Genomic DNA, 70,475 nt, shown 5'->3' with positions numbered 1-70,475 from the left:
ACAATTGGAGACTCTAATAAGGGACTTTAGAACTCACAGTTTGTTTGTTTTTTTAAATGGCAGCTTGGCTGCAGTCAGGCTTGCCCCCACTACCACCACAAGTGGCTATTGGGGCTTGTAGGCACAGTGAATTTTAGCCTGGCTCACAGCTCACATAGTCAAAAAACTCCCAGCTTGTTTCCCCCTCTCTAATGGCCTCTATGTCCAACCCAGGGTGCTGCTGCTGCTTCTACTAGTCTGGTCTTTGTTTTATTGCTTTCCTGTCATGTGTCTATCTTACTACCAGCTGGTGAGTGATAGATTCCCTCCCCCTTCCCCAGCTAAGCACAGAGGTGAAATCCCTTTCCCTGTCAGAGAGAGCTAGTTGCCTCATATCCTCAGCCAGGCTCATTGGTTTGACTGGGGGTGAGGGGGTCCTGGCACTCTTTCACCCACCCCAGCCTACCTTGCCACTCTTTTGCCTTTGGGAAAAAACTCTACCTCAGACCCCACCTGATTTTGTAATTACACCCTCCATATGTCCATAGGGACACCACCAGTCCCTAATCACACCCTTTACCTCAAAACCCACCACTAACCACACCCCCAATCCCTCCCTGTTGTAGTGCTGCCATTTTGGACACTAGAGGTTGAGCAATAATTTTTATTTTATTTTATTTTTTATTTTCTATATTTAATTTTTTTCTCTTTTTTTTCCTTTCCTTTTCTTTCCCTTTTCCTGCTTAGCTACAGTGGCTGCTTGCTATTACTATAGGGCAGTAACAAATAAATATTTAAATAATGTTTTCATTCTTTTTAAGAATATCCAACAAAATCATGAAAATAAAATAACCTAAGCTAAATACTCCTCACCTTTCCCTAACCCCACCACTTATAATACTAATAATTAAAAATAAATAAATAAAAATATACATTTTTTCATCAAAATGCTAAATAGCCTAAATGTTACTATGCATGAAAGTCTTCTGCTTTTTGCCCAATTAGAGACCTTTAAGATTCTGAATTACCTCCTTCCCCTTATACTCCAAGGACATTTTATTTTTCTGATCTTCAATATTAAGACAAAAAATGCCACTATATGAGAGATTAAATTAGAAACGCAGGCAGGCAGTCAAATACAATCAGATAATTTCAAATACTACTTACCATTTACCTTATATGCACAGGAACAGAAAGGCGTAGCTTCAGGTGTTCTATTTCAACTTTTGGGACCAGCTCAATGCCCAGTGGTCTATTATTTATCCCAGCTTGACCCAGTAGCTGCCCGGAGTACCACCATGCCTTAGAGGAGTAGCTACCACAATTTTATTGGTAACCAAATCTGCCAATCTGGTATAAGGATGCCCTCTGAGTATAATGTGCCCACATGAGGTCCAGGCATTGTTATTAAGACATAGGACACAGGAATTTACTCACCAAAGGATTACTAGGTATGATATTACCTCATTGAATAATGAACATATCACACTGAAATGCTGTGGAATTCTTAATACTGCAACCTTATTCTCTGATTTGCCAACAAGATTCGGAGAATATTTACACGATTGTTCATCTTTAGTATCTATTGTTGATAAACCTCATAATGATTTACTAAACACCCCTTTGGATACTTCAAATTTAATATGGTTCTCCATTTATGAGGGATAGTGTGAGCTATATGGAAGCTGCAAGTTACCGAATTTGATACTATGTGGTCAGCTTACTTGCCCTCAAATGCAAGCATACAGGGAGCAGAATTCACAGCTTTGAAACACAACTATATCATTGCAAAGGATAAAAGAGTCACAATTTACACAGACTCTCACTATACCCTTGGCATATGCCATGCTATTGGTATGAAATGGCTTCACAGGGGATTCCTAACATCAGCTGCAAATGTATTGCCAATGCAAACCTTATTACTGAACTTCCTTCTGTCATCCAGCTCCCTAAAGTTATAGCGGTCATTCACTGCTCTTCATATACAGGTGACCCTGACTCTTTCTCCAGAGGAAATGGCCAAGCAGATATGGCAGCAAAACTATCAGCCTTAGAAGCCCCTGAATTAATTATTCCACTAACAATTACTGATAATTTGGATCTATCCCTTTCTTATAATGACAAGGAAGTGGAAAAATGGAAGCAAAAATTTAAAGCAAAACATATTAATATAGTATGGGTATCATCAGATGCCAAAACTTTTATCCCAGAGCTTTCTATAACCAGATTTGTCACTCCATTCATAAACATGGTCATTTTGGCACCCAAGGAATTGTGGACTCTATTAAAAGAATATAGATAGCACCCGGAATAACTATAATTGCCTCCAAAGTATGTACAGCTTGTCATAACTGCCAGGCCTCTAAACAACACACCTTTCAAGGAAAAGCTTTTCATGGATGTCCTCTTGCTTACACACCATTTGAGCACCTACACATTGACTTTATTTCTATGCCAAAAGCTGGACAGTATAAATTTTGTCTGGTCATAGTTGATCAACTGACCAGGTGGCCTGAAACTTTTTGTACTGTTTGTGCCACAGTGGCTTTTGTTACCAAAGTCCTTTTGAAAAAAATTATTCCTCATTTTGGCATGGCAGCACTTATTGATTTGGATAAAGGAACTCATTTTACTGATTCAGCATTATCTCAAATTTATTTGGTTTGGGGATAACTTCTAAATTTCATACACCATATCATCCCCCAGAGCTCTGGCAAAGTTGAACAAATGATTAAAGTACTTAAGACCATGATTGGCAAATTGGGCACAGAGACAAATTTAAAATGTCGAAAATTCTACCTCTGGACCAATTTTATCTCAGAAGCAGACCCAGAGGTGATTTACACATCTCACCATTTGAGATGCTATTTGGATATCCACCTATTCAGGCACAACATTTTGTCCCTACATATACCTCATTGTTAGGAGGGGATACAACCATTGGTTACGTATATCAGACAATGACAAAATTGAAAGAACTTAATGACTCTGGAGCTGCTGTTCTATCAGACCCCATTGATTTCTTGCTTTATGATTTAAACCCAAGACATAATTGTGTACATAATGAATTTCAAAAGCACTGGGGTGACTGAACAAACCTGCTCATGATGGGCCATTCCAGATCCTACTAACTATACCAAGAGCCATAAAAATTGGAGAGAGAGACTCATGGATTCATTGTAGACATGTAAAATGAGTACCTTCTCTTGATGGTGAAAAATTGCTTTCGACTATTCATTGTGATTGGACTTCTTTATTGCTGGATTTGTACTATTTTGTTCCACTTTATTTGATTGATCCTTGTTTTTGCACAAATTGCCTTGTAGGGCAACACATATACTACATCAAAGAAGAGAATCTGTATTAGTGATCTATATTGATTTGATGTGCCTTCTGTAACATTTTGCGACTTTTCTAATTTTTTATATTTTCTTGAATGTATTATTACTTTATCTACCTCATTTGCAATTACATTGTTTTATCTATCTCATTTGTACTCACACTGAAGAACATGGTAAATCAAAGAGGAAATGAATCTTATTTTTTTAAATAGCCTCTATACTTTATCTCTGTAATTGTGAAATATACACAATTTTAATATTTTGTTTTCTTCCTACATGTATCTTACAGTTTTTGGTTTTTCTATTATTTCCTGACCTTTTTGCCTTTGAAACATACATCATTAATACTGAAAAGGTTTGTTTTTTTTAAGACTAATTTTACTTTTTGCAATACAATAAGCTAGGATATTCATTTACCTAACATAAAAAAGCATACCCCAAAAGGTTTTGGACTAGCCAAGCTGCCACTACTTATTTAAATATTATGAGACTTTTGCTTGATGACTATGTCTAATCCAAGGACAAACAGACCACAAAGGAGGACAGAACTTGACCTGAAAAGAGCCAAATGAGCACAAAATAGGTAAAAGAAATCAAGCCAATCCCATGGGGATTGATGACATTATGCACAAAAAAACACAATGACATCATCATGTGTGAGAGTTCAGGTTGTGGCTGTTTAGCATGTTAAATGCAAGACTTCCTTGTACCACACTCTATATAAAGAACATAAAATTGATTGCTCTGGGTTCATATCCCAAAAAATCAAAGAAAAGAGTTGAACTGGGGAATTCTGTTTCCCTTTTGTCTTGAAATCTAGTCTCTTTTTCTATTTTTTCTCATAATGTGGCAATTCTTGTGAGTACAGACTGTTAAATTGGGTTAGTGACTGATTGTTGTTGTATGCTTATGGGACGTGGATCACTACAAGAACCTGTTGTGAGTTGTGATATTTTTCTTTTTTTTTTTCTTTTTTCCTTCTTCCCTGAATTTTATTCAAGTTTTCTTTTTATATTTTATATCTGACCCAGATTTTATTTTTTAATTTAATTTCTTTGACTTCTTTGATATTTTGGATAATTGATTCACATGCTTTATGACTCAACCATGTATCCCTGTGTAAATCCTATGTGTATCCCTGTATCCCCCTGGGGGGGGGAGTATTATTATATTCCTCATGGGGGACTATGTTATTGTTGTGAACATTGACTTGAATTTGAGCCTAATTTAGAACAAGAGACTACCTCCTATAATATAGAAAGCACTATGAAGATGCCTGCAGAGACCATGTGCTGCACCAGAAGATCCAGATTGAACTTTGAGATATGGCAAATTTGATCTTTGGCAGGGTTAAAATGCTTTTGTTCTGAATGTACTCTCTTATGCCAAAGGGGACTGTCCCGCTAATTGACTTTTTCTTAATGCACCTATTTTTGGTTTTGTTCCTTTGCTCTTTTATTTTCTTCTTATCTCCAAATTATTATAATTTCCCTTTAAAAACTGTAATATTTGTATATACCTCTAGTTCAAGTTATGTTATTTTTGCTTTCATGATCGATTGGGGAGACTGGTCTCCCAAAGGATAACTGGGGAAAATATATATTTATTTAGAATTTTGAACCCTAGAGACTACATTTCCAACAATCCCCTTTTCCTTTTTCTGTCATGAATCATTGGTTAATTTGGTATTCACTTTCGTTTTTGGACAACTCTCTGTGCTCACTCCAGGAAGTTCTCTTTGGCTTGTAGCATTGTGGAGTAAGGTGCACCTCTGCTTTTCCTCTGCTTTTACTTTCCCTTTGTACTAAGTTGATTTTAATAAATAGTATTAAAACAATACTTGGAATATTGAATATTAATTTTAATCTTTACAGTATGCAGAACTAAAAGGGATTTTGGATAATTTACTTGTATCCCATAATTTTTCAAATGCAAAGAAGTTGAGGTTAAAAAAAGGGAAGTGAGTTGTCTAAAATTCTAAATAGGATTGTGAAAGTGAGGTTGATACTGTGTGTTTCCCAACCATAAGTAAAAATAACATTCATTTAAAAAACTGAGTTCTAAATTTTCTCTCTCCTGCCCTACCCTTCCCCATCCTGAGATAATAAGGAATTTGATATTCTATAAATGTGATATTTCAAAACATATTTCTCTATTATTCATGTTGTAAAAGAAGATACATATGAAGAAATGAAAACATAAAATAATAAAGAAAATGAAAAATAGCATGCTTCAATCACATTAATATTCTCTTAGTTTGTGGTCCACTATGTGGCTCAGTGAATTGAAAGAAAGTCCTAGAAGTGGAAGATTCTGGATTTAAATTTGGCCTTCAGACATTTCCTAGCTGTGTGACCCTGACTGGGCAAGTCACTTAACATTCCTTATCCCTTGCCACTCTTCTGCCTTGGGGGAGGGAATTAGATTTCTAACCCTAAATTTGCACCAATTTCTAACCCTAAACCTAACCCTAAATTCGCCAATTTCTAACTCTAATCTTAAAATCTAACCCTAAATTCGTTTCTCACCCTAACTTTAACCCTAGCCCTAATATATGTTATTAATTCTAATATGTTTTAGGGTTTATTATTTATTCGTTTGTTTGTTTTGCTGTGACCACATTTAATGGCAAAGGAGAATAACTGACTTCTCATTTTTCATCAGTCACTGAGCATGCATGAAGCTATGTCCAAAGGTATAAACACCATAATCCTTAATTAAAATCCTTAATTAAAACTCTGTTAGGAATCATGAATTATCAAGATTGGGACAGCATATCTTTGTGTTTACTTGGCTGACAACAAACAGGGTGTGTTGAAGGATGGTCATACATGACAATAATAATAGCTAACATTTATATAGTGCTCTCAGTCAAGGTTAAACACTGTATAGTTATCTCATTGGATCCTCAGCAGGCCACAAGGAAACTGATGCAGAATTTAACTTGACCATGGTCACACAGCTAGTCTCTGAGATGGAATTTAAACTCAAGTATTTCAGATTCCAGATCCTATGCTCTATATAATGTATCATTTACCTGCATGAATATTACCAGTATTTTTTTCAATTTTTTTATTTAATTAACTAATTTAGAATGTTTTTCCCATGGTTCCACAATGTATATCCTTTTCTCCACCTCCTTTCATGCCCACTCATAGCATTGAAGAGGAATTCCAATAGATTTTACATTCTATTTCCCTTTTGTTTCAAGATCTAGTCTCTTTTTTTCCTATTTTCTTTCTTGGTGTGACAACTTCTGTAGTTCAGACTGCTAAATTGGGTTAGTACTTAGTGATTGTCATTGCATGCTTATAGGACATGGATCGCTACAAGAACCTATTGTGATTTGTGAATATTTTCTTTTTTCTTTCTTTCCCAAAATTTTCAAGTATTTTTTTTATATTTTATATTTGACTCAAAGTTTATTTTTTAATTTCTTTGGATTCTTTGATGGTTTTGGTAATTGATTTGTATGCCTTATGACTCAACAATGTATCCTTGTGTAATTCCTATGTGTATCCCTGTATGCTCCTTGGGAGGGGGGATGTATTATTATTCACCTCAAGGGGAACTATGTTATTGTTATGAAATTTGATTTTAATTTGATTGAATTAATTTAGAACAAGAAACTACTTCCCAGAATCCAGAAGGTGAACTTTTTGGAGAAGGTGCTATGAAGATGACTTCAGAGACCACATGCCACACTAGAAGATTCAGAGTGAACTTTGGAATGTGAATTTGAACTATGGATGGTTGAAATGCTATTGTTTTGAATGAACACTCTTACACCAAAGGAGACTGTCCCCCTAATTGTTTTTTGGCAATGAACCTAATATCGGTTTTATTTATTTTTCTCTTTTATTTTCCTCTTATCCCCAAATTATGTTAATTTCCCTTTAAAAACTCTAATATTTGTATATATCTCTATTTTTAGTTATAAGTTAGTTCTGTTTTCATGATTCAATAGGGAGATTGGTGTGAATCTTCAAACTACTCAGACTGTACCTTAGAAGATTTGGTCTAGCTATTCCTTTATTGTAATAATGGAGATACTAACAAGAATCAAGAATGTATTGGGAACTTTTAAAATTACTCCACCCTACTCAGACAGTGACTTAGGGGAAGATAAAGTTGTAAACTCCTGATTGAACAATGAAAGTCCCCAACTCATACCTTATAGTAAAGCTAGAACCTTATACTACATCTGTTTTTAGATCTAATACAAAAAGGTGTTAAGTACGTGAAAAGGTTAAATTAGTACCTAAAAAGGTCAAGTAACTTACAAAAGGCAAGCTTAACAAAGAGGGGGGAAATACTCAGAAGATTTAATCTAACCAGAGAAGGTGAAAACAAAAGAAGGTGAAAACTAATAGTGGGCAGTCCTGGGAAAAAGCATGTACTGTCATTGGTAGACGTGAAAATTTAGGGGAGGTGACATAAGAGAAAAATCTCTTCAAAAAGAGGCAAAGGAACAGTTCAGGGACAATTGAATTCAGTCTGAGGTCAATTGAATTGAGTTCACAATTGAATTCAGTTTGGAGAGTAATTTCAGTTCAGAGTAGGAGAATCCAGCTTGAAGATGGTCTTGTGGTGAGTGATGAAGATTGACTTCCTCTGCCTTAAGGCTCAGGACTAGGCCAATGACCTAGGCCTTTTTCTACTGCTTGGCTCAGACTGAGCCAAAGCAAATTGAAATTAATTCTGTCTGTCTGTCTGTCTCTCTCTCTCTCTTTCTCTTTCTTTCTCCTTCCCTTAATTCCTTCATTCTTTATTAATTAAAATCTCCATGAATCCCAGCTGACTTGGGTATTTTGCATATTTGGGAATTTCCCATGGCAACCACTTATTTTAGATTTTACGTCAAACAACTAAACATTATCCTTACAGTTTTGCCTTCACAGTTTTTAACATTTACATTGGTCTCCCAAAGGATCACAGGGGTTAATGTATTGATTAGAATGTTCTGCCAAAGATTATATTTCCCACAATTTCCTTTTTCCTTTCATGTACGTGTGTCATTATGTTGTTGATTTTTTAGTTTCAGGTCTCTCAGCCCCTCTTTTCATTTCTTCCACATGAAAGCTGGGGACCTCTCTTGGTTGCTCTAGCCTTATTACTTTCCTTTTGTTTCAAAATAAATATTTAATAAATGCTACTAATTATATGAACTCGGAGATATGAACTTGCAGTATTGAATATTACTTTTTAGAATTTACAGTGAGATCAAAGCAATAGCATCCAAAACTTAAAGAAAAATGGAAACTGGTCTTAGGAGATGGAAGAACTTAAAAAATAATTCAAAAATCAAGTAAGAGAAGTGGAAGAAAAAAGAACAAAAGAAAATAATAAAAAATAACTTAAAAAGCAAAATTGGTTAGTTGGAAAAATAGGCACAAAAATCCAAAAAATTATATAGTCAGTTTGAAAAACAAACAACAATATTAACCTTCTGAAAAAAGAGGCAAAAAAATTCAAATTAAGAAAACAGTTTCATAAAAAGTAGAATGGGCCAAAAGTAAAAGAAAGATCAAACAGTGATAAAAATAAACTTATAATTTAAACATTAGAACTGAAAAAACAGAAACTAATGACTTTGTGAGACATCAAAAAATATAAAACAAAATCAAAAGAATGAAAAAGTAGAAGAAAATATGAAATAACTCAATGAAAAAAAAGTGACTTAGAAAGTAGATCTAGGAAAGACAATTTAAGAATTATTGTACTATCTGAAAGTTGTAATTAAAAAAATCTAGAGAAATGAGAATACCAAAGAGAAAAAGAGTAGTAGTTTAATAAAAATGCTGCAGAAGAATCAAGAAAAAAGAGGGGTTGGGATTTGAGAAGAGATCATTATTAACTTTTAAGATAGTAATTGTATGATGACACTAGAAAACAAGCTGAAAAAAAATAAGAAGAGATTGAGAGGGAAAGAATGAAGTTTTTAAATTTCACAAAACATGTAAAATATTATCTCATTTTATTTTCACAGAAACCCTGAAATTCAAGTGCTATATATATATTTTTTCTCAGAAAAGAAAACTGAAGGAGAATAAGATTATGTAATTTATTCAGTTATACAACTATTAAGTGACATATGTGGGGAAAATTCTATTAACAGAAACATCAATTAGAGAAATAAAATTTTCAAGCCAAAAATAGGATTATTGGGAAAGAGCCAGTTTCACAATAAAGCCAAACACTAGTCAAGACCAAAGACCTCAAGCTCAGTGAGATGGCCTCCTTTATACCCAAAAGATTTGTCACAGTTTATATATAAAAGTAAAAATAATACAGGGTAAAAATAACTCATGACAGGTGTCATTAGAAGCTGATTCATTATAATTGCTTAAGCACTCACCCTTCTCCAACACTAAATTGATTCTGAATTTCAACATTTTAATCTTAGATCCCTTAATAAACATGATTAAGTGATTAATTTTTGGTGTATGTTTAGAGGAAGGGGACTGGCTGAAGTAAATAAATTCATGTAAAGGTACAAGGTAATAGACCAGAATCAGAATAACCAAGCTTTATGAAACTATAGAAACTAGAATATCAGGCAACTTAATGAGGAAGGTCATGGATTGCTCAAATCTGAATCATGAGGAATTGGAATACACACAAATTGAGATCAATACAGAGAACATAGAATTCCTTGCCTACTCTATCTCCATGTATATAGCAACCTTGGCTAGTTTTTATATCTTTTCATATATATATAATATGTGTGTGTGTATTTGTGGTTCCACATCCATCCAGTGGCAGGCGCATCTTCCACTAGATGTGGAACCACCCAAACCATAGTAATGTTCTACCTGCAGTTTTCTGTGAATGCCCCAAGGACTTCAAATTATATTTTAAGTGATGTCTTTTTGTTTGTGGTTTTAAGTTTTTATTGACCTACAGGGAATGTGTCCCCAAGTACAAGAAAAATATAAACAGGTCTCTTGTGTGACATATGTAAGAGGAAGATTTTGGCTCACTATCTATTAGTTCAGTCAGATTGCAACTGTGTTGTTTTTTTTATTTTTGTTTCTGAATTTTCACAACTTTCAGAAATAAAATCTACTTTTTTGGTTCTACTACCTAGAATTCACTTCAGTTCAGTGTATATCTAAAATACATAACAATGAAAAAATTAAGTGATGCATTATTATTTTTGTTCTATAGGAATAATTAACAATGAAGATAAACTAGCCAGTTTGAAGGCTCTAAAATCTTCAATTAATTTTTGGTAAGTAAAAGGCATTCTTAAAATTCCCTTTTGTTGATTTGAACTTAAATGAATGCTTTCATATTTAAATTTGCTCAAAATATTTTAAGATGATGAATTAATGTCAACATTAATCTTTAAAAGACTGTGGAGCATGGTTTGATGCTTATTAGATTTTTGAAATGAGAAAAATGAAAAATGATCTCTATGGAACTGAATTCCTTCATATACAAATTAAGAGGAATAATGCTTCTAATGAGTGAAATTCAGGGGTTTTGTGGGTGAAAATCATAGATGATAAGAATTTCAAAGTTTTTATATATTTTAAGAGGCTACATAAATTTACTATTGTAGATGATGATACTAACTATGGAACTGGTGGTAGTGATGAGGATAAACCAGTTCACATTTTACAGTTGGGCTTTGATGGAGAAATAGTCATTCAAAAGGAGATAGGAACAATATTAAAAGCAAAGGGAAAAGTGCAAGGAAAGACTCAAAGGGGGGAAATGAGGTGTTTTTTTTTAATACTCAAGAAGTCACTTTAGCTAAAACATAGAGGTCTAAACAGGCTCATTACTTAGGGTTGCCATAAATGAAGAGGAATATGGTCATCAAGATGATTGCATTTCACTTACAGATGTGCAAAATGGAACAAATTATAAACTCTTTGACTCTATAGCCTCATTTGTAAAATAAAGATAATAACTTTCCTACTTCACTGGCATTGCTTTGAAATTATTTTTAACAATTTTAATTCAACATATTTTGTTGTTCTCTGTTCTTTTTTAGTGTTATACAACTCATCATGCCCCACTTGGAATATTTGAGACAAAAATGGATTATAATGGATTGGCTGGGTCATGTCTTTCTCCAACTCATTTCATAGATGATGAGAAAACTGAGGGAAAAATGTTTCTCACTTGATTTTTGTCATACAACTAGTATGTGTTCTAAGTCTAGATTTACACTCCAGAAAATGAGTTTTCCATACTCCAGGCCCCAAACTATCCACTTGACTATCTAGCTAGTGTGATTCAATCCACAAATAGCTTAATTATTCAGTTTCAGATAATATAAACTTATTTTAGATATGGAATTCAATGATAAAATCAAAATTCAGTCAGGATCAAAAAGATCTTGATAAGCTAATATACTTATTCTATTTTAATTCAATTAAATCCATTGGAAGAAAATCTAAAATATAATGTATTTATATATAAATATCACAAAGAAAAGATGAAGCAAATATCACTAAAATGTTTCTCTGGGAAAAAATAGAGATCACAGTAGCGGAGTAGTTAATGGACAGCAAAGTCAATAGAATTCAGCAGTGAGTCATATATAAGGCATATGCTCTCAAAGTTTATCTTACTATATTGTTCTATGAATAGAGTCACATGAAAAAGATAATACTTGTGTATTATATTCCTGGTTCAGAGCGCATCTGGAGCTTTGTGAATCTCTTTGGTCACCATGACTTAGAAATGACATCAGTAACCTTACGTCCATCCAGTGAAGCTTGACTAAGGTGGTAAAGGGACTCTATATCACTTCTTCTAAAAATTAAATTAAAAAATAGATTTCTGAAAAAGAAATGTGTCATTTATTAAGTAGATGATTCAAATACTTAAAGAATTTTCACATCAAAGAAATATTAGATAGCTTACTGAAATTTGAGGTGGGGCCTAGGAAGAATGGGTGGGAATTAGGAAAAGATAAGTTTGGGGTCAAAATAAAGAAATACATTTCCTAATTATAGTTCTACACCTTCTTAGAATCAATTGCTTTAGGAAATTATAGACTACACTCATCCATTCTGAGGATGAATGATTAATTATCATTAATATTACAGAAATTTTCTCAGTAATCTGTGGTGACTTAAATATCTTTTTTCAGTCATGTGATGTATTACTTATATTGATTATGTGATTATTCCTTTCCTTTTAAATTAAAGCATAAGTGTCCTCCATAACAGAAGAAAACTCATCAAATGTTTTTAGACTAAAAAACTAAATATATGTTGTAAATATAAATATAAAATACTAAAATTATTTATTTCTAATTGGCTTATAAACTTCAATACAAAGGGAGGAGTCTGATTGCCAGAGTAATTAAGTACTATATGGTTTCTTGGTGGCAGAATTGAGATAAGATTAATTTCACACAAGTGCTTAATGCTAAATATGAGACTGGAAGTGAAAGTCTGTTATTCTAAGTCCAGTGTTTTACTTCCTGCACCATGATGCCTCCTTAGTTTTCATTTAAATCTTAATTAGAAAAATAATAAATATAGTTATTATGAATTAAATTCTGAGACTGGTATAAAAATCTATCATATATATTCCTTATTCACTGCTCATCTATCCTCATTTTCTCTTCTCTGATCTGAATAAAATAGAGGAAGTAATTCAGGAGAAAGTATTGAAAATCCTGGAATCTAGCCTCAGTTGTCATACCAATGTCTTTGATAAAGTAATTTCTCAAGGTATAGTTTCATTGAAATGAGAACATTAGACAACATTGTCTTAATAAACTTTCTATTTCTAACTTCTAAGATTTTGCCCCCAATTCTGATACTGTATGTTCAAAGACACCTCTCTATTTCAATATTCTGTTTTCAAATCCATTTGAGATAGAAGTCTCTTTCTATGCCTGACATTTTATCATTTTTCAAGTGAGAACTTGATCATTCTTGAAAGGATACAGATGAAAGATATAAATAAATATATATATATATGATATATGATATGCCCTTCTCAGAATCATAGTAAAGTTAATGCATGATAGAGTAATAAGGAGGGACTTGGAAGGACTCAAAACTTGTCTACTGAAGTGGTTTGAGAAATCCTGTAATTAATGTATCTGAAAACCCAAATAATAATATGAACAAAGGAGAGCTAATAAGAAAACATGTAACAAAAGACCCTGAATTAATGATCTCAAATCAAAGAAATCTGAATTGAAATCTGATTTCAGATCTTTATGAGTTGTGTGATTTTTTCTGTGATAGTTTTCCCTGATTTAAAACATGGATGATAATGGAATCTACATTCCGTGTTGAGAGGGGGGAAATGGGATTCATACTTATAAAGTACCTTGGTACTTTCAACAATATACATAAATATATTTCTCTGATGTACATTTTGCATATTAGTGTTAATTATTTTAATTTTATCATAGAATTGTAGAGGTAAAAGGCATCTTAAAGACTATTTAGTTTAAGTACATTTTGATCTACCCCTACTATTAAATGGAATGATCTTTGAAAAATACTTAAAAATAGTTAACATTTTCTTGAAAAGGCCCACTAAATTTGAATCCACTAGTCATTCCACTTTTAGATACTGCTGTGAGGAAACTTTCCTTTGAATGAATCTTAAAGTAACCATTTTGGAAGCTCTGGAATCAAATCTCTGATTTGCTACATATTATTTGTGTAATCATAAATAAGTCATTTCTCATCCTTAATTTGAGGATATTTCACAAAGGATATTTTCTGCTTTAAAATACTAACTGTATGTGAGTACATTCAACATAATGAAATACTTCCGTTGTATTTATAAGTTTCTATTCTTAAAGGTAGCATGTTGTAGCTGAAGGAGAACTAGTTGAATGTCTTGGATCTACCATTTATACTATGTATTCCTTCCAACAAGTCAAAGAATCAGAGGATATAAAAATAGACATTACAGGTATTGTCCAACATGATATTATCAATATTAATCAGAACCTCATATTTAGCTTTTAATTTTATCATTCTAAAAGAATGAGGTTGGACTCAATGACCTCTCTCCTACGAAAGAAAATAGAAACAAAGAAAGAGGTTATGAAATTAGAGGCATGGATTTGGTTGGAGCTTTTATAATTATTATCTAAACCAGTTTACATCATTGGTCTTCAGGTTTTTTTAATGAAAGAATGAATAGATAGCTTCTGAGGTCCTTTTACATCTCTATATTCAATGCAATATTGTTTAAGATAATGTGTTAATCTAAAGCTTATGCACCTTTTCAGTGGAAAAATATATTTTAGGGAATGGATTTATCTTTAGCAACCTTGGTTAATTTTTATGTCTTTACTGACATTATTGTTTTATAAATTAATTCTCTTCTTACTTTCTTTTGCATAGTCATTGACATGACAAACCAGATGAATGGCCAAGGAAAATTCTACAGTAGTCACAGAGTTCTTCCTTTTAGGACTGACAGATCGTGAAGAATTGAAATTGATTCTTTTTATATTTTTCCTAATCATCTATATCATTTCTTTGATGGGGAATCTTGGCATGATTGTATTAATTCAAATCACCCCTAAACTTCACACTCCTATGTACTTTTTCCTCACTTGTCTCTCATTTGTTGATGCTTGTTATTCTTCTGTTGCTGGACCAAAAATGCTGTGGCATTTCATTGTGGAGAAGGCAACCATATCATTCACTGCTTGTATGCTACAATATTTTTTACTTGCAACCTTTATTACTACAGAGGGATTTTTCCTAGCAGTAATGGCATATGACCGGTATGTGGCAATTGCTAAGCCACTTCTTTACATGGTAGCCATGACTAAAAGAGTGTGTATCATGTTGGTCATTGGATCATGTATAGGAGGCTTGTTTAATTCACTCACACACACAATTGGCTTAGTCCAATTAACATTCTGTGGGCCAAATGTCATCAGTCATTTCTTCTGTGACTTACCACCACTGCTGAAGCTCTCTTGCTCTGATACTTCCCTAAATGAATTGTTGGTTATAATATACACAGGAGTAATTTCCATCATCACTCTCTTGACTGTAATAATTTCCTATATCTTCATTGTTGTTGCCATTTTTAGAATCCGCTCAGCAGCTGGAATGCGTAAAGCCTTCTCTACATGTGCTTCCCATTTGACAGCTGTAACATTGTTCTATGGCTCCATAAGCTTTAACTACATTCAACCAAGCTCCAAGTATTCCCTGGAACAAGAGAAAGTGGTCTCTGTATTTTATATAATGGTGATCCCAATGCTAAACCCATTGATCTATAGTCTAAGGAACAAAGAGGTCCAGGATGCTGTAAAAAAAGTAATAGAATTAAAAACATCATTTTCTTAATGTTATCACAATGAAGTCCTTGATCCAAAAATAGTGAATGTAGAGAATGCAGCAACACCAGCCTAAATAGTGCTTCATTGTAAAAATCAAGGAAATAATATGGGAAACAAATCTTTGAAATCATCCTTTGTGAAAATGTTCATTTCTTCTTTCTATATTTTCTTTTCAGACTTGAGCACTAAATCCTCTGTATTAAGAAGACTTTCACATCCATTTCTTACATATATTCATGACTTTATTCTACAGAATACTTTTGTTTGTATGCTTATGTCACAGAATCAGCTACTCCCTAAAAAGAAATAAAGTGGTTGCTGTTTATAATTTCATGATCTTACCAATGTTTAATAGCTACACACATGCATCCATCTATACACAGAAATGTAAACATAGCCAGTTTTAAAAATGAGGATGTAAAAAATATACTTTAAAATTTTATACAATATAATAGTTGAAGAAACTTTATAATATTTTAGAATATAAAAATACTACTGAATTTAGTCTAAAGAATAATTATATAGTAATGTACTTATTCCCTTTTGATGGAGATGGAACTAATGTTCATTTAGTAATAACTTGAAGATCTCTAGTCACTTCACTACAAATTAAACAAATTCAATTTACTTTGAGATAATTTTAAGCAGTAATGCATTTTGTTGGAAAGGAATGGCATTGAATTATCATGAGACTAATTTCCCAATAAATAGCTCAGAAATAGTGTTCTCAGTTAGATCAATTGATGTCATCATTAGAGGAGCAAATTTTTAAAAAATCTAAGTTACTTTAAAGATGACACAATATATCCCTTTTAGGATCATATTATTTGAGTTGAAAGTATGCCACAGAAAACCCTAAATGTTAATTCATTGGATTTATTCATTGCATACTGGGCTTCATAGCCTATTGGCTCAGCTATCTGAAAAGGTATAATGCTATAATAAGTGCATTAGTTCTCCAGTAATGGCCCTGGATAAGAAAAGTAAAAGAGATTTCCCAGTCTCATCTCTATTTAAGAGAGGCAGCATTGAATAAGGAAAAAAAACTTATATCACATGGAAATTGTGTGGATTCAAGTCTATCTTTTGACTCATATTGATTATGTGAACTTGGGGAAATTGCTTAATCATTCTAGGCTCTAAAAAAGACCCAAGATTTTAAGTTTTAGAAAATCATATAAAGGAATTGCCTTAGTGAGGATCTCTCTAAATCAGTGAAGGCAAAGATCTACTACTCCTTTCTTAACAAACATTGTGGTTGTGAGTTTAAGCTCAGCAAATACAAATGAATTTGCCTCTTCAATGAAAATAAATTCCACAATTTGGAACTATGCTAAAAGGGCACTAAAAGGCTGTCTGCCCTTTGATCCAGTCATAGCACTGCCAGGTTTGTACCCCAAAGATATCATAGGAAAAAAAGACTTGTACAAGAATATTCATAACCTCACTCTTTGTGGTGGCAAAAAAAAAATTGAAAATGAAGGGATGCCTTCGATTGGGGTTGACTGAACACATTGTGTTATCTGTTTGTGATGGAATACTATTGTGTTAAAAGGAATAATGAACTGGAGGGATTCCATGTGAACTGGAAAGACCTCAAGGAATTGGTGCAGAGTTAAAGGAGCAGAACAAGGGGAACATTGTACACAGAGACTGATACACTGTGGTACAATCAAATGTAATGGACTTCTCTACTAGCAGCAATGCAATGATTCAGGACAATTCTGAAGGACTTATGAGAAAGAACACTATTCACATTCAGAGGAAAATCTGTGGTAGTAGAAACACAGAAGAAGAAAAAAACTGCTTGATCACGTGTCAATAGGGATAGGATTGAGGTTATAAACCCTAAATGAACACCCTAGTACAAATATCAATAATAAGGAAATAGGTCTTGATGAAAGACACATGTAAAATCCAGTGGAATTGTGCATCAGATATGGGAAAGAACATGATTGTTGTAATCCTGGAAAAATGCTCTAAATTAATCAATTAATTAAAATTTAAAAAAATAAAATAAAATTTAAGGGAAAAAAGGAAAAAAAAGATACCTTCCAATTTATTGGCAATACATAGACACAATAATCATTTGTATTGCTGAATATTTTTACTTTTTAGCTGACTATTTTTTAAAAACATTTTAAATAGCCAATCTCTACATATCTAAATGCCTACTATTCTAGGTAGGATTTCATAAACTTGGAACATTTGTTCTGTGACTTGAATAATTTCAATAGGCAAAATTTGTAATTCTATTCTTCATGGAAATAAAAGCCCATTAGTTTTCTTTTCTTCTCTTTTCTCTTTTTAACAAAGACCAATAATCCATGAGTGTGGTTAAATGTCAGGAATGCAGAAAACATAGTACTCTGTCTAATAAAATATTATATAAGATATAAGATGTATATATGCTATATATTAATATTAAATGTATAAAATTGAGGGTCATGGAGAAATCCTGACTTCATGTTAATGCACTGCACTGTAGAGAATGATGAATTTTAAATAATAAATTGATTAAAGCTATCAAGGAAATTCATGAGAGGAGCATATAGGCTGGTCATAAGAACAGAGGATGACAGAGTTCCAAAACTATTTGTGATCTTAGAAAAAAGGACAACAGTTTTCTAGCACATAAGAACTATGGTTTGATATTTATACTTCATGGAAAGGAAACAGAGGAAGAAAGAAGAGAAAACTAGGAGAAAGGAATGAATAGGAAGGAAAGGAGGAAGAAATAAATGCCTAGAAGAAGTAAAGATCAAAAGATGAAGGAAGAAATAAATGAGGGAGGAAAAGGGAGTTATATACTCAGATATAAGGAGGAGAGAGAGAGAAGGAGAGAGAAAAAAGTGATAAATACATTCAAATCAAAGAAGCTATGTCCTAGGCACTAAAGACACAAAAAGAAAGAATAAGCAATCCTTTTTCTCAAGAATCTAATATTCTGATGAAGGAAATTGCAAATCAGTATTTAGGTATCTACAGAATGATCAGGGCAAAGTATCTGATATAAGTCAGCTAGACTATCTTGAACATAATTTCAGAGAAAGGAAGAAATGTGTGAAGCTAGTCAGGTAGGTAAGAGCAAGCTTACAAAAGATTGTAAAAGGGAGAGGAAATACCATACTTTATTCTAGAGGATAAAAAGCACTGATTTTTTAAAAGTAAATGAATGAAATAATCAGAATTTTGTTTCAGAGTGAAAATTTACTTTTCCAGTTTTGTGGAAGATATATTGCATTGTACAAGGACTTGAAGGAGGAAAACCAATTAGAAAATTATTGTAATAATGAAGGTAAAAATTGTAAAAATGAAGGTCAGAAGTGACAAGGGTTTCATTTAAAGTCAGAGATCTGTGAGTATGTTGATGTGATTGATGGCAATTAATGTAATTTGTCCCAAGGAAGTGAAAATAAATTATATCCATGCCCAGAGATTCAAACTCTATCAATCAATCCACAAGAAATTCTAAGTACTATAAGATGGAATTAAGTAGCAGAATCAAAAAATCTTCTCAGGATAGGGAATGAGAGGGCCTTTAATCAATCCCGTCTTTTCTCCACATAATTACAATGGATTATTGGCTCTCCATTCTATGTGTTAAGATGTCCAAGGTCCAGAAAAAGATATATAGGAAATAATATAATCCTGTTTTTTAACTTTATGGACTGCTACTCTATAATTTTGCATTAATGTCTTTTGTAAAGGTAATGCTATATTGATTATTTAATATCGATTTTAATTATATTACATTTGCATTTCAATTGTGTGGACAAGGAAGACATATTTGATTTGTTTTAAGCCTTCTTATGGGAATCATAAGATGAACAAATTATCTGATAATTAGATATTTGATAAAGATTATCCTATTCATTGTATTTCTTCAATTATCTCTTGGTGTTATCTTTGATTCCCCCCTCCATTTTTCTTTTCTTGCATATCATTTTATAGTACTTATTACCCCAATCTCTTCCTGTGAATGATTCTTTTAATTATATAATAGTGATTAAAATTTTTTAGTTACAAATAACATTTTCCCCATATATTAATATTTATAATTTAATCGAATTGTATTCCTTAAAGCATAAAGGCTGAATAAAAAACATTTTTCCTCTTTTCCCTCTCTTTCTTATATACCTTTTCATGTTTCTCTTGATCTTTGTGTTTGGATATAAAACTTTCCATTTGGTTCTGGTCTTTTCTTCATAAATACTTGGAAATCTTCTATTTTGTTGAATGCCCATAATTTCCCCCATAAGTATGTAATCAGTTTTGATGGATAAGTGATCCTTGGTTGAAAACCCAATTCCTTTGCCTTTCTGAATATCATGTTCCAAGCCTTGTGGACCTTTGGTGTGGGTGATGCCAGGTCTTCTGTGATCCAGATTGATGTTCCTTGGTATCAGAATTGTCTCTTCTTGGCTTCTTGTAGAATTTTTTCCTTAGCTTGAAAGCTCTGGAATTTGGCAATTACATTCCTGGTAGTTGTCTTTGAGGATTTAGTATAGAAGGTGTTCTATGAACTCTTTCAATTTTATTTTGTCCCCTTGTTCAAGAACATCAGGGCAATTTTTTTTGGATGATTTATTGTAGTATGATGTCAAGATTTCTGTTTATTTCTGGATTTTTAGGTAGACCAATGCTTCTCAAATTGTTTCTCCTTGCTCTGTTTTCCTGATCTGTCATCTTCTCAGTGAGATATTTTATGTTTTCTTCTATTTTGTCAGTCTTTTGACTTGCTTTATTAATTCATGTTGTTTTGCAAGATCATTGGCTTCCAGTTGCCTAATTTTGGTCTTTAAAGACCATTTTTTTTAGTTTGGTCTATCCTGCCTTTTGTGGCTTAGGTGGGGAAAGGGAGGGTAGATCAGCTTCTATTTTGGTGGGAGCTTTTTCACCCCCTATAGTGTGGAAATGCACAAATCCCAAGTATCTTCAATGCTGCTCCCTACTGTAGAGTCTCTTCATTCTCATGAAATTTTTTTTTGGTCTTTTGAGGTAGTCTATATGGGTGGGTGCTGAGGAGAAGAAAAGTCTTGTGTCTAGACTACCACCATGTTTACTTGGAAGCTGGCAATTAGATATTTAAGAGGGAGAAAGATAGGTGAAAAACATTCAGCCAATACTCTGAAAAAGAATAATTTCAGGAAGAGAAGAGCACTGGAATTGGTTGTGACTTCTTTGTCAGAAGAAGACATCATGAACTTTAGAGGATTACTGATTGAGATATTTCTCCCTCATCCTATCAGAATCTCTGCAATGGTAATGATCATAAATTTCCTGAATTGGGAAGTATAAACAATAAATAAGAAACACTGAGGAAAATATTATTCAGAATTCCATGAGTAGTCTACTAGAAATGGTACACTTATACTTCAGGGAAATTCATCAATGGCCTATGAAAGCAAAATTGTTAGTGAACTGCTATATTATTTAGTGGGGTTTTTATGGCTCTCTTCTTTCTAATGTGATTGGCTCAGTATCGATTTCATTATTTTTTTTCACAGAATTAATTTTTAATTTATTTTTATTTCTGTGATTTATCCTGTCACCCTTTAATTTTTGCTGTTTTCTTTTTTCTGTTTATTGTTAGTTTTATTTTGTTTATTTTCTATTTTTAAATGAATATTCATTCTAGTAAACCATTGTTTTTTTTTCCCCTTATTTTCTTCACTGTATGATTGTAAGTATATATTTTCCCTATTGGACTACATTAGCCACATACCAGAAATTTTGCCATAATGCTTCATTATAAACATTGTATACCTGATTATTAACAAATTCTATGATCCAACAGAGTTGTTTGACAGATTAACTATTTAATTTGACAATTTTATTGTTCATTTGTGTGCTAAACTTTTGTTTCTCACATAAAAATCAATTTCTTATTGTCCTCTTTAAGAATTATAAAGCATACATTAAGTATTTCTGCCTTTTTGTATATTCAATAACATCTCTATGCCTTAGAATATGATCAGTTTTTTAGTTTTCTATGATACAGAAAAAAAAATGTTTATTATTCTCTTTTTAGAAGGTGCCATGCCTTTTAACTCTAATTTGTTCAGAAATGTGTTTATTTTCTTAATTATTCTTTTGTTTCTATTTCCATTAGACTTAACCCAAACTAATGAAGGGAAATTGAAGTCTCCTATTATAATTGTATTACTATCTATATATTTAAAGGCAAAACAGAATAGAACTAGTTCATATTGCTGCTAATATTCAGTCAAATGAGTTTAATAAATAAATGTGTAAAATGTTTTGGCCTCTGTTTTAGTAAAATTAATTTGAAAGCTAAGCAGAAGATAGATTTGAGGGGACACACTAAGGCAGGATCACTGCCCTACCCACCCAACACCTAGTATAATTACTAACATAAAGTACTGGATATACATAAACCAAGATGGTTATAGTGTTAAAGAAGAAAATGGAACATATACAAGAAATATTACAGAGGTAGAAATTATAGGATTTTATGAAGGATTAGATCAGAAGAATATGAGAGAGTGCGTCAAGAGTTTGGAAAAACATTGACACTACCCTTTATGGTGATAAGGAAGTTAGCAAAAGGGGGATCCAAGATGAAAGATAATTAGTTATGTATCAGACTATGTATGATATGTTTGCGATGAATATAGAACAGCAAATTGAGAAGGAAAGGAAATGGATGACTCTGTTATGATCATGTCCAGGCTTTCACACACAGTTCTAAATATTACCTACATAATAATGATAATAGAACCATGGAACTGATGCATTTAACAAGTTAAATATTAAAGATATGTTGAAAGATTTAGCAAAGGAGAGAGAGAAGGAACAATAAAACAGGTAGAAGGAAAGCCAGGAGAATATTGTGTCAAAAAAAATCTACTGTGAGAAGAGAATATTAATGAGAAAAGAGAAACTTACAAGGGTAAAAAAGATGTTAGAGAAGTTCAGAAAGATGAGCATTGGTAAAATCCTATAACTGATAAGTAAGAGATCATGAGAAACAGAAGACAGCAGTTTAAAAGAGAGAATGGAAACCATGGATCAAAAATTCCAGAAGAGAATGAGGGAAGAAGAATTTGAATACAAATTGAACTTCTAAATTTTGTAAGGTCTAAAAAATACATAGAAACTCTGAGATATAGGTGCTATTAATATATTCATTCACAGAAAAACAAACTGAGCAACCCAATGCTTAAGCTAACTGTCCAGAGTTACACAACTAATAAGTTAAACTCAGTTCTTCATAACTTAAATTCTAGGAATCAAGTCTTCTATCTCATAGATGCCTGATATTCCAATTTTTATGGTCACATTTAGCTCTGATATTCTGATTCTGATCTTCTATTTCATGTCTTAACTCAAATTAATTAATTTCAAACAGGATCATTTCCCTACACCAAAAACATTAATCACTTAATGGTTTTTATTAGTGCATCTAAGATTAAAGCCAGTACTGAAAGTGAGAATGAAATATGTGTTAGGAAAAAGATCACTGGATTTTAGGTAAAAAGAATTGGATTGAGTTTTTGTTATATGTGAAGTCTTGGCTCAATCATTTAAAATCTCTGGGTCTGAATTTTGCAAGATGAAGATGAGGAATGTATGAAACCTAAGGCCTAGGCTCATCTTCACCTCTTGTGTAAGTCATAATTTTTAGTGCGGTTTGTCAAAAATTGTCATTTTTATTTATATTGAGGAATGAAAAAATAAGCCAGTTAAAATATTTCAATTATATTTTCCATAAAGAAAACCTGTGGAAATTTGAGGCAAGGATTAGGAAAATTGATGCAAACTAGGAAAAGATAAATTTTGGCTAAAAATAATGGAAAAATGTAACAACTATAGTTGTAAAATCTTGAAATAGATGTCTTTTGTGGAGTCTCCAGTCAAAAGTGGGTAACTGCTTATCATTTTTTTGAGAGCCGAGCCTGTAGTCTCTCAAACTTGGGTGTCCTTCTGACTAAGTGGAGTGGTCAGGTGAATAAGGAAGAGGTGAAAGACAACTGAGTGGTCAGACCTGTGTTTAGGTGTAATGCAGGTGTTCTGCCATTGCATGGAGGTTGCATTTATTTTATAGATTCAGTGAGTACATGCTTTGATGGAACACAATCATTTTTTAACATATATGATCTTCTACAGATAATTGAATGTATCAAACATTAGCAAATCACTTAATCAACATTCTGTTATCATTTATCATGTTGCCACAACAGAAATATTTGTGATGGAGATGAATGACATGTATAGGGTGAGGTGGAGGTTAGTTCCTCATGACCTGGGATAACCAGCTAGGAGACTCACTCTTCTTTTTGACCAACTTTAACAATCAATCACAATTACTTAAGAAATGGGTAACAAAATATTTTGTAGCTAGGTACAGGGTAAGATAAGGCTGCTTGAAGCCTTCACTTTCCCAAACTGTGACTTTGTCAGACAGTGGGGGTATGATGGCTTTTTACATCATTTATACTATTCAAATGTTCAGAGTAATCTGTGATGATGTGAATCTTAAAAACTACTCAGACTGTACCTTAGAAGATTTGTCTCAACTATTCCCCATTTTAACAATGGAGGTACTTGATCAGAAATGTATTGAGAAGTTTTAAAATCACTCCACCCTACTCAGACAGTGCCTTAGGGAAAGATAAAGTTGCAAACTCCTGATTGAACAATGAAAAGTACCTAACGCATACTTATAGTAAAGCTAGAAGCTTAAGCTAGGTAGTCTATTTTTAGATCTAATACAAAAAGGTGCTAAGTACCTATAAAGGTTAAGTTAATCACTAAAAGGTTAAGCAACTTAAAAAGGCAAGCTTAACAAAAGAAGTGTGAAGTACTCAGAAGATTTAATCTAACCAGAGAAGGTGAGAACAAAAGAATATGAAAAGTAAGAATGTGCAGTCCCGGGAAAAGCATCTACTGTGATTGTTAGATGTGAAAATTTAGGGTAGGTGACATGAGAGAAAATATCTTTAAAAGGAAAAGTACATTCAGTTTTTGAGTTTGGAGTTTGGAGTTAGTTGGTGTTTGGAGTTGAAGTAAGGACATTTTGAATGGAGTTCACATTTCAACCCAGCTTGGCGATGATCTTGTGGTGAATAATAAAGACTGACTTGCTCTCCCTTAGGCTCAGGCCTAGGCCATTTTGTCCTAGGCCCTTTTATACTGTTTGAATATTCTCTCTCTCTCTCTCTCTCTCTCTCTCTGTCTCTCTCTCTCTCTCTCTCTCTCTCTCTCTCTCTCTCTCTCTCTCTCTCTTTTTCTCCTTCCCTTAATTCCTTCATTAAATTAATTAAAAATCTCCATAAATCCCAGCTGACTTGGGTATTTTCATATTTGGTAAATTCCCATGGCAACCACTTATTTTACATTTTAAGTCAATACACTAAAATTATCTTTAGAGTTTGGCCAAAACCTTTACAGTTTTGGCATTTACAGTTTTTTTTTAACATTCTCAATGACACATATCTTATTCAGTCAAATGAAATATTATTTAAAATCAGTACAGGATAATTCTTTCCATTTAATTAAAAAATTAACTTCTGGGGGCAGCTGGGTAGCTCAGTGGATTGAGAGCTAGCCCTAGAGACGGGAGGTCCTAGGTTCAAATCTGGCCTCAGACACTTCCCAGCTGTGTGACCCTGGGCAAGTCACTTGACCCCCATTGCCTAGCCCTTACCACTCTTCTGCCTTGGAGCCAATACACAATATCGACTCAAAGACGGAAGGTAAGGGTTTAAAAAAAAATTAACTTCCCCCAAAACAAAGAAAATTAATTAAAAAATAATTTTATAGGAATAACAATGTGACTATTTGTAACAGTATCATAATTTTTTTGGTTTTTTTATTTTACTTTTATTTTTATTTGGTCATTTCCAAACATTATTCATTGTTTACAAAGATCATTTTCTTTTCTTCCCTCCCCCCCTCCCACGACCTCTCCCATAGCCAATGCGCAATTCCACTGGGTATCATATGTGTTCTTGATTCAAACCCATTTCCATGTTGTTGGTATTTGCATTAGAGTGTTCATTTAGAGTCTCTCCTCAGTCATATCCCCTCAACCCCTGTAGTCAAGCAGTTGCTTTTCCTCGGGGTTTTTACTCCCACAGTTTATCTTCTGCTTGTGGATAGTGTTTTTTAGATCCATGTAGGTTTTTCAGGGACTGCAGACTGTTCATTGCCACTAATAGAGAAGTCCATTACCTTCTATTGTACCACAGTGTATCAGTCTCTGTGTACAATGTTCTCCTGGTTCTGCTTCTTTCACTCTGCATCACTTCTTGGAGGTCATTCCAGTTCCCATGGAATTTCTTAACTTAATTATTCCTTTTAGCACAATAATATTCCATCACCAACATATACCACAATTTGTTCAGCCATTCCCCAATTGATGGGCATCCCCTCATTTTGCAATTTTTGGCCACCAGAAAGAGCACAGCTATGAATATTTTTGTACAATACTTTTTCCTTATTATCTCTTTGGGTTACAAGCCCAGTAGTGTTATGAATGGATCAAAGGGCAGACAGTCTTTTATCGCCCTTTCAGCATAGTTCCAAATTGCCCTCCAGAATGGTGGGATTAATTCACAACTCCACCAGCAATGAATTAGTGTCCCAACTTTTCCAAATCCCCTCTAGCATTCATTACTTTCCATAGCTGTTATGTTAGCCAATCTGCTAGGTGTAAGGTGATACCTCAGAGTTGTTTTGATTTGCATCTCTCTGATTATAAGAGATGTAGAGCACTTTTTCATGTGCTTATTAATAGTTTTGATTTCTTTGGCTGAGAACTGCCTGTTCAACTCCCTTTCCCATTTATCAATTGGAGAATGGCTTGATTTTTTGTACAATTGATTTAGCTCTTTGAAAATTTGAGTACTTAAACTTTCGTCAGAGGTTTTTATGAAGATTGTTTCCCAATGTGTTCTTACCCTTATGATTTTAGTTACATTGGTTTTGTTTGTACAAAAACTTTTTAATTTGATGTAGTCAAAATTATTTATTTTACATTTTGTGACCCTTTCTAAGTCTTGCTTGGTTGTAAAATCTTTCCCTTCTCAAAAGTCTGACATATATACTATTCTGTGTTCACCTAATTTTCTTAAAATTTCCTTCTTTATGTTCAAGTCATTCACCCATTCTGAATTTATCTTGGTGTGGGGTGTGAGGTGTTGATCCAAACCTAATCTCTCCTACACTATTTTCCACTTTTCCCAGCAGTTTTTATCAAATAATGGATTTTTGTCCCAAAAGCTGGGGTCTTTCGGTTTGTCATAAACTGTCTTGTTGAGAACATTTACCCCAAGTCTATTCCACTGATCCTCTTTTCTGTCTCTTAGCCAGTACCAAATTGTTTTGATAAACACTGCTTTATAGCATAGTTTGAGATCTGGGACTGTAAGTCCTCCTTCCTTTGCATTTTTTTCATGATTTCCCTGGATATCATTGATCTTTTGTTCTTCCAAATGAACTTAGTTATGTTTTTTTCTAGTTCAGTAAGAAGTTTTTTGGTAGTTCAATGGGTATGGCACTAAATAAGTAAATTAATTTGGGTAGGATTATCATTTTTATTATGTTAGGTCGTCCCACACATGAGCAATCAATGTTTTACCAATTGTTTAGATCTAGTTTTAGCTGTGTGTAAAGTGTTTTGCAGTTGAGTTCATATAGTTAGTTCCTGTGTTTGTCTCGGCAGATAGATTCCTAAGTATTTTATATTGTCTAGGGTGATTTTGAATGGTATTTCGCTTTCTAATTCTTTCTGCTAAAAAGGGTTAGAGATATATAGAAATGCTGATGACTTATGCGAGTTTATTTTGTATCCTGCAACTTTATTAAAGTTGTTGATTATTTCGAGTAACTTTTTGGTTGATTCTCTAGGATTCCTTAAGTAAGCTATCATATCGTCTGCAAAGAGTGATAGCTAGGTCTCCTCATTGCCAATTTATATAACTTCAATTTATTTTTCTTCTCTAATTGCTACTGCTAGTGTTTCTAGTATGATGTTAAAAAATAGAGGTGATAATGGGCTTCCTTGTTTTACTCCTGATCTTATTGGAAAGACTTCTAGTTTATCCCCATTGCAGATGATGTTTGCTGATGTTCTTAGATATATACTGTTTATTATTTTTAGGAAAGGCCCTTCTATTCCTATACTTTCTAGTGTTTTCAATAGGAATTGGTGTTGTACTTTATCAAAGGCTTTTTCTGCATCTATTGAGATAATATATGTGATTTTTGTCAGTTTGCTTGTTAATATGGACAATTATGTGGATGGTTTTCCCAATATTGAACCATCCTTGCATTCCTGGTATGAATCCTGCCTGGTCATAGTGGATGACCCTTGTGATGACATGCTGGAGTCTTTTTGCTAGTGTCCTATTTAAGATTTTTGTGTCTATATTCATTAGGGAGATTGGTCTATAGTTTTCTTTCTCTGTTTTTGACCTGCCTGGTTTTGAGATCAGTACCATGTTTGTGTCATAGAATGAATTTGGTAGAACTCCTTCTTGGCCTATTCTGTCAAATAGTTTGTTTAATATTGGGATTAGTTGTTCTTTGAATGTTTGATAGAATTCATTTGTGAATCCATCTGGACCTGGGGATTTTTTCTTAGGGAGTTCTTTGATGGCTTGTTCAATTTCTTTTTCTGAAATGGGTTTGTTAAGGTAATTTATTTCTTCCTCTTTTAGTCTAGGCAATTTATATTTTTGTAAGTATTCATCCATATCACCTAGATTACCATATTTGTTACCATATAATTGGGCATAGTAGTTTTTCATGATTGCCTTAATTTCCTCTTCATTAGAGGTGAGGTCTCCTTTTTCATCTTGGATACTGTCAATTTGGTTTATTTCTTTCCTATTTTTAATTAGACTGACTATTACTTTGTCTATTTTGTTTGTTTTTTTCAAAGTACCAGCTTCTAGTCCTATGTATTAAATCAATAATTCTTTGACTTTCAATTTTATTAATATCTCCTTTGAATTTTAGGAGCTCTAATTTAGTCTTCATCTGAGGATTTTTAATTTGTTCACTTTCTAGTTTTTTAATTTGCATGCCCAATTCATTGACCTCTGACCATCTTAATTTGTTAATATATGAAACTCAGGGATATAAATTTCCCCCTGAGTACTGCTTTGGCTGAATCCCATAGGGTTTGAAAGGATGTCTCAACATTGTCATTTTTTTCAATGAAGTTATTAATTGTTTTCTATGATTTGTTCTTTAACTAACTGGTTTTGGAGAATAATATTGTTTAATTTCCATTTAATTTTTGATTTAACTCTTTTTGTTCCCTTACTAATTATTATTTTCATTGCATTGTGATCTGAGAAAGTTGCTTTTATTATTTCTGCTCTTTTGCAATTGTTTGCAATGTTTTTATGCCCTAATACATGGTCAATTTTTGTGAATGTACCATGTGCTGCAGAAAAGAAGGTATATTCCTTTTTGTCCCTATTTATTTTTCTCCACATGTCTACTAACTCTAATTTTTCTAAGATTTCATTCACTTTTCTTACCTCTTTCTTATTTGTTTTTTGGTTTGATTTATCTATTTCAGATAGAGGAAGGTTCAGGTCTCCCACTAGTAAAGTTTTTCTATCTATTTCGTCCTTGAGTTCCTCTAGTTTCTCCTTTAAAAATTTGTATGCTATGCCATTTGGTACATACATGTTGAGTACAGATATTTCCTCACTGTCTATACTGCCTTTTATCAGGATGTAATTACCTTCCCTATCTCTTTTAATGAGATTTATTTTTACTTTGGCTTTGTTGGATATCATGATTGCGACACCAGCCTTCTTTTTGTCAGTTGATGCCCAATAGATTTGGCTCCACCCTCTTACTTTCACCTTACGGGTATTGGCCTTTCTCAAATGTGTTTCTCATAGACAGCATATGGTAGGGTTTTGAATTCTAATCCACTATGCTGTTTGCTTGCATTTTATGGGTGAGTTCATTCCATTCATATTCAGAGTTATGATTACTAGCTGTGTATTTCCCAGCATTTTGATTTCTGCTCCTCTTCTTGCCTTTTCTTCTTTCACTTTCCTTCTACACCAATATTTGCTTTTGACCACTCCCCTTGTTCCCACCCTTATTTTACTTCCCTTTCTACCCCCCTCCATATTTAACCTTCCCCTTATTTTCCCTGTAGTCTTTCTAAAATTATCCCTCCGCTCCCTCCCTTTCTTGTACTGCTTCCCTCTCCACCAGATTGTCTGTTACCCTTCTATTCCCCTATAGGGTGCAAATCTATTCTCTGCCTCCAATGGATTGGATTGTTTTTCCCTCTTTGAGTCACTTTCAAAGCACATATAAGTTGAGTATTTCCTGTCTCTGACCTCTTTACCCTTCCAGTGTACTGATGTTCTCCCACCTCCCACCATGAGCTTCTTTATGACATATAAATTTACCCCATTTGTTTCTTTTCCCATTTCTTTTAATATTAACCTATTTTAAGCTCTAGTTATATATATATATTATATGCATACTAATAATTTTTGCATGCATATATCTATATACCTTTTTATGTCTTGTCCTTTCATCCTATACAGTTTATTGCTGTTCCCTCTAAGTATACTTCTTTTTGCTGCCCAGGTAATAACAACAGTTTTTAAGAGTTACCAATGACCTCTTTTCTTATAGGTATACATATCATTTTAACTTATTGAGTCTCTTAAAATTTTTTTTTGGTTTTTCTTTTCCACCCTCTTTTTTAATTACCTTTTGATGATTCTCTTGAGTTCTGTGCTTGTACATCAAATTTTCTGTTCAGGTCTGGTCTTTTCTTTACGAATTCTTGAAATTCTTCTATTTTGTTGAATGACCATACTTTCCCCTGTAAGAATATAGTCAGTTTTGCTGGTTAGTTGATTCTTGGTTGTAGACCTAGTTCCTTTGTTTTCTGGAATATTGTATTCCATGCCTTTCTTTTATTCAGTGTGGATGCAGCCAGATCCTGAATTATCCTTACTGTGGTTCCTTGGTATCTGAATGACTTCTTCTTAGCATCTTATAATATCTTTTCTTTGGTTTGATAGTTCTTGAATTTGGCTATAACATTCCTGGGTGTTGTCAGTTGGGGATTAAGTACAGGAGGTGATCTGTGGATTCTATCAATCTCCACTTTTCCCTCTTATTCTAGGAATTGGGGGCAGTTATTCTTTAATAATTTCCTGTAATATAATATCCAGGCTTTTTCTTTTGTCATGGTCTTCTGGTAGGCCAACAATTCTTAAATTGTCTCTCCTTTAATGATTTTCTAAATTCTCTGTTTTGTGAATGAGATGCTTCATATTTTCCCCAATTTTTTCATTCTTTTGGTTTTGTTTTATAGTGTCCTGCTGCCTTGTGAGGTCACTTGATTCTAGTTGTTGTATTCTGGTTCTTAAAGACTGGATTTCATCCTTTGTTTTTTGGTCGTCCTTTTCCTTTTGGTCTGATTTTCTTTGGAGGTCATCTTTCATCTTCTTCACTTCATCTTTCATCTGCTTTGCCTCATCTTTTATCTCCTTTGCCTTATTTTCCAGCTTGTTCATTTTGGCTTTCAAGACACTATTTTCTGTTTCCAGATGACTTATCTTAGTTTTTAAGTTCATTTCCAAATTGTCTTCAGCCTCTCTTAATTGTGTTTTGAATTGCATTTTGAGTTCTTCCAAAGCCTGTATCCAATTCGCTGGGATTTCTGATTTTTCCTTTGCTGATCCCTCCCCCTCTGTTTCATTTGCTCTTTGCTCATTACCTGTGCAGAAGCTGTCTATTGTAATTTCTTACTTCTTTTTCTTTTGTTTGCTTGAGTTTACCCCTTCTTTGCTCCCCATATTTGGCTGTGTTCTTGCTCCTCTCATTTGTTTTGGTTTTTGGGGCTGTCAGTCTCCCCTCTTGGAGCTTTGTACAGATCTTTTGGAACAGTCTCTAGGAGAGGAATGTTAGCTTCCCTGTCCTCTGGAGGCTTTTGATTGGATTGACTTCAATTGGGTTGGGCTGTATGTGGTATGAAACTCTGAGGCTCTGAAGACTCCTGGAAGGCTGGGCCACCCAGGCTCTCTCCATTTCTCTCCAGCTGCTTCTCCACTGTCGGCAAGTGCCTTTGCCAGCCTCCCTAAACTCTGAGGAGTTCTAATTGGATTATGTTCAACTGGATTGATCTGGATGTGCCCCAGGCAACGGTAAGACTGGAGTCTAATGGAGGGACCCAGCTATGGCCCAGTCTTTCCCTGGCTTCCTTCCTGCTGTCCAAGCTGGATGCTCTGAGCCCGGTGCCCTGCTGCTCACAAGTTAGACCCTGGAAACCAGCACCTTTGCCCACTCAGAGTTTCCCGCTGCTGCTGGGGGCTCAGCCCTCTGGGTTGTGGGGGAGGTGTCCTGTGAACTACCCTCTGCCTTCCCCTTAGCCCTGAGTATTCTCAGATTCCGGCTTTTGGGGGGCATACCTTTTGATTTGAGTCCAGAAGGAGGGTTCCCTGCTTCTGTCCTGTTGTTCAGAATGAATTTCAGTGCCCTAGGAGCATTTAGTCTGTATCGGTTAAGGAAGGGTCTTCCACGAGGTCTGAACTTTTGCTGCTTGCTAAGCTGCCATCTTGACTCCCAGGATCGTAAATTTCAAAAGACAAAAGATAGAGAGGTTGAAGAAACTTTGAATATATTCAAATATCTCATCTTATAGGTGCAGACTCTGATTCTCTAAATTTTTAAGCATTCCAAAGTTATTAGTGACTGAATTAAAACTATATTATATAATACACATATGCTTTGTGAAAAATATGATATTGGAATTTAAACCCTATTAATCTATTTTAATGTTTTTTTTTTCCTTTGCACATGAAGCCACTCTAGTTTTTCTTTAAATATGAATTAGAAACAATTTTAAAAAGGATTATTAATAAAATTTGAGACTGACATAATACTCTATTCACATTTCATATATATCTCATTCCCTGCTCACATATCTTCATTATTTTCCCTTTTCTTGCCTAAATGATAAGGAAAAAAAGAATGTAGGGAAAATATTTAGAGATCTTTAATCTAGTTCCAGTTCCACTCATGTTATTGACCAAGTAATTTTTTTAAATATCACTTTATTCATCATTAAAAGGAGAATACAGACTTGATCACATTATGACTAAAGTCATTTTCAGGTTAAACTCTCTATATTCTACTTTCTATGAAGTGTGAATCAAGATTTCTTCATCTATCAATTAGCAACTTTTAATTTAATCAATCAAAAACTGAAAAACCCTCTACTTAACACTTTGTTAGCCAACAACTAAGAGAATTCACAAGCTATTTACTGAAAGAGTTCACACCCTCAGAAATTTAAACAGTAAGAAACTTGTGAAGCCTTTTGATAAGAGTTTATACTTTCAGAGGACAAGAGGTATGAATCCCACTGACACTGTAACCCTGTACAGTGATAATCAATTTCAAAGCTGAGATTGACCAACGTTAAGAGGGGAAGGGACAAAAGGACTATAAAAGTCCCAATCTTCTTTGGTTAGAGAATCATCTTCAGCTTGAGTTTTCAAGTAGTCTTCAGCTTGAGTCTTTGGATCTTCTTCAGCTTGGAGAATATTGGACTGGGACTGTGGCTTGGAGCTATGGCTAGTGACCTGCCTCTTGAAGCTGACTTTGGACTTAACCTTTGACTTGAACCTTGACCTTGGCTCTTTGACTGTTTCTTGGGTGAATGAGTATCTGGCCATTCTTTTCCTGGCTTCCTGGAGAGAGATCAGTTCTGGAGAGGTCTTCCCCTCTTGAAGGATGCAGCATTGGTGGAACACATGATCCTTCAATAGAGGGTTAATAAGTCCTGCTGGGTTGAGCCAAGCACCAAAGCAATATTTAATGAGATAGACTAGACATCTCTACCCTTTTTTATATCTCTCTACTTTCATTCTTTCTACCTGTTTTGTAAATAAAAGCTATTAAAAGTCATTTTGACTTTGAACTATAATGCTTTAAATCAACAACCACAATATTATTTTAGGATTATCATATATTTTAGTAAAATTTTTAATTTAATTCCTTACATTTTTGGCAACCACGAAGTTTGATGAGCACCCTCAATTTGCTAATAATCTCCTTCACCATCTACTATCTCTAAACTATCCCTCAGACAGCTATTAGTAGCTAATTCCTCAGCTGTTGATTTTGCTGTAAATAAAGATAAGTTCTAAACTTTAATAATAAATAGATAACCAAGCATAAGACTAAGCAATGTAATCCAAATTGGGAAAATGCTATTTCTTGTCAATATAAAATGGCTTATGATCCCAGAGAACATTTCACAATGGATATATTTAGCACTACTCCTGTGTATACTCATAGTAACTGGATATATTGCAGTTTACTTATCCTTCTTTAAGAAAAGATTGACAAATAACCTAGAAATTCAAATAAGAGATTCATCTCAGCCTCGGCCTACACAACACATTCCCCATCAAGTCCAATACATTTAACATCCAATCCAACCAATTACCCCTCCTACCACTCAAACAATCCTTGACCTAAAAGTTGAACTGAAAGCTTACCTTGAGAGACAAGCTTACTTTGAAAGATGACTGGAATATATCTTAAGTGACTTTGAAAATAAGCTGGAATAAAATTTGGGGGAGCTCAAGGCTTATATAAAAATCATTGAGAAAACTTAAAAAAAAGAAAACCAGAGTAAGAAGAGAGATTAATCTCTCCACACTCCTTCATTATCATAACAGATTCAGACTCTATCTCAAACTGCCCTACTCAATCCTGCTCCCCCTACTCAACCTATCTCTCCTTACCACTACCTCTACCCTTGTCTCCCATCATTCTTCCTCTGCCCCATCCCCCTTCCTTATCCACATAATCCCTCCCCTTCCCCCTACCTCCCTTACAGAATACCAAAATTGAACTGAAATAAATATTTTTAAAAGAATACAAAAATGAGACACCAATGCACTGTTAATGGAGTTATGAACTGTTCTACCTATTCTGGAGAACAATTTTCAACCATGCTTCAAAGAGTCTAAAGCCATGCATACTTTTTGATCCGGAAATACCATTCGAAGAACTTTGTAGAGATGAAAAAAAATGGGAAAGGGCATACTTTTACAAAAATATTTATAACAGGTCTTTTGTGGTGGCAACAAATTGGAAAGTGAGAAGATAGCCATTGATCAGGGAATGGCTGAAAAAGCTTTATCATATGACAGTTATGGAATACTATTGTGCTATGAGAAATGGTGAGCAGTAAATTTTCAGGAAAATCTGGAAAGACCTACATGAGTATAACAAGGAGAACATTTTATCAAGCAACAATAATGATATGTGATGACCAACACTGTATGATTTAACTATTCTCAGCAATAGAATACTTCAACATAATTGCAAAGAACTAATGATGAAACATTCTATTCACCTCCAGAAAAATAAATAATAGAGTCCGAATGTTAGATCAAAGCAAATCATACCTCATTTTATTTTTTCATGTTATTAAAATATGTCTATTTCCATAGCATGATGGTTATGGAAATCAAAATAAGAAAAATAAATTTACTTTCCTAACTTATTACTTTCCCATTCTGTATATTTTAGACTTTTATTAAATGGTTCATGGTAATTTTACTGGAGTTATTTTTATTATTCCTCTAAGAATTAAAACTATTATACTGATTTTGTTATTTTCTTTAAAGAATTATTGTTGTCTTAATGAGTTTGTCCCATTGCTCCAATTGCTCTCCTTTCATGTTTTGCCTTTCTCAAAAATAATGATCTCTTTAAGCAGTTATTGTACCATGTTAAGAAATTTTCTATACTTCATTATTGACTTTTGTCCAACCCATTACAAAAGTATCTTTAACACATGAAATAATATAAAGATAAAATAGAAGAAAACCTAGAATAGAGCATCAGGGAACCTCCACCATCAGGGGACCTGACCTGATGAAGGATCTAGCAAAGAAGAGAGATAGGGGACATTAATACAAATGGGAAGAGAACCTGGAGAATAGTGTCACAAAAATCTAGAGAGAAGAGTATAGGAGGGAGTATAGAAAGCTGGATGGGGTGTTTTTTGAAATAGTTCTTAGTTATGAAAGGGGACCAGTACCCTCCTGAAAAGGAAAAATGGATTCCCTCTTTTTGGCTGTGGTTTGGGGCAGGTAATTTAAAGCTTACCAGTAGCAGGAATATCCAGTGGCAGTAACAGCAGAAGGAATTGGCAGGAACAGCCTCTTTGAGGGAGAGACCTGGCTTGTGGGCTCTCCTGGTGGGCAGGTGTAGGCAATGAGCCTGAGAAGGCTTTTGAAGGATTTCCCAGAGGGAGAAGGGAAAAGGAAGAGCAGAACGGGAAAACCACAGCAGGAGAAGAAATCTGTTTCCTCTAGTTCTGGTATTCTTTCGTGGTCTCCAAAAATTTGTAGGAGTAAAAATGAATAAATATTCCTTGTATTTAAAAATAAATGGGATTTTTAACAATAAATCAAAAGAGAGGGAAAAAGAAAAAAGGTTCAGTCAAGTGAGCAGAGCAAAGAGAGCCAGAGACTCACACCTGCAGCACTTTACCAAAAGCTCAAGCTCTGAAAGAAGAACTCCACAGTGTGGGTCTCAGCCAAATTTATCTCCCAAGCATCCTTATGTAAAATGAGGACTTAACTTAAAAGGATGCTGGGAATGTAGCTTAGATGTGGCAAATTTTCCATCTGCACAAGAGTCAAAGAGGAGAAGATGTTTGACATGGTAAAAAGTCTGTAGAGAGAAATTTTAAAAAAGAAAGAAAGAAAGAAAGAAAGAAAGAAAGAAAGAAAGAAAGAAAGAAAGAAAGAAAGAAAGAAAGAAAGAAAGAAAGAAAGAAAGAAAGAAAGAAAGAAAGAAAGAAAGAAAGAAAGAAAGAAAGAAAGAAAGAAAGAAAGAAAGAAAGAAAGAAAGAAAGAAAGAAAGAAAAGGTCCTTATTGTTGAAAGAATTATGGATAGAATGTCATTACTGATGCTATATTTTGAAAAACTTAAAGGAAATAAAGCTCATTTATAAGAGTTAATATTCTTATAATTATTATTTATATTATTAATGTGAAAAGTATAAGTTATTTATCATGATATTTATATATTCTTACTTTGGGTTACTTTATTTTAGCTTTTTATTTAAAATGTAATATTGATTTCATTTTCCTGACATGTAAGTTAAAATTATTTGTATATATTATTTTATAATGCATATGGTTGGTATAAAAATATCTTAAATTTGAATGGAGAATTTCTGGAGATTATTGGGATAATGGATTGATGGGAGCCATTGTAATTTTGGCATATTAAATTTTAAGTTCTTCTCACCTCTGATAGAACATATTTTAAATCATTCTTTGTCAGCCTCAACTCCACCATTGACATACTCTCAATTAATATTCATTTGTACAAAGTTTGTTGCAAATTTGGCATTCTATATCTACATTTGAATAAAATTAATAATAACAATAATAAAAGACCACTTTGTAAAACATTAAATTTTGTAAAGCACATACAAATCATCTCTTTTGATCCAGAAAAAATGTTGTGATACAAGTATTATCAACAAACCCTTAAAACAAAATAGAAAACTGAGGGAAATATAAATTAGTGACAGCTATTAAGAAACCAAGGTCAGATTTGACACAAATGTTTTTTCTGACACAATGTTCCTTATTCTATTTGATTCAGTATCAAACTGCTGCACATTCCTACTTCCATGGTCCTATAGAAATCCAATATTCTTACTCCGTTCTGTTAAATTGAGTCTTCACTGCAACTAAGTAACTTCAGCCAATCTCCCATAGACAAGAAACAATGATTGTTTTTGTGGCATCTAGGACTAAAGTATTGCTATTTAGAATCCTTTCAGTATTAGAGAAAGGATCACTTGATTAGAGGGCAAAAGATCTGGATTGAGTCACTTGCTATGTTTGAGGGTTTTCCCTAATCATTTAAACTGTGAAAATGAATTTTGTGATCACTTCATTTCTAAATCGTAATGTTCTAGTTCTTTATATGAAGAAAAAGATGAGTCGTTTGATTTGTGTCATGGAGTTAAAAAAAAAGCACCAGCCAAACTTATTACATTACTATTTCATATAAAGAAGACCTTCTCGAGAAAGGAAATGTTGAAAAATCATTATTTCTATGAAATATTAACTATCTTTGAATATTTTAAAATATGATACTTCATAATTCTCCCCAAGATACTTTTGTTGCTTTGCTTTTAGAGGAGAAAAATTAAGCATATTCAATTTGCTTTCTAGACTTGCAGTCTCAAAGTCCATTTTTCTAAACTGAGGTGGCGACACACTAAGGTTTATTTACTCCTTAGATTATCAATATTCAGAAATCAACTGAAATAGAACTTTTTTATATTAACTCAAAGTAAGATTAATGAATATCTCCCACACTGCTCTCTATCCTCTCCTCTATTACATATATGCTCATCTCCTAAATTTGCAGCTCTCTGAATACAGAACTGCTCAATTAACAGAAATGTGTTGACTATGATTTTGTTGTATTCCCCAAGGTCCTCAAATTAATATTGTAAATGGTTAAACTTTGCATGACCTCCAGGGAATATGCCCCCGAGTGTAAGAAAAAAATATAAAACGTTCTCTGGTGTCAACAAATATTAAAGGAAAGAATGGTTTTCTACTTCAATATCGAACATTTTCCTAGTCTTGTGACTTTATTTTGGCATTTTTATGACTATCTGATATGATAACAACTTTTGGTTCTACTTCCTAAAACCTCAGTTTAGTCTATGTTTGAAATACAAAGTAATGAAACATTTTAAGTCATATACTACTAGTTTGGTGTATCAGAGTAAGCAGCTATGAGAGTTAGGTGACTAATTTCAATAAGCTAAAATTTCAACCTATTTGGTAAGTGAAATGAATTTCATGAAATTTCCTTTTATTTTTTAATTACTATGAACATTTCCACATTTTGAACTACATGAATAAAATGTCTTAACATAATGAGAAAAAATGTGGCCATTTATCTTCAGCGTTTTATACTTAGAGGATGGCTTTTAAACTAAAAAGATGATTGAACTGTAACAATTACCAAATTAGTTCTTTATGTCTCAATTTCCTTGTCTAGAAAATCCTATTATTAACTAATTCACAGGATTTCTGTGAGTAATAATTATATGTAATAACAGATATATAACAATACATATGTTTTCAGGGGCTTTATAAAGGTTATTTATGATGCTACTGTTGATACTCAAGGTAAATCGGTTTGTGTTGAGTTTTGACTTAAAGGACAGATACAGAAATGGGAAGATGAAAAGATACAAGAAAAGTATAAGGAAAAAACCAGAGAAAGACAATTTTAAAAATTATTTCTTTTTTTTTTTGTTTTTAAATGATCAAGAAATCCCTTTTGGCTTAATAATAAGGTTCCAAACTAACTCATTAGTTGGAACTGACATATGTTAAAGGGAATTATTGGAGGAGGCAGCTGGGTAGCTCAGTGAATTAAGAACCAGACCTACAGATGGGAGGTGCTATGTTCAAATCTGGCTTCAGACACTTCCCAGCTATGTGATCCTGAACAAGTCACTTAACCTCCATTGTCTAGCCCTTACCATTCTTCTGTCTACACAGTATTGATTCTAAGGTGGAAGGTAAGGTTTTAAAATAAATAAAGGGAATTATTGGATAGGAAAAAGAATAATTAACTGAAAGTTTTCAGTTCAAGAAATGGGCATCAGAAATATGGTATTGCATTCCTAAATGTATGAAAGGAAACAAATTACAACCCTTAACCCTCAATATCATAATCTATAAAATCAGTGTAATAACTCAATCTATTTAGCTGGCTTTGTCTTGGATATAAGGAATAGATAAATTCAGGCCTGCTTCTTCTCTATACTGGCTTTGTTTTCCTTTTTTTCATTAGATCATCTCTGTATAATATACCTTTGCAACCATAAGGAAATTTTGGTGAAATATTGAATTTGATCGATATAGTACTTAGATCACCATAAAATTAGTTTAATACAATACCAGAAAATTATAAAGGGGCAGAGCCCAACTCCCCGATTTTTACATTTGACAAAATATTTTATAATAGCCCTGTGAATAAAATTAGAAAGACTAGAAAAATGTTGCTATAGCTATAGACTTCATTGAATGCTCAATCTTTTAAAATCATTATTAATTTAATGTAACTATTGAAAGAATTGCCTAAAATAGTATTCCAATGATCATTTCAAGTTCATGAGCTAATTGATAATGCTAACAGATTCTCATTGCAACCCAATGATAGCCTAAAGATAAAATTTTCAGATGATGTAAATGAGTGTGAGAGAATTCACTTATAAAATTAAGATTTAGTCAGAATCAAAAAGGTTTAAAAGTAATTTTTTATTTATTCTAAATCAACTAAATCCAATGGAAATGTATGTTTGATACTCTGGGTGAATATATAAATTTCACAAGGAAAATATGAAGCAAACATAGAGAAGTTTCTTAGGTAAAAGAGTACGAAAACCCTGAAGAGTTGGAAAAATAAGGAATGGCAAAGTCAATACAGTCAACAGAGGAATATGTCAGCCAATTTGCTCTGGTTCTTTGTGAACTTTTAGGGGCATGTGGTTTTAGGAATGATCCTAATAAAACTAAGCCAATGCAAAGATTGACTATGATGATGAAGAGAATCAGTATCATTTATTCTACACATTATATGAAAAATTATAGATTAGAAAATAATTCATACGTTATATATTCAAGTCAATACTACATATTTAGTTGAAAAAATACATATACCATTCATTATCATATATGTTAGCTGCTTCAACTGTAAAAAGGTAGTCATTTGAAAGAAATGTTAGACATATTCATGTTGAAATTTGAGATTAGGATTAGAAGAAGTAGGAAGAGATAAATTTGGGCTCTCAATAAGGAAAAAGTAATCCTCCCTAACAACTAGAGTTACGATTTTGGAGTTAATTGCTTGAGGGGGAAATTCATATTCCCCTTTCTTGAAAATCTTTACTCCAATTATGGATGGCTATTTCATATTTATATTGTAAAAATCATCAGAGATATCTTTGATGGTGTAACTTCTTCATTGCCTTTAATTATAACTCATTGTGATTCTTTAATTGTTCTTTACTACACACTCAAAGGATAATCATACATCAGGACTCCCCAAAAAAGAGAATCTATCAAATACTTTTCTCTGGCTAAAGTGTTGATTTGTAGGGGGAAAATGACAAAATTAGGTGATTAAATGAACTCTTAGACTAACTTAAAGTTCTTCCTCAGCTTATAGTCACCTTATGTTCTACCTATCTCAATTATTTTTATTTTCTCCCACCTAAATGATATAGAAGAAAGACACAGGAGAGAGAAATAAGAGAACAGAGAAATGAGACCCAGTTTACCCACTATGGTCTATGAGCAAATATCTCTCTTCTCTAAGCCTCAGTTCCTTTATTTTTAAACTGAGAATCTTCAATTGATGTCTAAAGTCTTTATCACCTTGATATCACCTTCCTGTGTTCTAAATTCCAATGTATTTTTTCCCCTTCTACAACTGGTATTCAATATTCCAAGGTACTTTCCATCTTCATTATTCTGTTTTCAGATTCAGATTGAGTGGGGAGACTCTTTCCATGTTTGGCATCTCAGATGAGAGTTTCATTCATCCCTTAAAGGAAGAAGTAGTTGAAAGAAAAATGTCTTTATATTCCTTTTCTAGAACCATAGATACCATAACCTACACAGTAGAGTAGTAATGAGAGTCTTGGAAGCACTCAAAACTTGACTAATGAACAATATGAGAAACTATGCCCTCGATGGTTATCAAAACTCAAACAAGGTAACCTCAGGATATCTGGTCAGAAAATATAGCATAGTAAAGTAAATTTATTACTCTGAGGCAACTAAGTCTGAGTTCCAATCTAGTCTCAGACAATTATTATTAGTATGACCCTAGGCTAGTTATTTAATCCCTTTCTATCCTAGTTTTCTCACCTATAAAATAGGGATGGTAATGAAATCTATCACCCAAAGTTGTTAAGAGGAATGGAACGACATTTATTTTTCTAAAGTGCTTTGTAATCCATACATATATGTGAATGTATATGTGTAGACTTATGCAAATATGTATATAAACATAAGTAAAATTTATAACTTTTTGTAAGCTTTTTGTCAAAGAATATTAGAGCTTAAATACATTTCAGAAACTAACTAGTTTAAACAATTTCTGAACTGATATTCCCTCTCTATCATTCCTATGAAAAAGTCATTTTGTAGGAAACCCTCACAAAAGGAGAGGTTATTACTTATAGTCATAGATATTACACTTCTGGATATTTCTAGTAGGAATCTTTACATGAAATCTAGATTATCCTATACAGAAGTACTAGGATCAAATTCCTATATTCATTGTGGCATATTATGTGTGCAACATAAAACAAATTACATCTCTTCTATAAATGGATAGGATTTGATGATACTTTGCAGTTCCAAAAACAAATGCAACACCCCTATTATGCTAATAAATTTCTCTTTTAAGAAGCATTATGGTATACCTGAAGGATAACTAATGGTGAACTTAAAATAACTCATTCAAACAATATAAATCTTTCAGGAAGTCAAAATCAGAGGATGTAAAATTGGAACACTTTGTAGAAATTTTCCAGCCTAATTACCTCAATATTCTTTAATATCTCCTAGTTGTTCTTCAATTTTATCATCTCTAAGAGATTGAATGGGGGAAAATTGGACTAGAGGGTTTCTGAGGTCCTTTTCTTCTTTATATTCAAGATATATTATCTAAGACAATATGTTGCTCTAAAACTTCAGACATTTTTCAATGAAAAACATTTTTATATACTGATTCCATCTTGATGTCTTTACTGAACTTCTTTTTCTTTTTTGTATTTCCAGATTAATTCCATTCTTGTTTTCTTTCTTGCAGTAATTGTTATGAAAAACCAAATGAATGGCCATAGAAAATTCCACAGTGGTCAAAGAGTTCCTCCTTTTAGGATTGACAGATCATGCAGAATTGAAAGTGCCTCTCTTTATTCTTTTCCTGCTAATATATTTCATTTCTTTGGTGGGAAATTTGGGTATGATTGTATTAATTCGAATCTCCCCTAAACTTCACACTCCCATGTATTTTTTTCTCAGTTGCCTCTCATTTGTTGATGCTTGTTACTGTTTTGTCTTTGGACCTGAAATGCTTCTGAATTTCTTTGAGGAGAAGGCAACTATATCATTTGCTGCTTGTATATTACAATATTTTGTTTTTGCAGAACTTATTACCACTGAGGGATTTTTCCTTGCAGTGATGGCATTTGACCGGTATATGGCTATTGCTAATCCACTTCTTTACATGGTGGTCATGACTAAAAAAGTGTGTGCCATCCTGGTCATTGGATCATGTATAGGAGGAATAATTAACTCATTGACCCATACAATTGGCTTAGTCAGATTGTCCTTCTGTGGGCCAAATGTAATCAGCCATTTCTTCTGTGATGTCCCTGCACTGTTGGAGCTTTCCTGCTCTGACACTTCTGGAAATGAGTTGTTGCTCCTGATATTCTCAGGTGTAATTGCTATAATGACTTTCTTAACAGTGATCATCTCTTATATCTTCATTGTTGTTGCCATCCTCAAAATCCGCTCAGCAGCTGGTACACGTAAAGCCTTCTCCACTTGTGTGTCCCATCTGACAGCTGTGACATTGTTCTATGGGTCTGTAAGCTTTAGCTACATTCAACCAAGTTCTCAGTATTCTATGGAACAGGAGAAAGTTGTTTCTGTATTTTATACCATGGTAATCCCAATGTTAAACCCATTTATTTATAGTCTAAGAAACAAGGAGGTCAAAGATGCAGTGAAAAGGGCAATAGAATTGAAACCATCATTTTATTAATGTTATCACAGTGATGGGATATATTTGGTCCAAAAAAAGGGTGACGGCCATAAAGGAACATCAAGAAAAACATTAAAAGCAATGTGATTTTAGAATTGGTAGAGGCATTATTAAATGGGCTCTACAGTGCTAGACCTGGAACATCCTCAGAGTTAAACAAATAGAAATCACTATATTTTTTCAAGTTTCAGAATAGCAAATGAAGACATAGAAGAAAATTTAGTCTATCTACTGACACATATCCAGTACTTGAGTAAAATGTGTAAGCCAGATACTCTGTTTCATGTTCTAGTTCAAATCCTCCTTGCCAAGGACTCCCAGTTGCTTGAAGCTCTACTATTTTAATGATTGTTCATGTACATTCAATCCCAAATTTCTGTGAAGTGGCAAAAATTAGATTCAGGAAAATGTATTATAGTGCCAATTTAATGTTCTCCAGCAAGGAAAATATCTTGGAATATAATAGAATATCTGCATTGGAAGAGGAATTTGAAATAATAAATGAAAATTTGGGTGCATTCTTCCCCACAAAATAATCGAGTATGATCTTTTAGTTTTATAGATGAATTAAATAATTACCAACTTTTCAAAATCAATATAAATGTTAATTAAATTTAAATCATCATAATTTTATGTCAGAGATTTTTGTATTACATTATATATTGCCTACTGACTTATGCATTATAATTGCCATTTTTATTGAAATTGAATATCAAGAACCTTGACTCTGACTAATCTTTATCGTGATATTATTGATCATTATCAAACAAGGAAGCAAAGTATGCTGTAAAAGGTTCAATGGAATTGAAATAATTTTTCTGTTAATGTCATCACAGTGGTGTGTATAGTTCCAAAATATTATCAATCATTTGATAAAGAAGAATAAAATAGCATGAATTAGCAGGTTCCTGAGGAGCAATATCACTACTGGTTTCAAGGGATAAGACTTCTTGAACAGCTGTATCAATTGCAATCCCAAAAGATCAGGAATCCTTCCTGGTTAAGGACCCCAGCATAGATCAGCAATGTAGTGATCACATTTCTATTCAGATCATACATTGTAAGCCCTGAAAACTTTCAAACCTACAGAAACCGCACTTAAAAGAGTAGTTAAAAAAACAAAACATGCTTGAAGTTTGGTATATAAACACCTTCCTCTCTGCAAGACAGGAACAGAGACCCACTTTAACACTAAACTCAGAATGAACACATACCCTAGAATAATTAAGAGGAAACACAACTGTCCACAAAAAAACAATTGTGACAGGCAATTAATAAATAAACTTAAGGGGGCAGCTGGGTAGCTCAGTGGATTGAGAACCAGGCCTAGAGACGGGAGGTCCTCGGTTCAAATTCGGCCTCAGCCACTTCCTAGCTGTATGACCCTGGGCAAGTCACTTGACCCCCATTGCCTAGCCCTTACCACTCTTCTGCCTTGGAGCCAATACACAGTATTGACTTCAAGACGGAAGGTAAGGGTTTTTATAAAAAAAAAAAAAAGAAATAAACTTAAAACAATAATGAGACAGATCCATGCCATGCATCAAATAAAGAAACTGAATTTGACAAAAGACAAAAAAATTGCAGAAGAAATTAAGAAAATGTTTTAAGAATCAACTTACAATGGAAGTGGACACTTGGGAAAAGCAAAGAGAGCCAAGCTAAGGGGGTAGTATGAAAAACAAATAAATAGCTCATTAGGATTCACAAAAATTTCCTGAAAAATAACTCCATGAGAAACAAAATTAATCAAATGGAAAAAGAGGAACAAAAATGAAATGATGATGTGACTTTTTAAAAAGGAGAATTAACCAAATGGAAAAAGAGTCAAAAAGCTTAATAAAGAGTGACATATCTAAAAAACTAGAATTTTGCATCTGAAAGCTAATGACTGAACAAGACATCAAAAAAATTAAGTAACATTTAAGGAACTTAAAGAATGGCCCTCATCTGAATAAGAAATGGCATGGAAAATAGAACAAAGAGAAATAATTTAAGAATTGTTGGACTACCTGAAAGCCACGATAAAAAGAATAATTTAGACATCATATATGAAGAAATTATTATTGAAAAATCTTGCAATATCCTAGAACCATATGGTAAAATAGAAATGGAAAGAGTCTGTTTTTCATTAGATGAAAGTGAAGATTCCTAGAATAGTATAGCCAAATTCTAGAATTCATAGGTTAAAGAGAATTATTTCAAACAGTCAGAAACAAACCATGTAAACATTCGTAGAACCATGTGAAATTTAACAACTATTATGTTAAAAGAAAAGAGGTTTTTAAATAAGATATTCTGAATGGCAAAAAACTAGGATTTTTAAACAAGTATTACCTACCCAGTGCCCCCTCCCCCAAAAAAAGAATTACCTACCCAACAAAAAGTATAATTCTTTAAGGGAAAAATAATATTGAATGAAATAGAGAACTTTCAAACATTCTAGGTGAAAAGATAAAAGATACTTTGACATTCAAATACATGACTTAAGATAATCATACCAAAATAAACATAAATAAGATTCTACATAAATGAAGCATTTATTTAAAATTATAAGTAGTCTGAAACCAAGAGAAAACAATATTTCTAATAAGTCTGAATTTGAAGCTTTCCTAATAAGATCAGGGATTAAACAAGGATGCCCAATATTACCACTATTTTTCAGTATTATATTATAAACAAAATTATAGCAATAATAAGAAAAATGAATCAAATTAATAATAACAGGAAATGAGGGGAGAAAAGTATCATATTCTTTGAGAATGATATGATGTTATACTTAAAGAACCATAAAGAATTATCTAAAAATTAACAAGTTCAACATAGTTGCAGAATATAAAATGAATCCATAAAATTCATAAATATTTCTACATTTTGCATAAAAGCAAGAAAAATAAAGAGAAATAACAACTAAAATAATTGCCTACAATATAAAATACTTAGGAGTTTAATTGCCAAGACAAACCCATAAACTCATATAAACACAATCACAAAATCCTTTTCACTCAACAACATGTTGAAACAGGGAAATAATATTTTGATAGAACAAATATAATAATAGATGGAACAAATGTAATAAAAATGATAATACTACCTTACATTATTTATTTAGTCATATACCAATCAAATAAATGAAGAATTATTTTTCACAGCTACAAAAAAAATAATCACAAAATTCAGCTGGAAGAATAGAAGATCAAAACTACCTAAAATATAATTAATGAAGAAAATTTTAGGAATGTGGTTTAGCTTAACATATTTTTATTATATTACAAAGTAGTAATCATCAAAATAATTTGGTTCTGGATAAAAATAAAGTTGAATAATTAGGTAAACACTAAATGTTAGTATAAACAATCATAATAAATAAACTATTTTTTGTTAAACCAAAAGGTCCAAGCTTTTGAAATAAAAACTCACCATTTATAAAATTTGCTGGGAAATCAGAAATCAATTTGGAGGAACCTACTTATAGAACAGCATCTCATATAATCTATCAAGAAAAGATTAAAAATGGATTAATGATTTCAAAAAAATAAAGGGTGATTAACAAGATAAAAAATTGTTATGGAATACTGAAGAAAGAAGAACTTTGAGGGGAAAAACTTCTGGCAAATAAGGGATCATTAGAAATATAGAAAATAATATTTTTTCTTGGATGATAAAGTTGGGAGAAAGACAATATTTTTTTTTCTTTTTAATGGGATATTTCTTGTTTTTATTATTTTTCCAATTACAGATAAAAATAATTTTTATCATTCATCTTCTGACATTTTGTTACCTATATTGTCTACATCCCTCCCACTTCTCCTCTGTCCCTGAGGTGGCAAGAAATGTTTGACATGCCTTTTCATAAAATACATAGTTCCATTATCATGTAAAAAAGACATTCATAAAAAATAAAATGAAAATGGAATCTTTTATCTGAATTTATGACTCAATCTATGGTAATGAATAGCCTTTTTCATCATGAATTTTTTCAAGTTGTCTTGAATCCCTACATCCTTGGTAAAGGGAATTCCACTTACGGTTGATCATCACACAATGTTGCTCTTACTCTGTGCAATGGTCTCCTTTTTCTGCTCACTTCACTTTGCATCACTTCATGTCTTTCCAAGTATTTTTGTGCTCATCTAATAATTTCTTATGATGAAATAGAATTCCATTACATTTCTATGGCACAATTTTTTTAGTCCTTCCCCAATTTGAAGGACATCCATTCTGTTTCACATTCTTTGTCATCATTAAAGAGAGCTATACAAATATTTTTATAAGAATAGGTCTTTTACCCCTATCTTAAATATTACTGGGACATAAACCTAGTAGTGATATTGCTAGGTCAAAATATAAGCACAGTTTTATGGTGCTTGGGGCATGGTTCAAATTGCTCTCCAGAATGGTTATATCAGTTCATAGCTCTGCCAATAGTGTATTAGCCTCCTGTTTTTTTTTTTCACATTCCTTCGATACTTTTATTATCATATTAGTTGTCATATTATCTATGTGTGATACCTGAGATGTTTTAATTTTTATTTCTCAAATTAATAGAGATTTGGAGTACTGTTCATATGACTAAAGATATTTTTAATTTCTTCATCTGAGAATTACTTCTTATTATATTTTGAAAACTTTTTGATTGGGGAATCCTTTGTCTTCTTATAAATTTGACTCAGTTCTCTCTATATTTGAGAAATAAACCTTTGTCAGATATACTAGCTATATTTTCCTGTTTGTTGTTTTCCTTCTAATCTTGGTTACATTGGTTTGACTCTAAAAAATATTTAAATACTATACTCCATATTTATTTTTCCTCCCTGGATTGCATTGTTGCATAACTTCCAGAAGATAAACAATTGTCAATAGCCAAGGAACTTTCTAGAATTACAATATCAGAGTTTTTTCTTCTAAAGTGATTTACCAATGCCTTGAAGAAATTTCCTTATTTATTATACTGCTTGATTACATAAACCACTCAAAATTAGATTTTTTTTTTATGTTCACTCAAGTTCATCAAGGGATGTTTCTTCTTGGTCTCTCCAATCTCCTCTGTTACCTATACAATCCTTTCTTGAAATTACAAACTGCCTTTGGAAATGGAAGCACTTAACTGATAATGTGCTACCTGTGATTTTGTTGAATTCCCCGAGGTCTTGAAATGATACACTTAATAATGCAGTTTTGTTGTTTACTTTAGCTTTGGTTGATCTCCTGAGAATGTGTCTCTGAGTACAAGAAATATATAAACAAATCTCTGGTGTCAGAAATATTAAAGGAAAGAATTGTCTTTTATTCCACCATCTAACAATTTAATAATATTATAATTATTTTTCATTCTTACAAATATCTGAAAATATTAAGGCATTTTGGTTCCTTTTCTTGGATTTTTCTTCATTTTATAATCTGAAGCCCAGTAAAATTATGATATGCTATAATTTTGGGTATACATGATTAAGAAATTGAAAATTAGCTGGGTATTTTGATGAAGTTGAAATCTCAATCTCTTTATTTTGTAAGTCACATGCATTCATTGAAATGTCTTTTTATTTCTTTTAATTTTAATGAATATGCCCATATTTTGAATTTAATGGATAAAGTGTTTTAACATAGAGGTAAAAGTTGGAACATAATCTTTAAAGTACTGCCATTGTAAAATGCTTTTGACATACTTATTTAACATGAAGCCTCTTTGGGCCTCAATTTTTTTATCTAGAAAATTTAGATAAATATGATTATATTACTAAATCACATTATAATTATATTATATTATAATTAGAATATATATTATACTAAATCATATTATATTAGTAAATCACAGGATACCTATAAGTGAGAAACATATATGATAATGTATGTGCAGTTTTCATTTACCTGAATGGGTTATATAAAAGTTTTGTTTTCATTGTCATTGATGGTGTATGTGAGAATGAAAGCAGACTAGTTCAGGTGTTCAGTTGTGCCTTTAAATGAAGGTAGGATTTCAAGTTGAGATGGAAAAATTAAAAACAACAATAATAGTGTGAACAAAGATTCAGATGGAAAAAATTAAGTTTCTTTCATAAATTTTTTAACAAAATCCCTTTTATTAATAAAAGGATTAACCAAATTCTTTTTGGCTTTATCATGAGAATCTAACAAGCTCATAAGTTTGGGGCTGATATATCTACAAAAGAAAATATTTCATTTGAAGGCAACAGCCCAAGAAATGGGCATCAGAAATATTAGATTTTAGTAGTTTAAAATATCTACATAACATGTAAATGTAAAACATTTTCAACTCTCAGTATCCTCATTTTAGACTTAATCACTCCACCTGCTTGGGTAGTCTTGCATTGACATTAAGAACAGATTAAAGTATTGCTTCTGTATGCACTTGTTGTGTCTTCAATATTGCCTTAATCATATATATATATATATATATGTAAACTCTTTAGTGAAATATTGAATTTGAAAAGATAGTAATCTAAATGGCTATAATATATTGCATAAGAGAAGGAGGTGACGGATTTTCCAACTCTCTCGTTTTATATTTGATAAAATCTTTTCAGATATTCTCATGAAATAGACATACAGAGAGAGACATAAGGGCTAGGAAAACAATTCTGAAGATACAGAATTCATTGGATGGTCAAATCCTAAAAATAATCACTACCTCTTAAATGTAAATTTCAAACGAATTTTCTAATGGGGTACTCCAAAGGTCATGATCATAAGCTGAATTATAATCCTAACAATTTATTATTTCAAAGATAACCTAATTTCAACTTTTCAAATGATATTACATTAGAGAATTCACGGATAAGTTAAGAATTCAGACAGGATCAGAAAATATCTTACTAATCTAATACTTTTATTTTTATTCTAAATTAAATGAATCCAATTGATGAAATTGAAAAATTCTGTAGATAAAAATGAAAACTTCTTCACAAGGAAAAGATGGAGCAAATATAGCCATAGAGAAGAGGCTCATGAAAAAGAAAATATATGAATAATAGGAAAAATAATGAATGGCAAAGTCAATATGTCAGCAGAATATATCAGCTCAAAACCATATATCCTCAAATCATATCCTAATACATTAATGCATGAATAGAATCATATTGTCTGATATAAATAAGATGCCAGTTTTATGGTAATCCTCCTTGATATAAACATATTTGTAGTTTGTGATACATTAGGAGAACTATGTTTTAGTAATGACACTTATCAGCATATGTGTATCTTGAAGAACTCAACTAAGGTTGTCAATACACTGTATCATTTCTTCTATATTTAGATAATTAGCAATGTAGAGGATAGAAAATACTTTATATATTACATGCCTTATGTATTTTTCTGTGAAAGAAATCTTGAGCATTTTTGGTTTGAAATTTGTGTTTTAGCTAGGAAGAATTAGAAAGAGCTAAGGAAAAATAAAACAACTTCCTAACACCTGGAACCAAGTGACCTTGGAATGAGTTGTTAAAAATGGTAGTGGCTGGCCCTTTTGTGTGAGACTCCTCTTTAAGAGAAGAAGTCTACTTATCATTTGCATTATCAGAGAGATCTATGAAGGTTAAGTATCTTCCTCAGTCTTTTGACACCTTATTTATTGCTTATCTAGATTTCTTTCTGTTGATACAAAGGAGAAGCATCCTCCAGGAGAAAAAGAATTCACTGAATACCTTCTATTTAATAAAAAAATGTAGTTATTTGTACCAAGGTAATAAAGTTCAATGGACAATATCTATAAAACTTGAAAGGAAGCACAGAGTGCATTGATTATATAGATGAGAAACCTCATTTTCAGAGTAATTACTACACATGTAGTAGATGATGAGGAAATTTTACATAGAGATATAGCAGTCTCAGAATTTGCTTTATAGTATTATTTTATTATTTTTCTAGTTAAGTTTTGAATTAATACTATGGAAGCATCATAGTGCAGGGAAAAGATCATAGGATATAGAGCAATGGGGCTTGAATTCCAGTCATACTTTTGGCACTGAGTACAGCTGCTATATTTAATTCAGTCTCATTTCTGCTACTGAATACATATGCAGTAATTACTCTGAAAATGAAGTCTAGTCTCAGTTCTTCTACTAAGATCTAGAGTACGTAACTTTCTCTTCCTGGAAATCACTTTATTCATTTTTAAAATGGCAATACTGCACTATAAGATATCTAAATATTTAAAGAATTTAGACTTTCTGTTACTAAATTTTAAGACCTTTATTTCCAACTCTGATAGTCAGTATTTTAAGGTACCTCTGAGTTGCAATGTTCTGTTTTCAAATCCATTTGAAGAAAGACACTGGAATAGAGATCTCAAGTCATAGAGATCTGTAGTCCAATTTAGGCTGACAGTTTTTAGTTGTGTAACACTGTCATTTAAATTCATTCTGTCCTAATTTTCTTACCAGTAAAATTTGCATAATAATGGAATTCATCTTTCAGGATTTTTAGAGGGGGAAATAGGATTAATGCTTATAAAGATTTTAACAATTAATGCATATATTTGTTTATACATAAATTATATACACATTTAAGGTTTACAATATTTTTCCTCAGGCTTTAGAGCTTAAATGTACCTCAAAAGCTAACTAGTTTAACCCTCTGCTGAGCTGGTTTCTTTTCTCAAAAATTTCTGTGAAATAGTCATCTAACATTTTCTTTAAAATTCCAACATAGGGGATAGCTGGGTAGCTCAGTGGATTGAGAGCCAGTCCTAGAGATGGAAAGTCCTAGGTTTAAATCTGGCCTCAGATACTTCCCAGCTGTGTGATCCTGGGCAAGTTACTTAAACCCATTGCCTAGACCTTGACACTTTTCTGCATTGGAACCAATAAACAGTATTGATTCCAAAATAGAAGGTAAGGGTTTTTAAAAAATCCAACAGAAAGGAGAAGCACTATTTATAGATATAGCCCATTACACTACTACATAGTTCCATTAGGAAATTGTTCCTTGAAAGAAACAAAATTAACTTACTAATAAGTCCTAGGATCAAACTCATGCATTCATACATAGTTCTTGTGTTACCTTGAATAAGTCATTTCTCTATAAAATGAGGATGGTTTACATAGAATAATTCCAGATCTAAAATTTTGTCATTAGGTAAAAAATGTCAATAGAATGGAATATTCTCATTCTATTTAAAAGCTTCTCTTCTCAGAGAGAGCATGGTATAGCAGAAAGAAATCTAGGTATGAATTTTCCATCACCAGTTTAGACCGTGTGTTCATTTCAGGAATTCAAATCAATAAAGGATAAAGCAGGGAGCAATATTATAGGTCTTATAACCTCAGTTCTCTTCTTATTTGGTCCTCAATTTTATCATCTCTAATAGGATCAGGTAGAACTACAAAGCCTCTAACCTGAGATGGAGCATAGAGATTATAATACAATGAAAAGATAACCAGTTCTAAAATAAGAATAAATTGATTTTCTAAAAGATTATTTTTGGTGCTTATTAAAGTTACTTTACCTCATTGTACCTCAGTTGTTAATTAAAAGGAAAACAAATACTTTCTGAGATTTCTTTCTGCTCTACACCCTTGATGTATGAACAGATTCCTTGTTGGCCTCAAGCCTATGCAATTTCGTAGTACAAAATTTTTTTATTGAACTAGTGCTGTCTTGGGCATTCATAGTTAATGTTCATGTCTTTGCTTCTATTTTTTTCTGAATTAATTTTAATTTTTTCTCTCTCACAGTTTTTGACATGAAAAAAACCTCTTTGAATGGCCATCAAAAATTCCACAGTGGTGACAGAGTTCCTTCTTTTAGGGCTGACAGATCGTGAAGAATTAAAAGTATTTCTTTTTATTCTTTTCTTGTTGATATATATAATTTCTTTGGTGGGAAATCTTGGCATGTTTATATTAATTCAAATCACCCCTAAACTTCATACACCCATGTACTTTTTCCTCAGCTGCCTCTCATTTGTTGATGCTTGCTACTGTTCTGTCTCTGGACCAAAAATGCTCATGAATTTCTTTAAACAGGCAACCATATCATTCAGTGCTTGTATATTACAAGGATTTTTATTTGGCGTCTTCGTTACCACCGAGGGATTTTTCCTAGCAGTGATGGCGTATGACCGCTATGTGGCAATTGCAAATCCACTGCTTTACATGGTGGTCATGACCAAAAGAGTATGTATAATGCTGGTCTTTGGGTCATGTATAGGGGGAATGATTAATTCACTGACTCACTCAATTGGCCTAGTCAAATTATCTTTTTGTGGGCCAAACATCATTAGCCATTTCTTCTGTGATGTGCCTGCAATGTTAAAACTCTCCTGCTCTGACACTTCCAGAAATGAGTTGTTGCTCCTAATATTCTCAGGAGTAATTGCCATAATCACTTTCTTGACTGTGATCATTTCTTATGTCTTCATTGTTGTTGCCATCCTCAGGATTCGCTCAGCAGCTGGAAAACGTAAAGCCTTTTCCACCTGTGCTTCTCACATGATAGCTGTCACCTTGTTCTATGGCTCTATAAGCTTTAGTTACATTCAGCCAAGTTCCCAGTATTCCATGGAACAAGAAAAAGTTGTTTCTGTGTTTTATACCTTGGTGATACCAATGTTGAACCCTTTGATCTATAGTCTAAGGAACAAAGAGGTCAAGGATGCTGTGAAAAGGGCAAGAGAATTGAAACCATCTTTTTGTTAAATGTTATCATAGGGATGCCTTTGGTCCAAAAAATAGCACAAAAGTCATTGGAAAAGTACAAGAACATAATGGCAAGCAATGAGATATTAGCACTGGTTGAAATATTAGAAAATAGATTCAAAAAAATCCTTCTGGGACATTCTCAGAGTTCAACAACAACAACAACAAAAAATGTTACTGCAATTATAAATTTCAGAGAGGCAAATGGAACATAGAAGAATAGCTGATCTAGCTGGGTTGTCCTATAGTAGTAGAGGGAACACAGATGTTATATTGTCTAATTCATTTTTTCCCCACACAGAATTCTAGATACTTGGAACTGAAATTTTATTCATTCTGTCTCAATTAATTTTTATACTCTGGCCTTCTACTCATTAATTATATATGGTTTTGATAAACAAAGAAGCAAATGCACTAAAATATTAAAATATCTATTTACCAATTGTACTATTAAAAAGTAATGTCCTAGTATCTCAAAGTTGGAAAAATCCTACAGAGCCTCCATTCTTAAGAATAACTGTATGCTATCTGCATAGTACAACTCAATAAATTGTCTAATATCAAGTTAAAGTTGTCTCATTGTCTCGCTATTACTTCAGCAAATTCATTCTATTTTATGATGGTTCTAAGCATTAAGGACATTTGTTGAGAAGGAAAGGAACAAAATTATTGTGAGTGGAATATTCCAATTTTAGTTTTATATGGTAACCATCTCTGAAGAAAATAAAAAGTGTTGTCCCTTTGGCAAGAGATGATGCATTCATTAGAGTAGGAAAACAAAAGTGAAAGATCTTAGTTAGACTTCTAGAATCAGAGTTAAGTTGACAGAGAAGAGGAAGCAGTCACCTGAGCTCTCCCAACATTTCCCTCCAAATGATTTTTTGAGTGACTCAAACCATATTCTAGAGCGTCATATCCAACAAAAGTTCAGGGTAAGAAAGTTTTCTTGTTAAAGAGAAATTATAAGGCTATAAAAAAAAAAGAAAAGCTGTGACGTGGCACTAGACTGACCCAGGAACAAATTGTTTGAAACACCAGTAGTAGGACTGGATGGCTTCAAGAGTATCAATAGAAACTTTGGAACATCTCAAGTCAGAGATGTTAAGGACAAGTGGCATATTGTCAGAAGAGATTTCAGGGGAACCTTTGTTGTGACACTAGGCACAGCAGTGGGCAGAAATTGTGTATGACATCTTCTTTGCCTGTATCAACTTCCAGATCTCCGTTCAGGGGTTGAGAGGAGCACATTTTGTAACAAGACAGTAGGGGCTTTGAGAAGCAATGTCACTTCTGGTACCAAAGTAGCAGTAGTTCTGATGAGAAATATTGCTTAGGGTTCCAAGTGAGCAAGGGATCTGAGGAGCTCTAGTTATTGCTATCCCAAGAATCAGATATTTTTTTCTGACTAATTACTAGAGCACTGACCAGGAAAGGAGTGACCACAGGTCTCTCCACATCACACCATATTGAAAAATGGGAAATTGTCAGAGTCCCAGAATTATCTCTGAAAACAACAGTGATCAAATGTCTGAAGCTGGAGCTGTTACCCTTCCTCTCCCACACCAGCAACAGAGAATGATTTTAACATCAGTTAAAAGTCAATATATAGATTCAGAAAAATTGGCAAACAACATCCCCAATATAAATACATTTTCTTGTGGTATAACAGTGGTTAGAGATCATAAATATTATACAAAAGTCTTTAAAAAATTGGACTATGGAGGTAACCCTGCATCCCTGTGGGTCAGTTGTGCTAGAACATAACCAGTTCCACTGGCTATGATCAAACTGGTAAGATGTGTTTTGGAGAGTATGCTCCTGGCTGCAGATTATGTCTGCTACTTAAGGACCACTTTAGAAAATACATGGTCCCAGTAATATATATTAACTTAGAACAAGATGGTCTAAATGATCATATTAAATGCTGATAGGAATATGGAGAAATAGTTTTAATATTACATTACTAAAATGGCAGTGATTTTTTTTAAGAAAACGATGGAAATAAACAACAAGAGCTACAAAGGTATTCATACTCATAGAACTAAAGATCCCATTGCTAGGGTCAGACACTAAAGGCATTATTGTAAAGGTAAAAAGCTGTGTATGTATGAAAACATTTATGAAAGCTTTTATTATTATGAAATACCTGGAAATAACATAAATGCAATAAATGGGAGAATGGCTGAATAGATTGTGATGCTTGAATGTAATATATTGAATTATGCTATTAGAAATGATGACTATTGGAAATATAAAGAAAATAAGGGAAATATACTAAGCTGAAAAGAGAAGGAAAGAGAATAAGCATAATACACAGTATTATTACATTAAAAAATAAAAGCCACAGAATCAAGGGAAAAATATTTAAGTAAAACAAATCCATAGGGAACTCAAAAGCTAATGTTTATATTAACATACAAATATAATTTACATATTTACAAACATAAACAATATGGATTTTTAGAAATTTATTTTGGAAAAGCTAATTTTTCTTCCAAGAATACATTTGTAGAAAAATATTGTTTGAGCTGACAGCATGCTTTGCAAAGTACTAAGAAGTTCACACATTAGACTCATTCATTGTACACTGGGTTTCTTAGATATTGATCCACATTTTTTGCCAAACAAATTAAACTGTATTCTGAGCATTAGTTTCCCTGTAATAAGATTTCATGAAAAAATGAAAAGGATATCCTAATTTTTCTCCTAAATTAAGAGAGGCAGCATTAACTATTGACCAGATGGCTGACATTAAAGATCAGAATATCTGTTTCAAAAATTGGGTAAAAAAAGTCCACATTTTTTGCCAACAATATATTTATTTTAATAACAGTATAGAAATTAGAACCAACAAAAGTAAGATTAACATGATAAACTTACACTAACAAAGTCGTTAACAGCACAAACCTGACATCATGAAATTTGTTAAATGATGTTCATGTACAACAGAGTTTAATGGCATTACCATTTTACTGAAACATACTCTGTGTGTTTGTGTGTGTGTGTGTGTGTGTGTGTGTGTGTGTGTGTGTGTGTGTGTGTGTGTGAGAGAGAGAGAGAGAGAGAGAGAGAGAGAGAGAGAGAAAGTAATTGAAAAAGAATTCCAGATAGAATATAATTACTGGTGAAATTAAGAAAATAAAAAATATATATATAACTAATATTAAAAATAGAATTACTAATAATATTGTGATTATTATTTATGCTAATAATGGTAAAATTATAAATTACTTATAATGAAAGAAATTAAACAAATATTGTGTCAATTAATTTTACATTTATTATTATGAAACTATAATATTAATTTGAATGCATTACAATATAAATGGAAGTTATTTGTGTATTTTCTCAAAATATATAAATAGTAGGACAATATCTTTCTTTTAAATGAGAAATGCTATATCAAATTGGAGAATCATTGCAATAATGGATTGATAGGTTCCCCATATAATTTTGATCAACTGTATTTTCAGTTTATTCTCTTCACTTAGTATATGTTCCAAATTTTATACTTCTCCTGGAGTCATTCTTCTGGAGTCTAAGATTCCTTGCAATTCTGTTGAACAATCTTGAATGGTAAAAGAATTAATGAAAAAATTGAAAATCTTTGCATGTATTCTAAGAAAATTAAAAATTATAACAATAATGATGAGTATTATTTTGAATAGCATAATCGTATCTGTAAAATTGTAAATCAAATTTGTAAAATAGTATCACATGTAACCCTCAGAAACTCTGTGATACAGATGTTATTCATATACTCATTTTATAGAATAGAAAATTGAAGGAGATAGAGCTTACATGACTTGCCAAGAGTGAGAAACCAAAATCAGATTTAAATCCAGTTCTTCATAACGCAAAGTCCAGTACTCCATCTATTTCACCACTAAACTGCATGGCAGTTCTACTTCTATGGTATCATCTAGTTCTGAAATTCTTACTCTCTTCTGCTATCTCAAGCTTTTATTCCACCTAATTAACTTCAGTGAATCTTCTCTACATGCAAAACAATGACTCTCTTAATTATTTCAGTGCACCTAGAATTGAAGTATTAATATTCAGAATACCTTTACTGTTTGAAAAAATATTACTAGATTTTAAAATTAAAAAAAAAGAAACCTTAGAGTGAATTTGCTACTTGTTTCCTTTGAGGTCTTTGACTAATCATTCAAACCCTTTGGGTCTGAATTTTTTGATATACAATATATTAGGGTTTGCAATAGGAGAAACAATTCCCACTCTCACCCTTAGCTCATTTATATATCCTAAATTCCATTTTTTTAAATTAAAGCACATATTTGTCCTTTCAAAAAATAGTTAAAACAAAGTTCTATATGCTATTAGCTATAATCTTCCCCCTTCATGGGTTTGACGATGATCATGTTGATATTTTTGTTATGTAAGAATCAAATAATTCAATTAAAATTTAGAAAATTTTAAGTGCAGGTTATTTTCATTATAATTTAAAAAAAATATATTATGCAGACATCTTTTAAACCCTTACCTTCCATCTTGGAATCAATGTTGTATATTAATTCCAGGGCAGAAGAATGGTAAGGATTAGGCAATGAGGGTTAAATGACTTTCCAGTGGTCATATAGCTAAGAAGTGCCTGAGGTCAAATTTGAATCTATGACCTCTGATCTCAAGGCCTGGCTCTTAATCTACTGAGCTACTTTAGATGCCCACAGGCATGATTGAGAGTTATATTGACATATTTACTTCATTTTACTTTTTCCTCTCATTCCCCTGCATACCAGAAGCCATTAGATTTCTTGTTTGTAATATTTGATTCCCCAATCAGATGAAATTTAACAATTTCCAATGTACATTTTCTGAACTTATGAGATCTAAAGTGTCTATAGAGAAAAAAAAGTTTGTTTTTTTTTTCCTTTGGATGTGGATGGTGTTGTTTATCCTGTCCTTCAGAATTCTCCTAGATAATTGTATTGCTGAGAGTAGCAAAGTCTTTCACAGCTGATGATCACACAACATTGCTGTTACTGTATACAGTGTTTTCTTTATTCTGCTTCTTTCAGTCTGTATCAGTTCATGTAAGTTTTCTCAACTTTTTCTGAAATTATCCTGCCTAGTTTTCCATCACCAATGTATACATATGCCACAACTTTCTTCATTCTTCAATTTATGGACATTCTCTCCATTGCCAGTTCTTTTCCACTACAAAAAAAGAAGCTTCTATTAATATGTTTTGTACAAGTATGTCCTGACTCTTTTTTTTATGATTTCTTTGGTATACAGATCCAGGTGCGATATTACAGGATCACTTGGAATGAATAATTCTATAGTCCATTGGGCATAATTCCAAATTGCCTCCATAGTGGTTGAATTATATCACATCTCTGACAATGATGTTAGTGTATCAATTTTGCCACATGCCCTCCGACATTTATTATTTTCCTTTACTGTCATATTGGACAATCTGATAGGCATGCAAGAGTGCTTCAGATTTTTTTTTTAATTTGCATCTCTCTAATTGAGGATGATTTAGAACATTTTTTCATATGATTATTGGTATCTTTAATATTCTTATAGTATATTAGTATTCCATCATCAGATATGACAATTTGTTCAGCCAATTGATGGGCATAAATGCTAAATTTCTAACTTTATGAAGAAAAATTCAAATGTCATATTGATTTACACCAAAGAATAAAATATAAAAGTAACCAGTCAATGCTATTTAAATTGTTTTCCAGAAAGAGGAAAATTTGGATAAAATAAAATTTAAAATTATGTTTTGACAAAAGATTAATTTTGAAAAAAAATTACTTTTTTATTATTTCTCCCTGAGATAGCTTTGTTTTAACACCTCTAAATGATATTAAATTTTGGGTAGCCAAGGTGATTTCTAGACTTTATATATCAATGGTTTTCTTTTTATATTGGGACATTAATCCTCTGAGAAGTGAATCTTGCTCTTTATATTCCAAAAATTCAAAATTGAAGTAAGAATTTTTACTCAAGTAAAGATCAATATGATTCTCTCTTCCTGCATTCTTGAATGCCCTTTGTTACATAAAGATTCCTTTCTTGAAATTACAATGATCTCTGAACGTGGGAATGTTTAATTGATAGAAATGTGTTGCCCTTGATTTTAGTGAGTTCCCCATGGTCTCCAAATGATATTATTACTGATTTATTTTGGTTGTTTGTTTAAGCTTTTGCTGACCCCCAGGGAATCTGCTTCCAACTAAAAGAAATATATATACAAGTCTCTTGTGTCACAGTTGTTAAAGGAAAGCATTGTTTCCTACCTCTATAGTTAATAGTTTAGTTAGGTTGTGAATGTTTTTCTCCCATTCTTACAACTCTCAGAAATTATGACTACTTTTTGATTTCCACTACCTGTAATTCACTTCAAATTAGATTATGTCAACTAGTAATAAACTTTTAAGTGATATACTATTATTTTTTATATACATGAGTAAGAAACTGAAACTTACCTGGAAAATCTGGAAAAGCTAAAAATTCTACTCTTTATTTGGTAAGTGAAGGTAGTTTCTTGGAATTGTATTATATTTATTTAAATTTTAATAAATATTTCCATATTTTGAACTTAAAGAAAAGATATATTTAAAAGTGGCAAAAAATAACAGTGGTTAATCATTATATTCCTATCCCTGTAACATAGCTTTGATGCTTTTTTAGGTGTTTGATTTAAAGCTTCTTTGGACCTAAATATCCTTATCTAGAAGATTGGAAGGAATAATGCTATTAAAATAAAAGGATGTCTGTGAGTGAAATTTATACATGATAATGGAAGTAAAGTTTTTGTGTCCCTTAAGTGATCATATAAAAGGTTTTGTTGTCATTGATAAAAATGATAATGATGAAGATAATGAAGGTAAATGAGATAAAATGTTAAATTTTGTCTGGAAGGACAGAGAGAGTTTCAAGTACAGATAAGAAAAATATATTAAAAACACTTAGAAGAGTGTGAACAAAGACTCAGTAGGGAAAAAAATGAAGTTTGCTTATAAAATTGCCAAGTAATCACTTTTAGCTTCATTTTAAGAATTCACACAAGCTTCCAAGTTCACGATTAACATATCTTAAGAGAAATGATTGGATAGGAAAGAGAACAGTTGATTAAAAGCCACCAATTCAATAAATGGTATCATAAATACTGAGTTTCAGGTCTATATATATATTGTGTATGTGTGTGTGTGTGTGTGTGTATACAAGCATATGCTTGTGTGCATGTATATGAGTGTAGGTGGGTGGAAGAGAGATATATGAATGAAATTTTAATCACTGACCTTCAATATTCTAATTTGTAAATTTTTGATAACTACTCTACTTCTCTGACCTTGCCTTGACATCAGAAAAAATTATATTTCAGTTCATGTTCTGCTTCTGTCATACATTTACTCTTTCTTAAATGTTCCATTATATATCTATGTGATTGATCTTCAAACACAAGTGATTACTTTGATGAAATGTTGAATTTGAAAAAAATAGTGACCTCAACATACAGAGAGAATTGTACAAGAGAAGAAATGATAAAGAGATAAAGAATCTCCCTTCCTTTTATGATTAACAAATTTTGTTAATAACAATCTTTGTTATTCTTGTGAATACAATAAGATATTGGGGCTAGAAAAAGATTTCTGGAAGTACAGATTTTATTGAAAGACAATTTTCAAAAATAATCATTATTTATTTAAATGCTAAAAAAGTTGTCTAGTGGAGTACTCCAAGCATTAGCACGTGGTCGTGAGCTGATTTATATTTCTAACAACTTATTTCAATACAAAGGCAGTCTAATTATCAAATTTTCAGATGATACAAGGCAATGTTAGAAAATTCATTGATAAATTGGAGATTCAGTCAGAATCAGAAAATATTTTGACGAGATAATACTTTAATTTAATTTTATTTGAAATAAACCTAATTGGTCTAAGTCTAAGATACTTTACACCAATATATAAATTTCATATGAAATAAAGAATAAATATAGCCAGAAAGAAGTTTCTAAGAAAAAAAATAGAAAGCAGAAGATAGGGTGAAATAATGTAAGGAAAAGTCAATACAAATCAGAAATGTAATGTTGTTCATCCTTTGTTTTTTATGAGGATCAATGCCATTGGGGAGCAATGTCTTGACATGTGGGTGAATTGGGTTTAAGTGAGGCATTTTCTCTTCCAGTCATCAAAATCCAGTTGGAAGAAATGAGTCAGGACAGCTCACCATGACCTAGGGCATGGTGTCTTCACTGTCTAACCAATCTCTCAGTGCCCCACAGAACCTGCTTCAGCTGCTTTCATGGTAATTGGAACAGATTGTCTTATTAACCATGTCATCCAGTGGTAGTCTTCACCTGCCTGGGTCAACACCACTTTAACTTGCTGATGGATTAGTGGCCCATCAATTACCGTCAACCTCGTTTAATCTCTCTACCGAGGGGTTTAATGGAGTGTGACTACTACACATGCTACTGCTTCTAGGAGTCCCAAGTGAGAGCTCAATGGTAGGTAGATACAAAAGAATGACAACAATCCTGAAAATGGCTTAGCAAACCCTTACAGGAGGTTTTGGTCTTCCCTGAACACCTTGTACACATTCCAGCAGCAATATGATATAGCAACCAAAATACATGCATTTTCAATCATATCTAAATACTTTAAAATAAGATTCTTGGAAATCATTCTGGGTAAAGATCTGGCTTCATTGTGATGGAGAAACCACAAGGCCAGAAGTCTGTAGATTCCCTCCAATTCAATACCCAAGCCCTGACCATTGACATTGATAGGTTTTTAAAGAATAAAAAGAGGAACTTACCCAATGTGTGTGGGAAGAGTGTGGGGGGTGGAGGTGGTGGCAAACTTACAGGAATCATTCTTGATGTGAGTTATAGTGACGTGTAGGTAATAGACATGTCAGAACACTTTTGGCTTGATTTATTAACAGGTCATTCTGGCATAGTACCCACTAATTCCCACAAGCCCTCTAAGGACCTTTGGCTTCCAAGGCTCCAGTCCTCTATGACTCATGACCTTAATGACTGTTGGGTGACTTTCTGACCCCTGTACCTTTTTACATGAATCAGCTTGATAAAAAAAGTACATTATAAAATAGATTTACATTCCTATAATTAACACAGTAACTCACTTGTGATTAATATGGTAACACACCTAAAATTATTACAACAATATATCTGTTTGAAATTACAACTTACATCTTATCCTGAGACTACATTTTTAATCTAGGTACACACACAGTCCTGTCCTCATATAGAATCAAATCACAAATTACAAGGTATCAACGCAAAGGGATTCTAAAGCTAATACAAAGTAAGGTCAAGTTAATTAAGTTTCTTTCTTACAATACATTAATTGAATCAATAGATTCTTATTGTCTTTTATGAAAAAAATGAAAGTCTTCTTTCAGTCTCGTTGGATTGGAGACCATATGAAGCTTTGTGATTCATTAAGAGTTCCATGTTTTTGGAACGATGCTGATAGGCTTAATGCCATCCCAACTTTGAACAACATTGAGTAGAGACTCAATATCATTTCTTCCAAAAAATAGATAAAATTTTTTTGTTGTGTAAATTAAAAATATGTCTTATCCATATCTTATCTCTTTCAACAATTATATAGTAGCCATCTGAAAGAATTGTTAATTATATTTTGGCTTCAAATTGGATGTTTGGCTGGAAAGAAATAGAGAGAATTAGGAAGATAAATATGACTCTTAATAAGGGAAAAAAGCCAACTTATTAATCATTAGAGTTGTACAACCTTGGAATGGTTTCCTAGAGGAGATACTGAATGTCACCTTACTTGTGAATGGCTTCTTATTTTATAGAAATTATGAGCAAGATATGTGATGGTTTAAATATTTTCTTGAGTCACTTGAAGTATTATTTATTGTGACGTACTAATTATTTCCTGTGGATTCAAAGGATAATCATCTTTCAGGACAAAAAAGGAGAATCTATCAAAGAATTGACTTTGACTAAGATTGTGTTTATTTGCAACAGACTCCTACATTTCTTATGATAACAGATATAGTAAACTACTCTTCCTCAATTATATAGATAAGAAACCTCATTCTCAGAGTAATTATGTATCTGTACAGGCACTCAAAAGAATAACTGAGACTGCATGAAATAGCATAGGTGTCTTAATGACAAAATTTAAACTGGAACTCAAGGCTCATTTTTCTAAGTCTAACATTCATTCCCCTGCATGATGCCTCACTAATAGTAATTTCTAAACTAACTAGAAAATAACAAAATTTGATAATAAAGTAAGTTCTGAGAGTGATAGGAAGATCCACCTATTTTAAATCCCCCTCATGCCCTATCTATATATTTCCATAATTTTCTTTTCTCCCAATTAAAAGACAGAGAAGAAAGAACACAGGAGAGAAGAGACTTGAGATATAGTTTCATTTTTCCCACTAAGATCTTTGATCATGTAATTTCCCTATTTATGGGACTAGTCTCATTCATTTTTAAAATGGCATTTATGGATTATATGACATCTAAAGTCAATATCAACTTGAACTTTATAATTTCCTAAATATTCTAAAATTTCTCATTTTAAGACGTTTAATCATTTTTGGTATTTAATAATTGAAGATCCCTCTATGATACAATGTTCTGTTTTCAAATCCATTTGAATGATGAGTCATTTTCCACATCTGACATTCTAATATTATCTCAGGTGAGGATTTAATTAATTATTCCTAAAAGGTGGAAACAATTGAAAGAAAGTTTTCTTTACATTCCCTTTTCAGAAACATGTAAGTGTTAACTTATATGGAAGAGTAATAATAAGGGCAATGGAAGCACTCAAAAAGTGTCCGCTAAAGTATTTTGAGCAACCCTATCATCAGCATAGTTGAATTCCCAAACAATGAGGTGAGCCAAAGATCACTCAGACAGAAAGCATAAGATGATACTGAATTGGTGATATCAAATCAAGTTGGTCTGAATTCCAAACTAGGAGTCTCAGACAATTACTAGGTGTGAAATTTTTTGGATAGTTTTCTAACCTGTAAAATGAAGATGACGATGGAATATATGTCCCTGTGGTGTGCATAGATGTATGCATAGATATATATGCACATGTATATATTTAATTTTTGTGATATAATTTTAGAATTTTAGGTGCCTCAGAGACCAACAAGATTAGCTCATCCTGAACTGATATCTCCTCTCAAACATTCCCATGAAACATATTTTTTTTAGAAAATTCCTACTGAAAGGGAAACCACTAGTTTAGATTTAGACCTTTAGAATTCTTGATGATTTTGTTAGAACATTTTCTCCTTCAAGAAAAATAAATTCACCTTGTTCCAAAGACCTAGGATCAAATTCTTTCATGTCTACATATTATTTGTGTAATCTTGAGCAATGCATTTCTCTATAAAATGAGGGAATTTGACTTTGTATAATCCTAGGCCTAATTTATTTATTTATTTATTTATTTTGCTTAATGTAAGGTCTAATATAATGGAATATTCCCATTTTGCTTAAGTGTTTCTTCTTGGTGGCAACATGATGTAGTAGAAGAAAAACTGTATGAATATCAGATTTCCCATTTAGATTATATATTTCTTTTAGGAAGTAAAAGAAACAGGGAATAAAAAGCTGGAAAATGTCCATTTCATTCTGATAACCACAATAATTTCAATATTTCCTATGTAGTTCTCAAAATAACAATAAATAGGATTATTCTTAACTACATGACCTCTACCCTGTGAAAGAACATGGAAATAGCAATAGAGGGGGAAAATAATTGGCCCTAAAATGAAAAGACATGAGCATAAAAAGAATCTTTGGTGCTTATTATCTAAGTCACTTTATTACACTGGTATCTCGGTTTGCAAGCTGAAATAATGAAGACTAAATGATTTTTCATGTTCCTTCTTTCTCTACATCATGATATAATCCAAAATTAATTTTGGCCTAAAAAGACAAATTATTGGTCCACAGTGTAGGGAATTTTTCAGTTGTTATTGTTTAGTTGTGTTCCAGTTGTTTGATTTTTTGTGGCGTTTTCTTGGTAAAGATATTAGAATAGTTTGCATTTTGTTCTCCAGCTCATTTTGCAGATAAGGAAACTGAGGTAAACATGATTAAGTGATTTACTCAGGGTCACATAGCTAGTTAATGTATTAGGTTGGGTCTGAACTCAGGTCTTCATGACTCTAGGCCTGTTCAAGGTGCAACCTTGTTGACTAATGATTCTTCATTTCTAGACCGTCTTTTAGAAAGTGGTCACATTTTGAGCATTCGTTGTTAGTTGTGATGCATGCATATATATTTTCCCATAAATTAATGCTATTCTTATTTTGTTTCTTATAGACATTATGATGAAAAACCCAGTGAATGGCAAAGGAAAATTCCACAGAGGTCACAGAGTTCCTCCTTTTAGGACTGACAGACCGTGAAGAATTGAAAGTGTTTCTCTTTGTTCTTATCCTATTGATATATATCATTTCTTTGGTGGGGAATCTTGGAATGTTCATATTAATTCAAATCATCCCTAAGCTTCATACTCCCATGTACTTTTTCCTGAGCTGCCTTTCCCTTGTTGATGCTTGTTATTGTTCTGTGTTTGGACCCGAAATGCTTGTGAGTTTCTTTGAGAAGACAACCATATCATTCAGTGCTTGTATACTGCAAGGTTATTTATTTGGAGTTTTTGTTACCACTGAGGGATTTTTCCTAGCAGTGATGGCATATGATCGGTATGTAGCAATTGTTAATCCATTGCTTTACATGGTGGTCATGACCAAAAGAGTTTGTGCCCTGCTAGTCATTGGGTCATTTATAGGGGGAATAAGTAATGCACTAATACACACAATTGGCTTAGTCAGATTATCCTTTTGTGGCTCAAATATCATCCACCATTTTTTCTGTGATGTCCCTGCAATGTTGAAAATCTCCTGCTCTGACACTTCCAGAAATGAATTGTTGCTCTTGATATTTTCAGGAATAATTGCCATACTCACCTTCTTGATTGTGATTATTTCTTATATCTTCATTGTTGTTTCCATTCTCAGGATCCGCTCAGCAGCTGGAACAAATAAGGCCTTCTCAACCTGTGCTTCCCACCTTACAGCTGTGACCTTGTTCTATGGCTCCCTAAGCTTTAGCTATATTCAGCCAAGTTCCCAATATTCCCTAGAACAAGAGAAAGTTGTTTCTGTATTTTATACCATGGTGATTCCAATGCTGAACCCATTGATCTATAGCCTAAGGAATAAAGAGGTTAAGGATGCAGCAAAAAGGGCAATAGAACTGAAACCATCTTTTTGTTAATGTTATGATTGTGATGCTTTTTATTCAAAACTGGTTTAATAGCCACTACAATACTTTTAGAAAAATAATTAGAAGCAATGGCATGTCAGAACTGGAAGACACACTAAGAGAAGGGTACCTAGAATGTGAGACTTGGAATATCCTCAGAGCTCAACAACTATTTGTTAGAATAATTTTAAATTTACAAAGTAGAAGGCTAAGACACAAAAGAAAAGCTGATCTATCTATAGTTGCAGTCACTAGTTCAGTCAAAAATGGAAACAAAATGTTCTGTTTCCCTTTCCAATTACTCCCTGGAGTCCTACTTACTTTCAACTCCAAAGTTTTTAGAATTGTTTATATTAGTCCTACACCAATATCTATGTGAATTAGTAAAAATTGAGTTAGGAATATTCACATCAAATAAATTTGATGTGTTACAACAAGAAAAGAATCTTAAAATGTAATATAAGAGAGTTTGAAGGGACTCAATTTAAAAAAATGAATTTTGAATATGTTGATCATCAAAAAGGTAAACGAATGTAATCAATCCATTTCACAGATGTGTTCAATGATTGTCCCAAATTCACACAATTAATATAGATGTGAAGAGAATATAAATAATCTAATTTTCATATTAAAGACCTTGAATCAATTATTTTCCATTGACAATTTATTCATTCTTGTCACCATTTTTATTACAAGTGTGTATCAAGGAACTATTCTAATTAACCAGTAGGATTTAAGCCATGATTTCATTCATCTTTAGTCTATGGGCCAAGGATATCAAAGATGCTGTGAAAAGGGCAGTACTATTAAAACCACATTTCTCTTAATGTTATCATAATGATTTCTGTCAAACAACTATTATGCCATCCATTTGACATAGAAAAAGTTTGATGCAAAAGTGTTTTACAAATATTAAATAAAGGAAAACATTTTTGGTTCAGTAGTTGAAAGACAGCACAATGACCCTGTAATAAGTTTGTTATATCTTAAAGGTTTTTTTGTTTAATTTCCTTCCAACTGTATCTATATAATTGGTATTTTTAAATTTACATTATTTTTACACTTGATTTTAATTTATTTTTCTCTCAATTATATAAGTTGTTGGTTATTTTTAATTGAATTCCTCATTCTATCCTTTTGCATCTCTTTAAGCACATTAAGAAGGCAAGACATTTGATAAAGATTATATGTAGTCAGTCATCTAAAATATTTTCCTGTTACCAATGTTACAAAAAATATAAACATGACAATAATAATGAATATAATAATGAAGAAATTTAGAAATATATGCTTTAAACTGCATTTAAATTCCATCATTTTTTCTTTTGAGATGGATAGCATTTTCCCATCATAAAAAAAAAAACAAACAAAATTGCCTTAAATCATTGTACTGTTCAATATAATTAAATTATTAAGAGTCCAATCATTGCTGCTACTGGGTATAATGTAATCTTTGTCCACATCAATTCACTTTTCATCTGTTCATACAATTCTTCAGTTGTTTTTTTTTTTCCCTAAAAAATTAAGTCATTATTTTTTTCCTATTTTCTTCACAATTATAGGTAAAAAAGAAACATTATTTACAAAAATTAAATTCCATATTCTCTTCTACCTTCCTATCTGTCCCCCTCATTGAGAAGGCAAGTAATTTGATATAAACTATATATATGCCATGATGAAAAACAGAGATCCATGTTACTCATGTTGTGAAGGAAAACACACTCATTCCCCACAAAAAAATTAAAACAATTTTTTTAAATAAAAAAATGCTTTAATTTGCACCAAGACTCCATCGGTTCATTTTCTGGAAATGTATATTTTACTTCGTGAATTCTTCAGAAACTTTTTAGATCATTGTATTACTGAGAATAGCTATCATTCATAGTTGACAATGATTCAATATTGTTGTTATTACATACAAAGAATTCCTGGTTTTCCTCATTTCATTTTGTATCAGTTTATATAAATTTTTGTTGTTTTTCTGAATCACAGTGCTCATTATTTCCTCTAGTATAGTAATATTACATTATAATCATATGCTACAACATGTTCATTCTTCCCCAATAGATGGGCATAAATTTCCAGTTTTAGCCACCACTAAAAGAGTATGTCTATGTGTTTATGTATGTTTGTGTATACTTGTACATATAAATCATTTTCCTTTTATTTTTTTATGGGGGAACCTTAATAGTGCTATTTTTGCATCAGAGTATGCAGAGTTTTAGAGTCCTTTTATCAGTTTCACATTGCTCTCCAGAATGGTTAAATCACTTCAGAACTCTACAAACAGAACATTAATGTCCAATTTCCCTTACATTCCTTCCAGTAATTCTCATTTTTCTTTTCTTTCATGTCAGCCAATCTAATACATGTGAGGTGATATCAAAGAATTCAATTAATTTTCATTTTTCTAATCAATAGTGACTTAGAAAAATGTTTCAAATTATTATAATGACTTTGATTTATTCATCTAAAAACTGACTGTTCATATCTTTTCACCATATTTAAAATGGGGAATGATTTGTATTCTTATAAATTTGTTTCAGTTCTCTATATAGTTGAGAAATGAGGTCTTTACCAGAAAAAAATTCTGTAATTTTTTTTCATCTCTCCTAATTGAGGTTGCATTTATTTTTTTTTGTGCAAGAGCATTTTAATCAAAACCACTCATGTAATGTCTTATAATGCTCTTTCTTTTACTTCAACATAAAGTCTTCTTTATTCACTTTTCTATCAATTAAACAATTCACTGATCCACTAATTTACATATGGTATTACACTTTATGCCTAAAATATATTGTCTGTTTTGCTGTAAGCTTCTGTTTTAGGCACAAGTTAATTTTATTAATATCCACAGTTATGACTACTAACCATTTATTTCCCTCCACCCTATTTTTTCACAATTTCTCTTCCTCTCTCACCTTTCACCCTGTTGCTTCTCAAAAGTGTTTTACTTCTGAATTCCACATGCCCCAATTACCCTCCCTTCTATCGGTGCTCCCATTTTCCTATGCCACCT

General features: G+C 32.5%; 4 protein-coding genes across 4 annotated transcripts; all 4 read left to right on the top strand.

Moving 5' to 3' along the window:
• Positions 1-14,689: 14,689 nt before the first annotated feature.
• Positions 14,690-15,628, top strand: LOC100022972 (olfactory receptor 1052-like). The gene has a single exon (XM_001374616.2). It carries the CDS (start codon positions 14,690-14,692, stop codon positions 15,626-15,628), a length of 939 nt encoding a protein of 312 aa, XP_001374653.2.
• A 26,946-nt stretch (positions 15,629-42,574) lies between these two features.
• Positions 42,575-44,988, top strand: LOC100023001 (olfactory receptor 1052-like). The gene has a single exon (XM_001374641.3). It carries the CDS (start codon positions 42,575-42,577, stop codon positions 43,511-43,513), a length of 939 nt encoding a protein of 312 aa, XP_001374678.2. The 3' UTR covers positions 43,514-44,988.
• Positions 44,989-53,232: 8,244 nt separating this feature from the next.
• LOC100023030 (olfactory receptor 1052-like) lies at positions 53,233-54,168 on the top strand. The gene has a single exon (XM_001374659.2). The coding sequence runs from the start codon at positions 53,233-53,235 to the stop codon at positions 54,166-54,168; it is 936 nt and encodes a 311-aa protein (XP_001374696.2).
• A 12,364-nt stretch (positions 54,169-66,532) lies between these two features.
• LOC100023056 (olfactory receptor 1052-like) lies at positions 66,533-67,468 on the top strand. The gene has a single exon (XM_001374680.3). The coding sequence runs from the start codon at positions 66,533-66,535 to the stop codon at positions 67,466-67,468; it is 936 nt and encodes a 311-aa protein (XP_001374717.3).
• Positions 67,469-70,475: the final 3,007 nt, after the last annotated feature.

This window comes from Monodelphis domestica, chromosome 6 (assembly GCF_027887165.1).
Source record: "Monodelphis domestica isolate mMonDom1 chromosome 6, mMonDom1.pri, whole genome shotgun sequence".
Classification (NCBI taxonomy): domain Eukaryota; kingdom Metazoa; phylum Chordata; class Mammalia; order Didelphimorphia; family Didelphidae; genus Monodelphis; species Monodelphis domestica.
This window is presented reverse-complemented; position numbering and strand designations above follow the sequence as displayed.

Bases quoted from the DNA above. Each gene is read 5' to 3' on its own strand.
- LOC100022972 (XM_001374616.2), top strand. From the start codon at position 14,690: ATGGCCAAGGAAAATTCTACAGTAGTCACAGAGTTCTTCCTTTTAGGA.
- LOC100023001 (XM_001374641.3), top strand. From the start codon at position 42,575: ATGGCCATAGAAAATTCCACAGTGGTCAAAGAGTTCCTCCTTTTAGGA.
- LOC100023030 (XM_001374659.2), top strand. From the start codon at position 53,233: ATGGCCATCAAAAATTCCACAGTGGTGACAGAGTTCCTTCTTTTAGGG.
- LOC100023056 (XM_001374680.3), top strand. From the start codon at position 66,533: ATGGCAAAGGAAAATTCCACAGAGGTCACAGAGTTCCTCCTTTTAGGA.